Source organism: Ranitomeya variabilis, chromosome 4 (assembly GCF_051348905.1).
Source record: "Ranitomeya variabilis isolate aRanVar5 chromosome 4, aRanVar5.hap1, whole genome shotgun sequence".
Classification (NCBI taxonomy): Eukaryota; Metazoa; Chordata; class Amphibia; order Anura; family Dendrobatidae; genus Ranitomeya; species Ranitomeya variabilis.
In genome coordinates, this window is record NC_135235.1 from 655,952,571 (window position 1) to 656,024,659 (window position 72,089).

Below are 72,089 nucleotides of genomic sequence, written 5' to 3' on the forward strand. Positions count from 1 at the left end.
ACACGCACGGCTCCCCTCCGTACACCTCGTACACACGGCTCTGCTCCGTACACCTCGTACACACGGCTCTGCTCCGTACACCTCGTACACACGGCTCCGCTCCGTACACCTCGTACACGCACGGCTCCGCTCCGTACACCTCGTACACGCACGGCTCCGCTCCGTACACCTCGTACACACACGGCTCTGCTCCGTACACCTCATACACACGGCTCTGCTCCGTACACCTCATACACACGGCTCCGCTCCGTACACCTCATACACACGGCTCCGCTCCGTACACCTCGTACACACACGGCTCTGCTACATCCACCCTGTAAACCCCTCCTGACCCCACACATAAACTTCCCCTCATCCAGCACCATGACAACCAGCACAGCAGAGTCCTGCATACACTGAGGCCCCTGATCATGTGACCCCTGACTCCTCCCCTCCTGTGACCTCATCCCAGGTCCTGTGCGCACAGAACAGCCATATATGTGGTGTGCGGCTCTGCAGGTGGAGGTAGGTGCTGGAGATTCCCCATTACTGGGCGGGGGCAGGGGGCAGTAACCCCTTCAGTGCTGAGACTATTTTGGTGATTTTTCATTGTTGCTTTCTAAGAATTACAGAATTTGTGTTCCATTTGCTCTAATAGATTTATACGAAATATACCAAATCTGAACGATAATAACATGGAAACACATTTTGCTCACACAGCACACTGCCCTTTTATTGGACCCTACACAGCATAATGTTCCCACAGTCAGGGCCGCCATCAGGGCATGACAGCTATGACTGGCGTATGGGGCCCGGTGAGCAGAGGGGGCCCGCATCGGGCCCCGTCTAATCTGCTCACCGGGCCCCCCCCCTGCAGGCGCTGGGGCACACTATTGACGTGCAGGCCTGTGCCCGCACGTCAATAGTTAACAGCCGCCGCCAGCCAGTCGGAGGCTGGCAGCTGACTTAAGCGGCCGCAGTAACACTTCGCCAGCGTCTGACGTCATTGTCAGCCGCCGGCGAGTGCGACGCGTCCTTCACCTGCGTGGAGGAAGTGAGGTTCCCCGCCGCAGGAGCGCACGGCCAGGTAAGAACTCGTTTTTTGTTTTTTTTTTAGAGCGGAGATCCCAGGGGGGAGGGGCCCGGGGCAGAACGCTGGACACGCTGGGGCCCGGGGCAGAACGCTGGACCCGCTGGGGCAGAAAGCTGAACACAGGGGCATTATGCTGGACACAGGGGCAGTATGCTGGACACAGGGGGCAGAGATGCTGGACACAGGGGGCAGAGATGCTGGACACAGGGGGCAGAGATGCTGGACACAGGGGGCAGAATGCTGGACACGGGGCAGAGATGCTGGACACGGGGTATGATGAAAGACATGGGGGCAGGATTGGAGACAGATCGTGCAGGAATCGGATCATGGGGCAGGATGGATATGATGGAGACAAATGGATCAGCATGGGGAGATCATATGGTGCAGAAAGGATACTCATGAGGGCAGGATGGGAGAACGTATGGCTGACGCCAGGAATGAGACACACGGGGGCCAGGATGGGGAATATTGTTACCATAGGGATTAATTTAGGGATATTATTACTGCAGTAATGTATTTATTTTATTTTTTGAATATACTGTTTTAAATGAGGGGGCGGTCCTGTTACTGTGTAGAGTGACACTATGTCGCCTCTTTTTCTTCATGTGGTGTAATGTAGAAGTTGGGAAAAATTAAGTTATGTGTTCTACAAGCGGAGCTCGAGATAACTCTGTTATTTCCTGCAGAGACGAGTCCTGGCTGGAGGACATGATGGCGGTCTGTGCTGGATGAAAGATGAAGGACTTCACCTAGAGACGTCATTGGTGAGTCAGTGTTACCTATACACTGACACTATACACTGTATACTATATACAGAGCTCCTGTGTATAATTTCACTAGTGATCACTGTATTATCTGTACACAGACACTGCATACTAAGTACAGATCTCCTGTGTATAATGGCACTTATGGTGATAGTATAGTATGGTGCTTTTTTTTATTACTGATCAGAATTGTAGTATTCAGTAACTATGTGGTGGTAATATGCGGTCTGGTCATGGTGTAGCGGTATTTGTTCTTTGTATGTGATATTATTCGATCACTGTGGTGGTAATATGTCATCTGGTCATGGTGTAGCGGTATTTGTTCTTTGTATGTGATATTATTGGTCATTTTAAAAATTGAAAAATAATAAGAATATACCTAAATTGTTTTGCATATTTTAACAAATATTTAGTAGGTTACAGCAGAGTAGTGCCCAGTCAAAAGTGTCTACCGTGTTATGGTGGCGGCTTACAAAATCTTTTGGCCAAAACAAAAGCTGCCGGCTATATGTGTGAGCTGGTGATGGGAACTGTTAGGGTACGTGTCCACGTTAAGTAAACGCTGCGTGTTTGACGCTGCGTGGGGCCACAGCGTCAAACACGCAGCGTCCAGATGTTCCAGCATGGTGAAGGGGATTTTATGAAATCCCGTCTCCACTATGCGTGGTAACACGCACCCGGCGGCCCTGCGACTCCGGACATGCGGCACGTCTTTTAAGATCGCAGCATGTCCGTGTTCCTTGCGGCAGCTGCGCCGCCGCAAGCTATAACACAGGGCCCTATGTGTGGGGTGCGATGATCCTGGATGTGTGCAATGAACACATCCGGCATCATCGCGTCACAGTAGTGGGTGGGGCTTAGCGCCGAGCGGGTTTGCCGCTCCGACGATACCGCCGGCCATCCTGAAGGTGGACACGTACCCTCAACGTGTGATTGGTGAGAAGTGGAGTTTTTCCAAGAGAGAGCGGTGGGACTGTGGACAGTTCGAGGGGTGGAGCGTGGAGGCGGGGCTGGGGTGGAGCCTGGGCGGAGTCTCAAGGGCGCCCCGAAAATTTTGCCAGTATGGGGCCCCCGAAATTTCTAGTGGCAGCCCTGCCCACAGTACTGCCATCTCCCCCCCCCCCCCATACAGTATAATGTTACTGTGAGCCGGGTCAGGATGCAGTTACAGTGGAACAGTGACAATTAAATATTTATTTTTAAAAGATTTTTAGAAAATTATATCCCACTGTCCAATAATAATTAAATATTGTGTGATATTTTTGTAGCGCAAAAAATATATATATAGTATATATCTAATTATAGTAAATCAATAATAAATACAATGATTGAAATATAATGCTTCACTTACAATATAATTATTCCCAATATGCCATAATAATATAAATTAATAATAAATATGAGTGATATTGATCAAAATATTAGGAACCACAGTGATTAATATAGCATTCGCTAATAGAAAAGTGCCACCGTGCAATATACCTTCCTAGCGCAAACAATCAAAAACATAATCACTTGCTAAAGAAGGACATACCCAGGTGTTGGACCAGTACAGCCCGACGCGCGTTTCGCCCTGGCTTTGACGAGGGAGACAAAGCCATGGCGAAACGCGCGTCGGGCTGTGCTGGTCCAACACCTGGGTATGTCCTTCTTTAGCAAGTGATTATGTTTTTGATTGTTTGCGCTAGGAATGTATATTGCACGGTGGCACTTTTCTATTAGCGAATGCTATATTAAAGAAGTTGTCCACTACAATAAAAAAATTTTTTTTCATAAATCTTGCTATTATGTGCCACTGAAAAGATCCACTGTCTTTATTTTAGCAATATTACCTTTTATCATGCTGTAGCAGCACATCTTCAGTGCTGGATCCAGCTCTCATGGGGTTAATCGACAACTTCCTTTCTCCTGAGTTATTGTGCTCTAATACTACAAGTTCCATGATGCTTTGCACTGCTACTAAGCCTGAACCTACCACACCCACTCCAAAACACACCCAAACCCCTCCCTCCTCTCCTCCCTCTATCGTCAAAAAGATTTGTGATGTCATTTCTGTCCAACCTCCCTTTTACATTTGTACAACCCACACTCCATTACACACAGATAGATAGATAGATAGATAGATAGATAGATAATAAATAGATAGATAGATAGATAGATAGATATGGGATGGATAGATAGATGAATACATACAGATATCTCTATATATCTATGTCTATCTCCATACATATGTCCATATCCATGTTTCTAAACCCCTTCACCCCTGGAGCTTTTTTGTTTTCGTTTATCGCTCCCCTTCTTTGCAGAGCCATAATTTTTCCATCAATATGGCCATGTGAGGGCTTATCTTTTGCGGGACAAGTTCTACTTTTGAACGACACCATTGGTTTTACCATGTCGTGTAACAGAAAATGTGAAAAAAAGTCAAAGTGCGATGAAATTGCAAAAAAAGTGCAAATCCCACACTTGTTTTTTGCTTGGCTTTTTTGCTAGGTTCACTAAATGCTAAGGCTGTGTGCACACGTTGTGGATTTGTTTGCAGATCCGCAGGGTTTTTTGCTGCACAGAATTGCATAAAATCCGAATTGTAGTGCTCAACCAATGTAAGTCTATGGGAGCCGCAGACTTGTGCACATGCTGCGGAAAAAGCTGCACCGAAACGCAGCTTTATTTTTCCGCAGCATGTCACTTCTTTTGTGCCGAACTGCAGCGTTTCGGCACCCATAGACTTTCATTGAGTCAGGCACATCCACAGCAAAACCCGCACATGTAAAAACGATCTGCAGTTTAGATGCGGATGTGGGTCCGAGAAACGCTGCAGTTCGGGAGGAGGGAAGTGTGTGGGTGGTGACGGTGTGCGTGTATGTGTGTGCGGACGGGGTCTGCGGGCTGTTCGGATGTGTGTGACGCTGTGTGGGACTTTTCAGGTGTGTGTAGGGTCTGCGGGCTGTTCGGATGTGTGCGGGACTGTTTGGATGTGTGCGGCACTGTGCAGGACTGTTCGGATGTGTGCGGGACTGTTCAGGTGTGTGCGGGGCTGTGCGGGGGGTCTTTTGGGGTGTGTGTGCAGGCATCATCCGATGGGACTACAAGTACGCAGCATCCAATCTGCAGCTAATTCGGATGTAATCCGGACAGTGGACACGCACCCTACACTATCCATACATCTATCAATAGATATATCTATGCAGATATATCTATAGATAGATATAGGACTAGATAGATGTATGCATCTATAGATCTATCTATATGTAGCTCTGTCTATCCATTTCATCTATCATCTATATGTCTATCTATCTGTGTGTAATTGAGTGTGGGTTGGACAAATGTAAAAGAGGAGGTTGGACAATAATGACATCACAAATCTTTTTTTTTGTTGTTCAATATTACATCTTTATTTAGCTTTCAAAAACGCACAAAAAACACGCAAAAACCGCACCCAAAAAATAAAAAAATGCATCAAAAGCACGTAAAAACTGCACCAAAAACTGCATCAAAAACTGCATCAAAACTGCACCAAAAACTCCATCAAAATTGCATCAAAAACGCATCAAAACCGCACCAAAAACTGCAGCAAAACTGCAGCAAAAACTGCATCAAAAACGCATCAAACCCGCACCAACAGCAGCATCAAAACCGCACCAAAAGCTGCATCAAAACCGCACCAAAAACTGCATCAAAACTGAACCAAATACTGCATCAAAACCGCACCAAATACTGCATCAAAACCGCACCAAATACTGCATCAAAACTGCACCAAAAACTGCATCAAAACTGAATCAAAACCATGCAAAAACCGCACCAAATACTGCAGCAAAAACTGAATCAAAACCGTGCAAAAACCACACCGAAAACCGCACCAAGAACTGCATCAAAACCACACAAAAAACCTGCAGCAAAACCACGCAAAAAACGTGAAAAAATGCATCCAAAACGCAGCTGCGTTTTCTGCAAGGAGATGCAGATTTTGTGCAGAAAATTCTGCACCCAAATCTGCAACGTGTTCACACAGCATAAAACTGACCTGCCATTATGACTCTCAAGGTCATTACGAGTTCATAGACACCAAACATGTCTAGGTTATTTTTTATCTAAGTGGTAGTAAAAAAAATTTCAAACCTTTGTAAAAAGAAATAAAATAATTGCGCCATTTTACGATACCCGTAGCGTCTATAGTTTCTGAGATATTGGGTCGGGTGAGGGCTAATATTTTGCGTGCCGAGCTGACGTTTTTAATGATACCACTTTTGTGCAGATATGTTCTTTTGATCGCCCATTATTGCATTTTAATGCAATGTCGCGGCGACCAATAAAACATAATTTTGGCTTTTGATTTTTTTTTTCTCGCTACGCCGTTTAGCGATCATGTACATTTTTTTTGTTGTATTGAAAACAGCTGACATGTTGCGGCTTTGAAGTGGGCTCACCGCCGAAGCCCACCTCAAAGCGTGGGGATACTGCCAGCTGACGTACTATTCCGTCAGCTGGCAGAAAGGGGTTAATGAACAATGTTTCAGTAAAAAAAAAAAAACGAAAAAAAAAAAAATGGCATGGGATCCCACAACATTTTCTGCGCCAGAGGGGGAAAGCCGACGGCCGGGGGCCAATATTTGTAGCCTGATATGAATATCAGCCCGCAGCTGTCTGCGTAGCCTTTACTGGCTATTAAAATAGGGGGACCTAAAATGACGTGGGGTCCCCCTATATTTTATAGCCAGAAAGGCTACGCAGACAGCTGTGGGCTGATATTCATGGCCTAGAGAGGGGCCATGGATATTGCCCCCCCCCCCCCCCCCCCCCGGCTACAAATAACAGTCCGCAGCCGCCCCAGAAATGGCGCATCTGTAAGATGCGCCAATTCCGGCACTTAGCCCCTCTCTTCCCACTCCCGTGTAGCGGTGGGATATGGGGTAATAAGGGGTTAATGTCACCTTGCTATTGTAAGGTGACATTAAGCCGGGTTAATAATGGAGAGGCGTCAATAAGACGCCTATCCATTATTAATCCTAGAGTAGTGAAAGAGTTAAAAAAAAAAAAAAAAAAAGACACAGCCAGAAAAAAAGTATTTTATTATTCTTAATTTAACCATACTTACCATACTTCAGCGCCTGCAAAAAACGTAAAATAATAAACCGTATACTACCTGTCCGCAGTAGTCCAATTAATAACTACACTGTGTTCCAAATTATAATGCACATAGAGTTTAGGAGTGATAAGGTTAGAATTTTTTTGTTTGTCATTTAAACTCATTGATGGTGATGTGTGTCAGGGCTCTTTATATCACTGAAAGCAATTGCAGATACCTGTGCACATTAGTTTGGCAGGTGTGTCCAAATAAAGGCAAGACTACTTAAGAAGGCTGTTCCACATTATTAAGCAGCCTTCATTTTTTGCCAAAATTGGAAAGAAAAAGGATGTGTCGGCTGCTGAGAAGCAACAAATTGTGGAGTATTTAGGTCAAGGCATGACTGCAATCAACATCGCCAAGACACTTCATCGTGATCATCGCACAATCAAGAAGTATGTAGCTGATTCCCAGCACACACGTGTGCGTGCTGATAAGGAAAAATTGAGGACTCTTTCCAACAGGCAATTGCATAAGGTTAAAAGAGCGGCTGCAAAGATGCCTTGTCATAGCAGCAGACAAGTTTTTGAAGCTGCTGGTGCCTCCAATGTCCCCAGGACAACAAGATGCAGGGTCCTTCAGAGGTTTGCAGCTGTGCGTAAGCCATCCTGTCGACCACCTTTATCCACTGCACACAAGCAGAAAGGGCTGCAGTGGGCCAAACGATACATGAAGACTGACTTCCAAACTGTTTTGTTCACCGATGAGTGCCGTGCAACGCTCGATGGTCCAGATAGATAGAGTGGAGGATGGACACCCCATGAAAACACGGCTAAGGCGCCAACAAGGAGGAGGTGGAGTAATGTTTTGGGCTGGAATCATGGGGAGAGAGATTGTCGGCCCCTTTATGATCCCTGAAGGGGTAAAGATGAACACCATAATCTATGTGGAGTTTCTAAAACAACACTTCCTGCCATGGTTCAAGAGGAAGAACTGTGCTTTCCGCAGCAAGATCATTTTCATGCATGATAATGCACCATCTGATGCTGCAAAAACACATCTGCATCTCTGGCTGCTATTAGCATAAAAGAGGATAAACTTATGGTGTGGCCACCATCTTTCCCTGACCTCAACCCCATTGAGAACCTCTGGAGCATCATCAAAAGGAGTGTCTATGATGGCGGGAGGCAGTTCACATCTAAACAACAGCTCTGGGAGGGTATTCTGTCCACATGCAAAACAATTGAAGCAGAAACCATCCAAAAACTGACAAATTCAATGGACGAGAGAGTTCAGAAGCTTCTTTTGAACAAGGGGTCCTACGTGCAAATGTAACATCACATAGAATAAAGTTTTCACTTGAAAACTGTTTGATTTCATTTTGTAATAAGCTGATAATGCTTATAACTTCACAATTGACCATTTTTTTGTTCAAAATAAAAAAAAAAAGGTTGAAAACTCTGCTGTGCATAATAATTTGGAACATGCATTTTGAGTGTTTATTGTTTTTTTTAAAAGATACTGTTTTCATAGGCAGTTTGTTCCAAAACATTGCAATTATACTAGAATAGTAGATGACTGGAAAATAACAATGACTGCAATTCAGATAGGTAATTTAGAGAAAATATGAGGAAATATTATTTGCATAATAATTTGGAACACAGTGTAGTGTCCCACGATGATCTCCCCTATAGAACAGTGACATCGGGTGATGTCACTGCTCTATAGGACCTTCAGTGTCACACTGACAGGAGACAATGGCTCCTGCAGTGCATCACTGAGATGTTACTATAGTTCACTGGTCTCACTTTATGGCAAAAAGCTGCATGGGAACTTTCTCACACAGCAATGCCAAAAGTGAGACTAGGGACTATTTTCTCCCAGGGGCGTAGGAATTCATTGTGAGGAATACATTGTGGAAGGATACCTTCCATCATTGTATTCCTGGAGCCCTTGGAGAGCGGTCGCATCAGCTCATGCTCCTGCTCTCCACGGGAGATCTTCGAGGGACACTCGTTTTAATTGAATTTCTGCGGATCAGGAAGTATATTGTTTGTTTATTATTTTAATATTTTTTACAGGTGACACTGGCTTCGGGAAACAAATTGACAAGTGATGGTGAGTATGTACTCTGTGTTATATGTACTGTATGTCTATATGTATGTTGTATGTATGTTCTGTATGTCTGTACTGTATGTAGCATGTCGCATGATGTTGCATGTCGCATGCTGCATGTCATCGCATGTGCATGTCGTCGCATGGTGCATGTCACATGATGTCACATGTTGCATGTTTGCGCATGTCGCCGCATGGTGCATGTCGCCGCATGGTGCATGTTGTCGCATGATGTCACATGTTGCATGTCGTCGCATGGTACATGATGTCGCATGGTGCATGTCGCATTCGTCGCATGGTACATGTAGTCACATGTTGCATGCTGCATGTCGCATGATGTCACATGTTGCATGCTGCATGTCATCGCATGGTGCATGTCGCATGTTGTCGCATGGTGCATGTTGCATGTCATCGCATGTTGCATGTCGTCGCATGTTGCATGTCATTGCATGGTGCAGGTCGTCACATGTAGCATGCTGCATGTCGCATGTTGCATGCCGCATGTCGTCGCATGGTACATGTCGTCGTATGTTGTCACATGTCGCATGTTGTCACATGTCGCATGCTGCATGTCACATGTCGCTTGGTGCATGTCGCATGTTGTCACATGTTGTATGTCGTCGCATGGTACATGTCGCCGCGTGGTGCATGTTGTCGCATGCTGCATGTCGCATGTTGTCAAATGTCGTAGCATGTTGCATGTCGTCGCATGCTGCATGTCGCATGTTGCGTGGTGCATGTTCTGTATGTGTGTTCTATGTATGTATGTACTGTATATGTGTGTGTGTTTTTTTTTTTTTTACATTTACAGTCCGGATGATGGGACTACTACTGTCCCATCATTGGCTAATGTGTCACTCACTGTCACTGAGACGCCGCCACCACCACCGCACAGCCCCGCAGACCCCCCCCGCACACTCCAGCATTCACCACGCAGACCCCCGCCGTCGCACCGGCCACCACCGCCGCATCGGCCGCCACCACGGCACCGGCCGCTGCCGACGCACTGGCCGCCAACGCACCGGCCACCGCCACGACACCAGAGTCTGGAAATTGACGTGACGTCGGCGGAAATAATCGGCAGCTGCAGCCTGGGGTCACGCGACCCGGACTCAGCCGCCAGCATAGCGCCGCTCACAGGCGAAAACGGCAACAGAAGGTATTTACACAATTCAGGGGGGATACATTGGGGGGTTAACTGAAAGTAGTGGACAACCCCTTTAATCACTGTTGTTCCTAATATTTTGATCAATATCACTCATATTTATTATTAATTTATGTTATATTATTATGGCATATTGGGAATAATTATATTTTAAGTGAAGCATTATATTTCAATCATTGTATTATTGATTTACTATAATTAGATATATACTATATATACATTTTTTGCTCTACAAAATTATCACACAATATTTAATTATTATTGGACAGTGGGATATAATTTTCTAAAAATCTTTTAAAAATAAATATTTAATTGTCACTGTTCCAATACCACTTGCTATTTTTTGTACTTACTTTATGTAATTTATTATATGTATGTAATTATTCATGCCCTAGTGCTGATTCCAGCATTTTTATTGCCACTTGGTGGCCTTTTTACCTTGTTAAATACATAAATGTTTTGTCATGATTTAACCCCTTCACCCCCAAGGGTGGTTTGCACGTTAATGACCAGGCCAATTTTTACAATTCTGACCACTGTCCCTTTATGAGGTTATAACTCTGGAACGCTTGAACGGATCCTGGTGATTCTGACAATGTTTTCTCGTGACATATTGTACTTCATGATAGTGGTAACATTTCTTTGATATTACCTGCGTTTATTTGTGAAAAAAATGGAAATTTCCAACTTTGAATTTTTATGCAATTAAATCACAGTGATATGTCATACAAAATACTTAAAGGGAACCTGTCACCCCGTTTTTTCCATATGAGATAAAAATACTGTTAAATAGGGCCTGAGCTGTGCATTACAATAGTGTATAGTTGATGCGAACTCTGCTTCAGGAAAATGGCCGCCGCGATCTCCATCTGCGCACGCGCGGCATCCCGCGGCCATTTTCCTGAAGCCCCGGGCAGCAGAGCGCTCAATCTGCGCATGCACGGCCACAGGAAGATGGCCGCCCCCACCGATCACCAGGGGAATATCGCAGATCGCGCTGTTTTCCCTCCCCTGTGCAGTGGATTCAGGACTTGGGCATGCGCAAACCACTACGCCACCAACGGAAAACTAAGCAAGATCTGGGGGAAGACACCACGCCCATTTGACCAGACCAGCCTGATTGACAGGCGAAAACGGCTACTTTGGTAACGTATTTCAGCAGCATAGGTGGGGAATCGGGGTCCACAAAATACACTATTGTAATGCACAGCTCAGGCCCTATTTAACAGTATTTTTATCTCATACGGAAAAAACGGGGTGACAGGTTCCCTTTAATAAGTAACATTTCCCATATGTCTACTTTACAACAGCACAATTTTGGAACCAAAATTTTTTTTTGTTAGAGAGTTATAAGGGTTAAAAGTTAACCAGCAATTTCTCATTTTTACAACACCATTTTTTTTTAGGGACCACATCTCATTTGAAGTCATTTTGAGGGGTCTATATGATAGAAAATACCCAAGTGTGACACCATTCTAGTTTATTAACCCTTCAGGTGTTTCACAGGAATTTTTGGAATGTTTAAATAAAAATTAACATTTAACTTTTTTTAACACAAAATTTACTTCAGCTCCAATTTGTTTTATTTTACCAACGGTAACAGGAGAAAATGGACCAAAAGATGTTGTACAATTTGTCCTGAGTACGCCGATACCCCATATGTGGGGGTAAACCACTGTTTGGGCGCATGACAGAGCTCGGAAGCGAAGGAGCGCCATTTGACTTTTCAATGCAAAATTGACTGGAATTGAGATGGGACGCCATGTTGCGTTTGGAGAGCCCCTGATGTGCCTAAACATTGAAACCCCCACAAATGACACCATTTTGGAGAGTAGACCCCCCTAAGGAACTTATCTAGAGGTGTGGTGAGCACTTTGACCCACCAAGTGCTTCACAGAAGTTTATAATGCAGAGCTGTGAAAATAAAAAAAAAATTTTTTCCCACAAAAATTATTTTTTATCCCCCAGTTTTGTATTTTCCCGAGGGTAACAGGGGAAATTGGACCCCAAAAGTTGTTGTCCAATTTGTCCTGAGTATGCTGATACCCCATATGTGGGGGGGAACCACCGTTTGGGCGCATGGGAGGGCTCGGAAGTGATGGAGCGCCATTTGGAATGCAGACTTAGATGGAATGGTCTGCAGGCATCACATTGCGTTTGCAGAGCCCCTAATGTACCTAAACAGTAGAAACCCCCCATAAGTGACCCAATATTGGAAACTAGACCCCCAAAGGAACTTATCTAGTTGTGTTTTGAGAACTTTGAACCCCAAAGTGTTTCACTACAGTTTATAACGCAGAGCCGTGAAAATAAAAAAAAAAACATTTTCCCCCCAAAATTATTTTTTATCCCCCAGTTTTGTATTTTCCCAAGGGTAACAGGAGAAATTGGACCCCAAAAGTTGTTGTCCAATTTGTCTTGAGTACGCTGATACCCCATATGTGGGGGGGAACCACCGTTTGGGCGCATGGGAGGGCTCGGAAGGGATGGAGCGCCATTTGGAATGCAGACTTAGATGGAATGGTCTGCAGGCGTCACATTGCATTTGCAGAGCCCCTAATGTACCTAAACAGTAGAAACCCCCCACAAGTGGCACATTTGGGAAAGTAGACCCCCTAAGGAACTCATCTAGATGTGTTGTGAGAGCTTTGAACCCCCAAGTGTTTCACTACAGTTCTACAGTTTATAACGCAGAGCCATGCAAATAAAATTTTTTTTTTTTACACAAAAATTATTTTTTAGCCCCCAGTTTTGTATTTTCCCAAGGGTAACAGGAGAAATTCGACCCCAAAAGTTGTTCTCCAATGTGTTCCGAGTACGCTGATACACCATATGTTGGGGTAAACCCGTTTGGGCGCACGGGAGAGCTCGGAAGGGAAGGAGCACTGTTTTACTTTTTCAACGCAGAATTGGCTGGAATTGAGATCGGACGCCATGTCGCGTTTGGAGAGCCCCTGATGTGCCTAAACAGTGGAAACCCCTCAATTATAACTGAAACCCTAATCCAAACATACCCCTAACCCTAATCCCAATGGTAACCCTAACCACACCTCTAACCCAGACACACCCCTAACCCTAATCCCAACCCTATTCCCAACCGTAAATGTAATCCAAACCCTAACTTTAGCCCCAACCCTAACCCTAATTTTAGCCCCAACCCTAACTGTAGCCTTAACCCTAGCCCCAACCCTAGCCCCAACCCTAGCCCTAACCCTAGCCCTAACCCTAACCCTAGCCCTAACCCTAACCCTAATGGGAAAATGGAAATAAATACATTTTTAAAAATTTTTTAATTTTTCCCTAACTAAGCGGGTGATGAAGGGGGATTTGATTTACTTTTATAGCGGGTTTTTAGCAGATTTTTTATGATTGGCAGCTGTCACACACTGAAAGACGCTTTTTATTGCAAAAAATATTTTTTGCGTTACCACATTTTGAGAGCTATAATTTTTCCATATTTGAGTCCACAGAGTCATGTGAGGTCTTGTTTTTTGCGGGACGAGTTGACGTTTTTATTGGTAACATGTTCGGGCACGTGACATTTTTTGATCGCTTTTTATTCCGATTTTTGTGAGGCACAATGACCAAAAACCAACTATTCATGAATTTCTTTTGGGGGAGGCGTTTATACCGTTCCGCATTTGGTAAAATTGATAAAGCAGTTTTATTCTTCGGGTCAGTACGATTGCAGCCAAACCTCATTTATATCATTTTTTTATGTTTGGCGCTTTTATACGATAAAAACTATTTTATAGAAAAAATAATTATTTTGTCATCGCTTTATTCTGAGGACTATAACTTTTTTACTTTTTCGCTGATGATGCTGTATGGCAGCTCGTTTTTTGCGGGACAAGATGATGTTTTCAGCGGTACCATGGTTATTTATATCCGTCTTTTTGATCGCGTGTTATTCCACTTTTTGTTTGGCGGTATGAGAATAAAGCGTTGTTTTTTGCCTCGTTTTTTTTTTTTTTTTTTTTTTTTACGTTGTTTAGTGAAGGGGGTAACTAGTGATATAGTTTTATAGGTGGGGCCGTTACGGACGCGGCGATACTAAATATGTGTACTTTTATTGTGTGATTTTTTTTTTATTATTTAGATAAAGAAATGTATTTATGGGAATAATTTTTTTTTTTTCTTTATTTAGGATTTTTTTTTTAATTTTTTTTTACACATGTGGACATTTTTTTTTAAACTTTTTTACTTTGTCCCGGGGGGGGGGGACATCACAGATTGCTGATCTGACAGTTTGCACAGCACTCCAGTGCTGCAGGCTTACCAGAGCCTGGTCTGCACCCGGAAGTAATCCCTGCAGGACCCGGATGCTGCCCCGCGGCCATTTTGGATCCGGGGCCTGCAGGGATAGGAGGTAAGAGACCATCGCAACAACGCGATCACACCGCGTTGCTCCGGGGGTCTCAGGGAAGCCCGCAAAGAGCCCCCTCCCTACGCGATGCTTCCCTTTACCGCCGGCACACCGCGATCATGTTTGAAGTGCCGGGGGTTAATGTGCCGGGGGCGGTCCGTGACCACTCCTGGCACATAGTGCCGGATGTCAGCTGCGATAGGCAGCTGACACTCGGCCGCGCTCCCCCCGTGAGCAGTATATACTCACCAACTGGCAGGAAGCTCATCAGTTTTAGCTTAGTGTCAGTGGGAGGTGAACACAGGGCTCTCAGCCCCTTTTCTACCTTTTAGGTTTTGTTTTTTTAATTAATGATCTCTCTTTTTCAGATATAGCTTGTGATTCTGGGCGACAGAGTGTAATTGATCACTCCGCTCTCCCACTAGAGAACGGGAGCACAGTGTGGGATTGTGTCACTACTGTACTCTCTCATGTCTACTAGGCAGGACACCATGCCTCCTAACACATCAAAAGTGTTTGGGGCATCCGCACGGAGGAAGATGCGGACTTGTCCTTGCCACTACACCCTAGTCCACTCGCTGCAGAGCCAGACTTGCAGGGTGGCAAGACAGTATTGGTACCTTATAGCTGCCCGACTTACAGGCCCAGGACCAGGTTCCCTCCAGGACGTCTGATGACCGTCTTCCTTATTGTGCTGCAAAGATGGATGACGGGCCCTTCAGGACAGGTATCTTTCCCCTTAAGTCCCAGGGAAATAGGAGGGGGGCTTCCTCAAACACAATAGTGATATGGTGGTTTTTTACGTAAAATCGTGATGCAGTTATAACCCAACTGCGGCCCCTCGCCACCCTGCTCTCCTGGCAGGCGGTTTTCAAAATTTAGTCACTGGCTGGTTCCCGCACCTGCTCCCGTGGTCGGTACTCGCTCTCGCCATTTAGTCTGCCATTTGTGCAGGCTGTCTCGTTCTCCCTGCCCACCGTCCTCATCCCCCACAACGTGACTCGAAGCGCAGGAACTCATCTGGCGAGGGAACTCACCGCACCCTTTTTTTCCTAACGCAGCAGATCTCCCTCCTCCCCCTCCCAAACGTCTAGAGCTCGTGACTCAGAAGCTTTAGGGTATGTGCACACGTTGCGGATTGGCCTGTGGAATTTTCCTCACAGAATCTGCATCTCTTGGCAGAAAACGCAGGTGCAGATTTGATGCATTTTTTATGCTTTTTTTTATGCAGATTTGTATGCGTTCTTGAAAGCTAAATAAAGATCTATGATTGAACAAAAAAAAAAGAATTGTGATGTTTTTTCTGGTCCAACCTCCTCTTTAACATTTGTCCAACCTGCACTCCATTACACACACAGATATTCAGATAGATAGATAGAAAGATAGATATGGGATAGATAGATATGGGATAGATGGATTGATAGATAGATATGGGATAGATAGATCTATCTATAGATAGAAAATAATCTGTGTTAGGCCAGGGTCACACTTTATGAGACACTCACACGAGTCTCGCACCTCAATATCCGGCACTGCCGCCGGCACTCGGACCAAAGCGTTCAGATGCATAGAAATACATGCAGCCGCACACTCCGGTCCTAAGTGCCGGCGGCAGTGCCAGGTATTGAGGTTTGAGACTCGTGCGAGTTTCTGATAAGTGTGACCCCTAACCTTAAACGCAATATCTGTTTAATTTAAAAAATAAATGGAAGAAAAAAATTGCGTGGGCTCCCGCGCAATTTTCAAGTCCAGAGTGGGAAAGTCAGTGACTGCGGGCCAATGTTTATAGCCTGGGAAGGGGGTAATACCCATGGATCTTCCCAGGCTACGAATATCAGCCCACAGCTGTCTGCATAGCCTTTACTGGCTATTAAAATAGAGGGACCCCCCAAAAAATGACATGGGGTCCCCCAATAATTTAGAGCCAGAAAGGCTATGCAGGCAGCTGCGAGCTGATATTCATAGCCTAGAGAGGGGCCATGGATATTGCCCCCTCCCCCGCTACAAATACCAGCTCCCAGCCGCCACAGAAATGTCTTACAAATGCGCCTATTCCGGCACGTAGCCTCAGTCTTCCCACTGCCCTGTAGCATTGGCATATGGGGTAATAAGGGGTTAATGTCACCTTTATATTGTAAGGTGACATCACGCCTGCTTAGTAATGGAGAGGCGTCAATAAGACACCTATCCATTACTAATCTTATTGTAGTGAAAGGGTTAATAAATACACAGCTAGAAAAAAGTATTTTAATATTCTTAATTTCACCATACTTACAACCACCATCGATCACCTGCAAAAAGTAAAAAAACAACCATATAGTCCCTGGTCCGGAGAAGTCCAATTAATAATGAGTGTCCCATGACGATCTCCCCTATAGAACAGTGACATCGGGTGATGTCACCACTCTACAGGGCCTCCAGTGACACACTGACAGGAGACAATGGCTCCTGCAGTGCATCACTGAAGAGGGTACTTCAGTTCATTCTCTCGCTTTATGGCAATGCTGCGTGGGAATTTTCTCACACAGCATTGCCAGCGAGAAAATGAACTTAGTGACCTCTCTCCTGGCACTGGCGGATTGATATACATTGCAGAGGAATACCCCCGCTGTCAGTTCATCTCAGGGCCCCTGTAGAGCGCTGACACGCCCGATGACACTGTTCTACACGGGAGATCGTCGTGGGACACTCGTTTATTAACTGGACTACGGCGGAAATGTAAGTATAGGTTGGTTTATTATGTTATTTTTATTACAGGAGAATCGAGGGCTTCGGGGACTAGGTGTTTGGTAAGTATGTACTATATGTTTGTTTTTTTTAACTACTGAACACAGCCATTGTCTGATGGGACTACCTTCCCATCATCGGCAATGCTGTCACTGTGAGCATTCATTGCCGGATGGGAGCAGTAATCCCATCAGACAATGGCTGCTTACACAGACCCGCACACACACAGTGACACACACAGACCCGCACACAGACACATATTCATGCAGACACCAGCACACATACACGCACATAGCTGCGCCCACACTCCGCCCACATACTCCCTCCTCTCGATCTGCAGCGTTTCAAAACCGCAGATGTTTTTTACATCTGCGGTTTTGCTGTGGATTTGACTGACTCAATGGAAGTCAATGGGTGCAGAAACGCTGAAGATCTGCAAAAAGAATTGACATGCTGCAAAAAATAAAACGCTGCGATTCTGCGCGTTTTTTCCCACAGCATGTGCACAGTGTTTTTGTATTTTCCATTCATTAACATTGTGTGCACAACGCACTGTGGATTTGAGGCAATTCCGTGCGTCCACAAACGCATCAAAATCCGCAATGTGTGCACATACCCTAAAGCACCTGTGTGCCTAATGTTATAAATAAAAAAAGGAAGTTCATGACTGCCGCAGCCTTTCCATCCATGGGGAATTAGACTTTAGGTGCTACAGGGATAGCAGCACTAGCGTTTGGTCCCCTACCCAGTGAGTCTGATGTACCTTTTATCACGTACCTCATGGTCGATCACACCTGCAGCCCACATTTTCTGACCACTATCTAATGTATCAGATGCACCATTTACCATGTGCTTCCTGGTCGATTGCAGCAGTGGTCCATGTCTCATGTCAATCAGTCAGTTATGTGAGTCAGACGTATCATTTACCACGCACCATCTAGTGACTCAGATGCACCACCTGTCACGTGCAAGTCACAGGGTCGGCACTTGTGTCCAACTGGTCGCGTCAGTGACTCTGTCTCCACCTTTTCTGTTTCCTGTGCCAGGCATTCACTGGAGCTCCTCTTTCTAATGGTAAGATCTCGCTGATTATACTGCCTTTTTTGCAATTTTCTTACATCAAGGTAATGGGCTACACATGTAAGGATTCTTACCCACTTCCTTACTAAGATGGTCTAAATCAATCAAGAGTTACCAAGATACCTTAAGTTATTAGTACTAATTTCCTTAAACTGAACCAGTCGTCCTCAAAGCTATTTAGAGTCCACAACAGCATCGTCCTTTTTCACCTTTCACGTGTTTTTTTCCAACTCTCTGCTCCACACTGTCATTCCTTGGCACCTGGATTCTGAGTTCAGATCTTGCCGGGGACTCCTCTCCAAGGAGTTTGGAGCTTTTTTCTCATGATTGCACTCTGGTCGCCTTTCCCATTTTGGCTGGGTTATCAACATCCCTGGTCCCTGTCCAGCATATTAATTTTTCAGGGAATGCTGTTTGACACAGCACGATGGAGAGTTTTTTTCTACTCGAGGAAAAACCCTTGATCCTAAAACTCACAGGACTCTCTCCCTAAGAGGCACATTTGCACATTCAAAGAGTGGAGATCTGGGATGCTGATTTTCTCAGCTGAGAGGGTCCCGCCGCCGGCGGGTGGTCAATGAACCATTCAGTCTCCCACGACATGTGGCTCCTTTGAGGATTTCCCGACATCAACCTGATAGAGTCCAGTCTAAGTCACAAGACTCTTCATGTGATCTCCAGATCACACGTTATGGTACAAATCGGCACTGACGCTTTGGTAATTCCTTGGTCTCAGTTCTCCCGCCTGTACCTGTTACCTCCCTTAACACTGATGTCTAGGGTGGGCCAGAGGATCAAGGCTGAGGGAGTGCCCATCATTCTCTTCGCCCCAGAAGACTCAGGTACGCAGAAGTAATCAACTTCCTCACGGACACTCCGTAGAAACTCCAGGATCTTCCAGATCTTTTCTTGCAGGGTTCTCTATTCCACCAGAATTCTCTGTCGCTCTATTTAGCAGCATGACTAAGACCATATTTCTGAAATCAGCCGATTTCTCCAATCAGGTTATGAACACCATGTTCAGAGCAATGAAACCTTCCCTTTCTTGCACAAATCTTTCTCCACTGGTGTGTAATTAATCCGACCTGGCCAATGGTCTTCCATCTGTTTTTGCATCTTGTCCTTCTTACATTTGGGCCTGAGATCTGGCCTGCCCTTCAGTTTTCTGAAGAGACAGGTGTCTGCTTTTTCCATCCCTTTTCGAAAGATTATAGTGTCTCGTCTACAGATCAAGACCTTTCTGCAGGGAGTTGGTCACTCTGTTCCCCCCCTACCGGCCTCTGATAACATCTTGGGATCTTAATTTAGTACTCAATGTTCTTCAAGAATCAACATGCAAACCTCTACGAGACATCTTTCACTTGCCTTCCCGGACGCCATTTCTTCTATCAGATGAGTTTTCAAACTCGAAGATCTCCTGTGGTTCCTCCTTATCTAGGGTGTCACCAGGACAAGGTAGTGTTACATCCGATACCATCCTTTCTCCCTAGGGTGTTTTTTTCCATTTCTCCCCAATGAGGATACTGTTTTTTTTTTTCCTTCCTTTTGTCCATTTTTGTTCCCTTTCTTCATCAAGAGTGGTCTCTAAACAATCTAGACCTGGTAGAGTTATCTGTATCTACCTTCCCAGGACAGCACCCATCAGATGTGCAGATTCACTGTTCTTAATACCAGATTGTACTCGTAAAGGGCTGTTTCCAAGTCTATCGAGGCCTGCTGGGTTAGCTCTGCCATTCTGAAGCCTACCGACTGGACAGATCGCATCCATTTAAGGTCACCGCGCACTCCTCTCGCTCAGTGAAGACCTCCTCTGTCACCCACCAGCTGGCGTTGGTCTCGTAGATTTGTCAGACTGCTACATGGTCTTCCTGTCATACCTTTGCCAAATTCTACAATGTTCACATGTAGTCTTATTCTACAGATGCAAATCTCTGTAGAAAGGTCCCGCAAGCACTGATGAGCTTCCTACCAGTTGGTGAGTATATGCTGCTGGGGAGGAGCTAAAGTTTTTTAGTGTCAACCTCCTAATGGCAGCAGAAGAGGCACACACCCATGGTTTCCTGTGTCTCCCAATGAAGGCTCCGAGAAAGAGATTTTACGGTAGGTACCCAAAATCTTCATTTTAGGGACCACATCACATTTGAAGTGAGTTTGAGGGGTCTATGTGATAGAGAATACCCAAAAGTGACACAGTTCTAAAAACTGCACCTCTCAAGGTGCTCAAAACCACATTAAAGAAGTTTATAAACCCTAAGGTGTTTCAGAGGAACTGAAGCAATGTGGAAGGGAAAAAATGAACATTTCATTTTTTTCACTAAAAATGTACTTCCGATCCAAACTTTTTTATTTTCACAAGGGTAGCAGGAGAAAATGGACTCCAAAATTTGTTGTGCAATTTCTGCTGAATAAGCCAATACCTTATTTGTGGGGGAAATCTACTGTTTGGGCGCACGACAGGGCTCAAAAGGGAAGGAGTACCATTTGACATTTTCAATGTAAGATTTGCAGGAATAATTAGCGGATATCATGTCGTGTTTGGAGAGCCCCTGATGTGCCTAAACAGTGGAAACCACTCACAAGAGACCCCATTTTAGAAACTACACCCTCAAGGATTTTATCCAGGGGTATAGTGAGAATTTAGAATCCACTGGTGTGACATAAAATTTGATAACATTAGGTCGTCTAATTGAATGTGTCATCATCAGTATTGAGCGTAAGCATTCTCTACTCAAGCTTGCTTTGGGTGCTCGGGTATGCACAGAATTTTGCGAGTGCTCGAGTGCCTGCCATGTGGGGATCCGCGATACTCGGTGCATACCCGAACACCAAATGCAAACTTGAGTAGCGAGCACTTGCACTCAACATTAGCTGTCATAGCATCCCTTTTTTTTCACTTTTGAAAAAAAACTATTCTAACCCTAATACACCTCTGACCACAGCCCTAACCCCAACTGTAAACCTAACCCGAAGCCCAACTTCAAAGTATAGAAAAAAAAATATATATTTTTATAATTTTTTTCAAACTAAGGGGGTCACAAAGGGGGGATTTTTTTATTTTCATCACTCTGATAGGGCCTATCATAGTGATTAATAAGAATCAATATGAAAAAATTTCCTATTTTTGCCGGAAAAATGTCCGGCAGATCTCGGCTGGCGTACTGCGCATGCACCAACCATTTTTCTTTTCCAGGAAAATGACGCCGGGCAGGGGGACTGATCAGGAGGAATTGGGGGTTGGCAAAGGTATCGGGGGGGGGAGGGGGGCATCACTTCTCTCTCCTTTGACATGTATATCATGTCAGAAGAGGGAGAAATTATTGAAACAGCCAGCACACTTTTTTTTTTTGTGATTAAACACCGTAAAATTTGGCGCTAATCATGTTCTCCGGGGGAGAGCTACAGCTTTATTCCTGATTGCACTTTTAAAGGGCAGTAAGGGAAAAAGTATCCTTAGCGGCAGCCGTTTTAATGTGTATCGGTGGTCGCTAAGGAGTTAATGGGACCCTAAACCTAGCATTTATCCAACATGTCCATCTGGGGCTATTTCCTACAAATTTGAAGGGCAAGTAGCATCCAGCATTAATTATATATAGCCTTAGACTGATGGGAGGAGTGCTCAGTCCGAAATGGAGGCAATAATAACCTTCAATAGTAAACTACAAAAACTACCCTGCATCTCTGCATAGGATAAAGCAAGTGTGAGCAAGATGCCATAACTGCATAATACACAAACAAGAGAATACAGCAGCTTCTGGGAGCGCTGGTGACATAAGGTATCTACAGCCAGTCAGCAGCTGAAGCAGTGAACAAAATAGGCAGTAGACAAGCTGACTGTCACCAATTCAACTAATGTTCCAGTATATACGAACTAACAATATAGCATCTGTGTGTTATAACTCCTCCTATGTTCCATCATTACCTCCATTAATTGAATTATTACACTGTATATTTATGATGTTACATCGTCATCTTCTCCCCATTCAGGTCCCTACAATATCTCTCAGTGGAGATCTATTTAAGAGAATTTTCCTGATTGACCCATCAAGGATGGATAGGGACAGGGACAAGATGGCTGAAAGGATATTACACCTCACCCTAGAGATTCTCTCCCGGCTTACTGGAGAGGTGAGAGATTCTGATGACGTCACATTACATCATTCTTATCTATGGGAATGATAGATGGACAGAACTGGAGAGATGAGGACTCTGGGAATGTCTGTAGTGAGATTTATTAATGTGTCTCTCCATAACCAGGATTACACAGTAGTGAAGAAGACCTCTAGTGAGCATTGTCAGGCCCCTGTATCTGAGGAATGGGGAAGACCCCTGAGCCCAATCACAGGGCCTCCACCTTGCCCCCTGAAAACTGAGGACATCAATGACCAGAAGATCCTAGAACTCACCTACAAGATGATTGAGCTGCTGACTGGAGAGGTGACACTGCTGGGAATGCTGGGACTTTATACTTTAATGTTTGAGTGGATCAAGGTGATGACAGTATCATTGTGTGTGTCAGGTTCCTATAAGGTGTCAGGATGTCGCTGTCTATTTCTCAATGGAGGAGTTGGAGTATTTAGAAGGACCCAAAAATCTGTACAGAGACGTCATTTTGGAGGTTCCCCAGCCCCTCACATCACCAGGTAATAGACAGGACTAAATACACACGGCCTATAAATATCTGTATGTAAAGAATAAATTCAGTCCCTGTATGTGTTTCCTCTAGTTCTATCCAGTAAGAGGACAACACCAGAGAGATGTCCCCATCATCATCCACAGGACTGTAAACAAGAAAATCCCAATGTTCCTCAGGATCTTCAGGTAGATGGAGAGAAGGTGTCATGAGATCTCCCCTATTATATGTAGATGGCTGTGAAGGTCTTGTGCTCAGTCTTGTTTTATCCACCAGTATTATATGTTGTATTCTTGTGTAATGAGAACGGTGGAGATGGCAGGATTAGAGCTGATCATAGATGTGACTTCTCATATGTCTGTGACTTTTACAATATTTGTTTCAGGGTAAAGATCTGACTGATATTAATACTACAGCGACATATGTGTGGGGTGATGAGCGGTGTAAAGAGGAGATTCCTACATATAACTACCCAGGTGAGTAGCAACCACTAAATGTAAAGAAGTCACAGATTCTTCTCAGTCACTGGCTGTGGCTATCTTACCTTCGGTGTAGACCAGCCATATCACAATCAACCATTCGCCATTCTCCTGCTAAACCAAAACTGTCCCCATTACTTTGGGCATCGGAAGTCCTACCGTTGGAGCCCCGATCAGAGCTTGCAGTCCAGAGAGTGCACCCTACTACCTAGAATTAGAAGATGCTGGCCCTTATCTTCCCAGATTTCTAAACTGCAAATCCAAATTACAGCATACGTAGAATGTGCTGACAATATAGAAAATAATGTGAAGAAAAATAGAGAAACAGTGTTCGTCAATAATAGCTAAATCTTCAGTATATCCCAATACCAAAGGATTGACGTCTACTTGTACTAAGAGACTCCACAAAAGTGGTAATCAATGTATTATATGGAAACAGAAATAAATACACTAATACATAAATTCATCATATACCATAATTTTGAACAGCACTCGCATTCAACGTTGCATAAATCATCTGAGTGTAAATACAAGTATTGTGGTTCCATGTTGTAGTTATGTGCAAAAAAGCAAAACTTAAGGTAGATATAGTAAGAACTGCTGTCCCAAGAATACACTCTGCTCAAAAAAATAAAGGGAACACTTAAACAACAGAATATAACTCCAAGTAAATCAAACTGTCCACTTAGGAAGCAACACTGTTTGACAATCAATTTCAGATGCTGTTGTGCAAATAGAATAGACAACAGATGGAAATTATTGGCAATTATCAAGACACACTCAATAAAGGAGTGGTTCTGCAGGTGGGGACCACAGACCACATCTCAATACCAATGCTTTCTGGCTGATGTTTTGGTCACTTTTGAATGTTGGTGCTTTCACACTCATGGTAGATGGACTCTACAACCCACACAAGTGGCTCAGGTAGTGCAGTTCATCCAGGATGGCACATCAATACGAGCTGTGGCAAGAAGGTTTCCTGTGTCTGTCAGCTGTTGTGATGCGCTTTTTGGGCTCCCCTGGTGGTGGCTGGTGGTACTGGAGACTTGTGTGTGCTTTTCTGCCTCGGCTCACCTGCTTCCATCAGTTTTGGGAGTTCCCTATTTAGCCTTGCTCTCCAGTCACTTCCTTGCCGGTCATCATTGTAACCTGAGTCATTCAGTTGCATGTTCCTGCTACTAGTCTGCTGATCAGCTAAGTGGACTCTTGTCCTTATTGTTTTGTATTTCTTGTCCAGTTTACAGTTTTGTCATTTCCTGTTACTGGAAGCTCTTGTGGACTGAAATTGCCACTCCTGTGTCATGAGTTGACACAGGAGTCTTAAAGTAATTTCAGGATGGGTTTTTGAAAGGGTTTTTCAGCTGACCGTGAAGTCCTCTTTTGTATCCTTCCTCTATCTAGTAAGTGGACCTCGCTTTGCTAAATCTACCTTCATACTGTGTATGTCTTTTCCTCTGAACTCACCGTTAATATATGTGGGGGCTACTATCATCTTTGGGGAATTTCTCTAGAGGTAAGCCAGGTCTGTTCCTTCCTCTTCCAGGCGTAGTTAGTTCTCCGGCTGGCGCGTGGCATTTAGGCAGCCGTAGGAATGCTCCCTGGCTACTGTTAGTTGTGTGGTAGATTTAGGTCACGGTTAGCTTGAGTTTCCATCACCCGAGAGCTAGTCTGTTATTTTTGTGTTTCTGATGTTCCCATGCCATTGGGGAATCATGACAGTATGACCGGCCACTGTTAAAGTAATTGGCAGAAGAAAGGAGAGTAAAGAAGTCTGTAGATTTTTTTTTTTTTTTTTTTCCTTTTCATGTTTGCCACTTAGTTGGCTCAGTTGTATTTCTGCTTTATTTACAGCCTTGCTTTTCTCTCCTTCTAATCCTTGAATGGCTCTGATCTCTCCGGTTTAAGGATGGACCCTCAGAGTTTGGCTGCAGGTTTAAATAATCTTGCTACGAAGGTTCAGAATTTACAAGATTATGTTATACGTACTCCTATTTCTGAACCTAAGATTCCTACACCAGAGGTATTTTCCGGAGATAGATCTCGGTTTCTGAATTTCAAATGTAATTGTAAATTATTCCTTTCACTCAGACCTCACTCCTCTGGAGATCCTGTTCAGCAGGTTAAGATTGTGATTTCTTTGCTGCGAGGTGACCCTCAAAATTGGGCATTTTCATTGACACCAGGGGATCCTGCGTTGCTCAATGTGGATGCGTTTTTTCTGGCTTTAGGGTTGCTGTATGAGGAACCTAATTTGGAGATTCAAGCTGAAAAAGCTTTAATAGCCCTGTCTCAAGGGCAAGATGAAGCTGAGATATACTGCCAAAAATTTCGTAAATGGTCTGTGCTTACTCAGTGGAATGAGTGTGCCCTAGCGGCAAATTTCAGAGAGGGCCTTTCTGATGCCGTTAAGGATGTCATGGTGGGGTTTCCTACGCCCACAGGTCTGAATGAGTCCATGACAATGGCGATTCAGATTGATCGGCGTTTGCGGGAGCGCAAACCCGTGCACCATTTGGCGGTATCTTATGAAGGGACGCCAGAGAAAATGCAATGTGACAGAATTCTGTCAAGAAGCGAGCGGCAGAATTATAGGCGCAAAAATGGCTTGTGCTTCTACTGTGGTGATTCCGCGCATGTTATATCAGCATGCTCTAAACGTACTAGGAAGGTTGACAAGTCTGTTTCTATTGGCACTTTACAGTCTAAATTTCTTCTGTCTGTAACTCTGATTTGTTCATTATCAGTAATTACCGTGGATGCCTATGTGGACTCTGGCGCCGCTCTGAGTCTCATGGATTGGTCCTTCGCCAGGCGCTGTGGGTTTGATTTGGAGCCTCTGGAAGTTCCTATACCTCTGAAGGGTATTGATTCTACACCTCTGGCTTGTAATAGACCACAGTTCTGGACGCAAGTGACTATGCGTATGACTCCAGACCATCAGGAGATGATTCGCTTCCTCGTGCTGCATAATTTACATGATGTTTTAGTGCTTGGATTACCATGGTTACAATCTCATAACCCAGTACTGGACTGGAAAACTATGTCTGTGTTAAGCTGGGGATGTCGGGGGGCTCATGGGGACATACCTTTGGTTCCTATCTCGTCATCTATTCCCTCTGAGATTCCGGCATTTTTGTCGGATTTTGGGGATATTTTTGAAGAGCCTAAAATTGGTTCTCTCCCTCCCCACAGAGAGTGTGATTGCGCCATAGATCTGATTCCAGGCAGTAAATTTCCAAAGGGTCGTTTGTTTAACCTATCTGTACCTGAGCATGCTGCCATGCGAGAGTATGTTAAGGAGTCCCTGGAAAAGGGACATATTCGTCCTTCTTCATCACCTTTAGGAGCTGGGTTTTTCTTTGTCTCTAAAAAGGATGGCTCGCTGAGGCCTTGTATTGATTATCGACTCCTGAATAAAATTACTGTCAAATATCAGTATCCGTTGCCGCTGCTTACTGATTTGTTTGCTCGCATAAGGGGGGCTAAGTGGTTCTCCAAGATTGATCTCCGTGGGGCGTATAATTTGGTGCGAATTAAGCAAGGGGATGAGTGGAAAACCGCATTTAATACGCCTGAGGGCCACTTTGAGTATTTAGTAATGCCTTTCGGCCTTTCTAATGCACCTTCAGTTTTTCAGTCCTTTATGCATGATATTTTCCGTGAATATCTGGATAAATTTATGATTGTGTATTTGGACGATATTTTGATTTTTTCTGAGGACTGGGAGTCTCATGTTCAGCAGGTCAGGAGGGTTTTTCAGGTCTTGCGGGAGAATTCTCTGTGTGTAAAGGGTTCTAAGTGTGTTTTTGGGGTTCAGAAAATTTCCTTTTTGGGGTACATTTTTTCCCCTTCTTCTGTTGAGATGGACCCTGTCAAGGTTCGGGCTATTTGTGACTGGACGCAGCCTACTTCTCTAAAGGGTCTTCAGAAGTTCTTGGGCTTTGCTAATTTTTATCGTCGATTTATAACTGGTTTTTCTGGTGTTGCTAAGCCTCTTACGGATTTGACTAAGAAGGGTGCTGATGTTGCCAATTGGTCCTCTGCCGCTGTGGAGGCCTTTCGGGAACTTAAGCGCCGCTTTTCGTCTGCCCCTGTGTTGCGCCAGCCCGATGTCTCTCTCCCCTTTCAGGTTGAGGTCGATGCTTCCGAGATCGGAGCGGGGGCGGTTTTGTCGCAGAAAAGTTCCGATTGCTCAGTGATGAGACCTTGTGCGTTCTTTTCTCGAAAATTTTCTGCCGCCGAAAGAAATTATGATGTCGGTAATCGGGAGCTTTTGGCCATGAAGTGGGCATTTGAGGAGTGGCGTCATTGGCTTGAGGGTGCTAGACATCAGGTGGTGGTTTTGACTGATCACAAGAATCTGATTTATCTTGAGTCTGCCAGGCGCCTGAATCCTAGACAGGCGCGCTGGTCGTTGTTTTTCTCTCGGTTTAATTTTGTGGTCTCATATCTACCAGGTTCTAAGAATGTGAAGGCGGATGCCCTTTCTAGGAGTTTTGAGCCTGATTCCCCTGGTGATTCGGAACCTACAGGTATCCTTAAGGATGGGGTGATATTATCCGCTATTTCCCCAGATCTGCGACGTGCTTTGCAAGAGTTTCAGGCGGATAGACCTGATCGCTGTCCACCTGGTAGACTGTTTGTTCCTGATGATTGGACCAGTAGAGTCATCTCGGAGGTTCATTCTTCTACGCTGGCGGGTCATCCTGGAATTTTTGGTACCAGGGATTTGGTGGCTAGATCCTTCTGGTGGCCATCTCTGTCTCGAGATGTGCGTGTTTTTGTGCAGTCTTGTGATGTGTGTGCTCGGGCCAAGCCTTGTTGTTCTAGGGCTAGCGGGTTGTTGTTGCCCTTGCCTATTCCGAAGAGGCCTTGGACGCACATCTCGATGAACTTTATTTCTGATCTTCCTGTCTCTCAGAGGATGTCTGTTATCTGGGTGGTGTGTGACCGTTTTTCTAAGATGGTTCATTTGGTGCCATTGCCTAAGTTGCCTTCCTCGTCTGAGTTGGTTCCTTTGTTTTTTCAAAATGTGGTTCGCTTGCATGGTATTCCTGAAAATATCGTTTCTGATAGGGGTACCCAGTTCGTTTCTAGATTTTGGCGGGCATTCTGTGCCAGGTTGGGCATTGATTTGTCTTTTTCGTCTGCCTTCCATCCTCAGACTAATGGCCAGACGGAGCGAACTAATCAAACTTTGGAGACGTATTTGAGGTGTTTTGTGTCTGCGGATCAGAATGATTGGGTTGCCTTTTTGCCGTTGGCGGAGTTTGCTCTTAATAATCGGGCTAGTTCGGCCACTTTGGTTTCCCCTTTCTTTTGCAATTCGGGGTTTCATCCCCGTTTTTCTTCTGGTCAGGTGGAGTCTTCGGATTGTCCTGGAGTAGATGCTGTGGTGGATCGGTTGTATCGGATTTGGGAACAAGTGGTGGACAATTTGAATTTGTCCCAGGAGAGGACTCAGCGGTTTGCTAACCGCCAGCATCGGGTTGGTCCTCGCCTTCGTGTTGGGGACTTGGTGTGGTTGTCTTCCCGTTTTGTCCCAATGAGGGTTTCTTCTCCTAAATTTAAGCCTCGGTTCATCGGTCCCTATAGGATTTTGGAGATTATTAACCCTGTTTCCTTTCGTTTGGACCTTCCGGCATCTTTCGCTATCCATAATGTGTTCCATCGGTCGTTGTTGCGGAGATACGAGGTGCCGGTGGTTCCTTCTGCTGAGCCTCCTGCTCCTGTGCTGGTTGAGGGTGAATTGGAGTACGTTATAGAGAAGATCTTGGACTCCCGTATTTCCAGGCGGAGACTCCAGTATCTGGTTAAATGGAAGGGCTATGGTCAGGAAGATAATTCTTGGGTAACTGCCTCTGATGTTCATGCCTCGGATTTGGTTCGTGCCTTTCATAGGGCTCATCCAGGTCGCCCTGGCGGTTCTTGTGAGGGTTCGGTGCCCCCTCCTTAAGGGGGGGTACTGTTGTGATCCGCTTTTTGGGCTCCCCTGGTGGTGGCTGGTGGTACTGGAGACTTGTGTGTGCTTTTCTGCCTCGGCTCACCTGCTTCCATCAGTTTTGGGAGTTCCCTATTTAGCCTTGCTCTCCAGTCACTTCCTTGCCGGTCATCATTGTAACCTGAGTCATTCAGTTGCATGTTCCTGCTACTAGTCTGCTGATCAGCTAAGTGGACTCTTGTCCTTATTGTTTTGTATTTCTTGTCCAGTTTACAGTTTTGTCATTTCCTGTTACTGGAAGCTCTTGTGGACTGAAATGGCCACTCCTGTGTCATGAGTTGACACAGGAGTCTTAAAGTAATTTCAGGATGGGTTTTTGAAAGGGTTTTTCAGCTGACCGTGAAGTCCTCTTTTGTATCCTTCCTCTATCTAGTAAGTGGACCTCGCTTTGCTAAATCTACCTTCATACTGTGTATGTCTTTTCCTCTGAACTCACCGTTAATATATGTGGGGGCTACTATCATCTTTGGGGAATTTCTCTAGAGGTAAGCCAGGTCTGTTCCTTCCTCTTCCAGGCGTAGTTAGTTCTCCGGCTGGCGCGTGGCATTTAGGCAGCCGTAGGAATGCTCCCTGGCTACTGTTAGTTGTGTGGTAGATTTAGGTCACGGTTAGCTTGAGTTTCCATCACCCGAGAGCTAGTCTGTTATTTTTGTGTTTCTGATGTTCCCATGCCATTGGGGAATCATGACAGTCAGCGTAGTGTCCAGAGGCTGGAGGTGTTACTAGGAGACAGGCCAGTATACCAAGAGACGTGGAGGGGGCCGTAGGAGGGCAACAACCCAGCAGCAGGACCACTACCTCAGCCTTGGTGCAAGGAGGAGCACTGCCAGAGCCCTGCAAAATGACCTCCAGCAGGCCACAAATGTGTCTGCACAAACGGTTAGAAACCTACTTCATGAGGATTGTCTGAGTACCCGACGTCCACAGATGGGGGTTGTGCTCACAGCCCAACACCATGCAGGACGCTTGGCGTTTGCCACAGAACACCAGGATTGGCAAATTCGCCACTGACGCCCTGTGCTTTTCACAGATGAAAGCAGGTTCACACTGAGCACATGTGACAGACGTGACAGAGTCTGGAGACGCTGTGAAGAGCGATCTGCCTGCAACATCCTTCAGCATGACCGGTTTGGCAGTGGGTCAGTAATGGTGTGGGGTGACATTTCTTTGGAGGGTCGCACAGCCCTCCGTGTACTCACCAGATTTAGCCTGTCTGCCATTAGGTACCAAGATGAGATCCTCAGACCCCTTGTGAGACCATATGCTGGTGCGGTTGGCCCTGGGTTCCTCCTAATGCAGGACAATGCCAGACCTCATGTGGCTGGAGTGTGTCAGCAGTTCCTGCAAGATGAAGGTATTGAAGCTATGGACTGGCCCGCCCGTTCCCCACACCTGAATCCGATTGAACACATCTGGGACATTATGTCTCGCATCATCCACCAAACTCACGTTGCACCACAGACTGTCCAGGAGTTGGCGGATGCTTTAGTCCAGGTCTGGGAGGAGATCCCTCAGGAGACCATGCGTTGCATCATCAGGAGCATGCCCAGGCGTTGTAAGGAGGTCATACAGGCACGTGGAGGCCACACGCACTACTGAGCATTATTTCCTTCTCTTGAGGCATTTCCACTGAAGTTGGATCAGCCTGTAACTTCATTTTCCACTTTGATTTTGAGCATCATTCCAAATCCAGACCTCCGTGGGATATTAGTTGTGATTTTCGTTGATCATTTTTAGGTTTTATTGTTCTCAACATATTCCACTGTAGTGAATAAAGATTTACAACTGGAATATTTCATTCAGTGATATCTAGGATGTGGGATTTTAGTGTTCCTTTTATTTCTTTGAGCAGTATATATATAGGAATAACATTAGTGTGTCAGATTTGCTGATTTGTGGAAAAATGTACATAACAGTATAAAGTTAATAAGTATAAATTATGGCTCAAGGGTCTGAAGAAATTAAAGAAAGTCAGCAAATGTAGCACACCAGTTAACGAGAGATATGGGGACACAGAGCAAGTGACCAAAAAAATCACAAAAGTCATATTTCAATGAAAAGATGATCATGCAAGAACAAGTGTATGCTAGTGCTATTCCATAACAATCAAAAATTAGAACATCCTGCACAAAACTCTCAAAAAGTACATAGATTGAGGTAACATATTTACCACTGTCCCTGTTACGCTTGTTTCGCTGCATCAGCTTCCTCAGAGAGGGTATGAATAAGTGCTCCAAAGAGGTTTTAATATAGGTTTCTAATAAACCACAAGACCTGGTTTAATTGAGAACATATGGTGAATGGGAGTTACTTTTCAGAGGGGATTATCCCAGGTATTGGCTACAGAGTAAGTAACTCAATTGTTTAGCATGTTGCCATGGACACCAGGCGAGACAACACATTGCGAGCGTTCAGCACATAGGATGAAACAGGTAGTCCAGGATGGACATATCGCTGCTGATCTAAAGCACATTCACTATTGAAACATTGCTTATCTGGTAAAATGGCCACATTAGATTGCACAGGTAAGTATTAGACAAACAGAATACATGTGAATGTGACATGTAAACCACCCAAGTGAGAAAAATCAAAAGTGCAAGTGGCTCTTAACGTGCCAACGAGTTAAATATTGAAAATTATATAAATTAAAAAAAAATTAATAAAAATATTAAGTTCATCAGAGAAAGTATACAGTGTATGTGGATGGTGTATGTATGTAGATGGTGTATAAATGTTATATAGAAGTTAAATCATTCAAAGTATATAAATATATATATTGTGAGGGGTTGACTCGCTCCGCTGCTTCACAAAGGTAGACACAGGAACAGTCCAAGTAGAAATTCACCTGCTGGTTTATTTTAGACAGCATAAACCTTCATAGGGTTCATGAAAATAAAAAGGTAAAACAAAGCAACAAGGTCCTTTCTCTGCAGGTTTCAACCTGAAGATGCCACACACTGCCCTCAGCTCCTCCTTGGAGCTACATGGGAGTGCTTCCTCTCCCAAGACACCACCCAGACTGAACACATGTACTGGTCACATGATCATGACCTCACTGCAGGTTCTTCAGGGAAAAGGGGTACAGTGAGCACCCTCCCACCCGCACTGCGGGTGCGCACATAAAACCGGCTCATTAAATTCTGTAAAATTTGTTTAATGACAGAAAAACCCACAATGGTCACAAAAATAACTTGAATCTAACAAAAGTAATAATAAATAAAAAAATCTATGAAAATGAACAAATGAAAGTCAGACATTGCTTTTCAACCATGCTTCCACAGAAGAATTTTTAGGGTGTCTAGAATCTATGCACTGTAGAATGAAATCTCAAAACTATTAAGGGATTCTAGAGAGAAATGTGCTGCCCAGTGTCAGAGAGCTTGGTCTCAGTCGTAGGTCATGGGTCTTGCAACAGAATAATAACCCAAAACACACAGCTAAAAACACCCAAGAATAGAGGTGACGACATTATTGACATCCTTGTTGTCGATCCCTGTCCCACTTGAGCCATTGATATGTTTATTCGGAGTATGGGACGTGGAGGCCTGGGACCATTATACTGGGATTTTTCTGAGGGAGACACTGTTTATGGCGCGAAAGGTGTTGGCACTACGGTGAATGGGTGGTTCTTGTCCATCTCTCAGAACATGGGTTGATTTAGTGAATTCAATTATTCCGTATGAGCGGACATTGTATCAAAATAGAGGATGTCCAGCTAAATTTGAGAAAATATGGGGAAGGTGGAACTCCTCCTGCCATACTTTATAAGATGTAATAATTCAGTATATGCGTAAGAAGTGGGGTGTACGATTTTGGAGGCATTACTTACTTGCAGGGCGGAATTTATATAGAATTCTCCTTTTGGCGGCACTATATTAGTTTTAGAGGTTTTATTAGAAGTTATTGTAGTTAAGGTTATAAAACAGGATATTAATGATCAACATGCACTGTTTGTTACCTTTGTAATACTTTAGACATGACAATGCATGGTAATTATCTGTAATTTATGGATAATGATGGATACAAAGCAAATGTGTGTATGATTTATTCTGCAATTAATAAACGAATTAAAAAAAAACAAAAACACCCAAGAATGGCTAAGAGGAAAACATTGGGCTATTCTGAAGTGGCCTTCTATGAGCCCTGACCTAAATCCTATTGAGCATATTTGGAAAGAGCTGAAACATGCCGTCTGGAAAAGGCAACCTTCAAACACGAGACAACTGGAGCAGTTTGCTCTTGAGGAGTGGGCCAAAAGACCTGTTGAGAGGTAAAGAAGTCTCATTGACAGTTACCGGAATCGTTTGATTGCAGTGATTGCCACAATAGGTTGTGCAACAAAATATTAAGTTAGGCTATGTGCACACGTTCAGGATTTTTAGTTTTTTTATTGGCCGTTTTCCACAGAAAAAAACGCTAAAAAAAATCTTACATAAGCATCCCATCATTTTTAATGCATTCCGCATTTTTTGTGCACATGCTGGGTTTTTTTCCGCGGCGGAATCGCATTCTGGAAAAAAACGCAGCATGTTCATTCTTTGTGCGGAATCGCGGGGATTCCGCACACATAGGAATGCATTGATCCGCTTACTTTCCGCATGTGGCTATGCCCACCATGCGGGAAGTAAGCGGATCATGTTCAGTTGGTACCCAGGGTGGAGGAGAGGAGACTCTCCAGGCCCTGGGCACCATATACCTGTAAAAAAAGAGAATTAAAATAAAAAATCGTGATATTCTCACCTTCCGGCAGCCTTCCCGCTCCTCGCGATTCTCCCGTTCCCAGTAATGCCTCGCGGCAATGACCTGTGAAAACGTAGAGGTCTCGCGTGATGCTACGTCATCTGGGGTCATTGCCGCAAGCCATTACTGGGACGGGAGCATCGCGAGGAGCGGGAAGTCTGCGGTGGCCGCCGAAAGGTGAGAATATCACGATTTTTAATTTTTTTTTATTATTTTTAACATTAGATCTTTTACTATTGATGCTGCATAGGCAGCATCAATAGTAAATAGTTGGTCACACTTGTCAAACACTATGTTTGACAAGTGTGAACAACCTGTCAATCTAATTACGCTTGCAAAACGCTAGTGTTTAGAGGGAAAACGCATGCCAATTCCACATGCGTTTTACAATCGGCAGGGAGTTGCGGATATTTCCGCGGCAATTCCGGACATGTGCACATAGCCTTAAGGTTACCATCATTTCTGTCCAGGCCTATTTCATGAGATTTATTTATTTTTTTTAATTTCTCGGAAGCATGGTTGAAAAGCAATGTCTGTCTTTCATTTGTTCATTTTCATAGAATTTTAATTTATTATTACTTTTGTCAGATTCAAGTTATTCCTGTGACCGTTGTGGGTTTTAATGTCATTAAATGAGGAGTACCAACAATTTTGACCTTGTGTGTAAATCTAATGTCTCCAATCATCTGCATAAAAGCTGGGAACAGTGCCACATGTGAATAACCATAAATTGAACATTCTCTTATGTGACGTAGAGAAGAACATTAGCAGAATTTACAATTATTTCCTGTTGATGTGATTCTCAGAATTTATTCTCTTCTGAAAGTCGATAAATCCAGTGTTTTTATAGGGAACTGCAGTGCTATTGCTGGTGCCCCTGCACGGTGTCCCATTCTCCCTCCAAGCAGTGTTCCCGACTTACTCACCGCCCCTGCCCTCGGCGTTGGTCCCCGGCGTGCTTCCTGTTAGTGTATACACCGCAGTTCCTCGCTTCGCGCCTAGTGCTCTCGCTCCCCTGCTCTTAAAGTGGCAGTTTGTGCATATAGTAAATGCCCTCAGCTTGTAGCTGAGAGGAATTTAGTTTAATGTGAGCATCTGCAAGATAGCTCCGAGCCAATTGCTGGGAATCATCCCGTATAAAAGACTCCCTCTCTTTTTAGGTAGTCGACAAGCAATGAGTTCTACGTGTTCTGTTCCTGCTGCGGCCTGTGCCTGAACGCTGTCCCCTTGTCCTGGAGAGGCCAGTCCTGATCCCAAAGTGTTCTGGTCCCAGTGAGGCCAGTGCCTGAACATTATTCCCCGGTGCATGTGCAGCCATTCCCTAATCCAGTATCCTAGACCGGTGTGTTTGAACATAGCCCTAGCCCTAATCCGTGTCAGCGAACCTCACTACTGGCATCTGCAGTACAGGGATCTTCCAAGGAATGGTACCTGGCGGCTACCTGCAGCCCAGTCTGTCTCCACCATCAGGAGCTGCAATTAATACCTGGGCAGGCTCGGCCCTGTGGCACAGTAGGCCCAAAAATCCACATGCACCACCGTTGGGGATAACAGGAACTAATTCTGCCTTTACAGATTTCACTTGACAATAAATAATCCATGAAAGGATATGTTCTCCCAAAACAAAAAGCCGAGGTGAAGACTGAATAGAACGACTTATCTGCAAATAAGGAAAGAAATCTGAATTCTCTAATCCTACTTGTATAACAAATCCCTCTATTAACATCTGTAACAGTAATCTCTTTTTTTTTATCCAAAGTTTGGCACTTTAAGAAATAAGGGAGACTAGTATTATCCCACAGTGGGCACATAGAGGCCGGGCATCCCACCCACATGAGCTTTTATAAATTCCTTACAAAATGGTGTTAGAAAAAAAATTACAGTAATTAATATATAAAGATCCATTATTTTACCTTCAAGAGACTAAAATATATGTTTTTCTATTAAGAATTCTACAAATGTCCAAAATGTAATAACTTGTACTGGAGCCATCTATGGTTGAGGCCAGAAAATAAAAAAAATGTCCATTATCAGAACAGTAAATGAAGCTAACCCCATAAGGACCAGAGTATTTCTCTTTTTTCACTTTTGTTTTTTCCTTGTCTTCTTCCAAGAGCCTTAACAGTTTTTTTTCTGTCAACATTGACTTCTTAGTGCTTGTTTTTTTACAGGACTAGTTGTAGTTTTGAATTAAACCATTCTGTTTACCAGAGAATATAATGAAAAACGAATAAAATACTAATTGGGATGAAATTGTGGAAAAAAAAATGAAGTTTTCTTATTTTTTGTTTTGTGTTGTTTTTTTTTTCTATTTAAGTGATGGGGAAAAAAATCTGAATATTGCAAAAAATGTTTTTTAATTTTGTGTTCAAATTTTCCGAGACCCATTTACTGATCAAGTAAGTTTTTATTGGTATCATTTTGGCCTATCAGAACAGTAAATGAAGCTAACCCTTTAACCCCTTCACCCCCGGAGCTTTTTCCGTTTTTCCGTTTTCGTTTTTCGCTCCCCTCCTTCCCAGAGCCATAACTTTTTTATTTTTCTGTCAATTTGGCCATGTGAGGGCTTATTTTTTGCGGGACGAGTTGTACTTTTGAACGACATCATTGGTTTTACCATGTCGTGTACTAGAAAACGGGAAAAAAATTCCAAGTGCAGTGAAATTGCAAAAAAAGTGCAATCCCACACTTGTTTTTTGCTTGCCTATTTTGCTAGGTTCACTAAATGCTAAAACTGACCTGCCATTATGATTCTCCAGGTCAGTACGAGTTCATAGACACCTAACATGACTAGGTTCTTTTTTACCTAAGTGGTGAAAAAAAATTCCAAACTTTGCAAAAAAATAAATAAATAAAATTGCGCCATTTTCCGATACCCGTAGCGTCTCCATTTTTCGTGATCTGGGGTCGGGTGAGGGCTTATTTTTTGCGTGCCGAGCTGGCATTTTTAATGATAGCATTTTGGTGCAGATACGTTCTTTTGATCGCCCGTTATTGCATTTTAATGCAATGTCGTGGCGACCAAAAAAACGTAAATCTGGCGTTTCGATTTTTTTTTTCATTACGCCGTTTAGCGATCAGGTTAATGCTTTTTTTTTATTGATAGATCGGGCGATTCTGAACGCGGCGATACCAAATATGTGTAGGTTGGGTTTTTTTTTTATTGATTTATTTTGATTGGGGCGAAAGGGGGGTGATTTAAACTTTTATATTTTTTTTATTTTTTTCACATTTTTTTTTACTTTTTTTTTTTACTTTTACCATGCTTCTATAGCCTCCATGGGAGGCTAGAAGCAGGCACAGCCCGATCGGCTCTGCTACATAACAGCGATCATCAGATCGCTGTTATGTAGCTAAAATGCAGGTGTGCTGTGAGCGCCGACCACAGGGGGGCGCTCACAGCCACCGGCGATCAGTAACCATAGAGGTCTCCAGGACCTCTATGGTTACCTTCCTGACTCATCGCCGACCCCCGATCATGTGACGGGGGTCGGCGATGCGCTCATATCCGGCCGCACGGCCGGATGCGGTAGTTAAATGCCGCTGTCTGAGTTTGACAGCGGCATTTAACTAGTTAATAGCGGCGGGTGATCGCGATTTCACCCGCCGCTATTGCGCGCACATGTCAGCTGTAAAAAACAGCTGACATGTCGCGACTTTGATGTGCGCTCACCGCCGGAGCGCACATCAAAGCGGGGGTCCCGACATGTGACGTACTATTCCGTCACATGTCGGGAAGGGGTTAAGGACTAGAGTTTTTCTCTTTTTTGCACTTTTGTTTATTCCGTGTCTTCTTCCAAGAGCCATAACTGTTTCTTTTATCTGTCAACATTGACTTCTTAGTGCTTGTTTTTTTGTGGGACAAGTTGTAGTTTTGAATTAATATAAGAAGAAACTCTGTGTGCACTGCTATATACTGGTGCAGAGACTAGGTACCCAAACCATAAAGTGCAGTATGAAAAAAGTCTCGCACTCAACTTCAGTATATTTTGTAGATTTATTATGAGAAGTAGCACTGGAAACGTTTCAGCCCCACAATGGGCTTTCGTCAGTCACGTGCTTGTGCCAATTAGTTTGTGGCAAAGAGTCCTTATATTTAGGATGCAGACCTGAATGAGGTGCAGGTGATGGCCCCTTAGGGGAGAATGATAGTGGTAAATAGGAGGAGGATGTAATTGCTCCTAAGGTATAACTTAGAGTGGTATGTGGATGGCCAGGGGCGTAACTACCGCGGTCGCAGGGGTCGCAATTGCGACGGGGCCCGCAGTGCTTAGGGGCCCACCCAGTCCAGCAGACTGGGCGGGCTCCTAAGAACTCTAAGCTACAAAATGGGCCGCCGGCCCTTTAAATAATTCTTACAGGCCCTGCTGCGCGTGCACTCGCGATCACGGGTGGGACTGCACTTGACCCGCAGCAGAGCCCCTCCACCGCAGAGAGCCGCACACCACTACTATAGCTGCCACTGCTCTGTGCGCACAGGACCTGTGATGAGGTCACAGGAGGGGAGGAGTTGGAGTCACATGATCAAGGGCTTCCGTGTAGTGCAGGACAGTAGTGCAGTGCAGGACAGTAGTGCAGTGCTGTTTGTCATCGTGCTGGAGGAGGGTAAGCTTTTGTGTGAGGTCAGGAGGGGTTTGGGTGGATGTAGCAGAGCAGTGTGTGTATGAGGTGTACAGAGCGGAGCCGTGTGTGTATGAGGTGTACGGAGCGGAGCTGTGTGTGTATGAGGTGTACAGAGCGGAGCCGTGTGTGTATGAGGTGTACGGAGCGGAGCCGTGTGTGTATGAGGTGTACAGAGTGGAGCCGTGTGTGTATGAGGTGTACGGAGCGGAGCCGGGTGTGTATGAGGTGTACGGAGCAGAGCTGGGTGTGCATGAGGTGTACGGAGCAGAGCTGGGTGTGCATGAGGTGTACGGAGCAGAGCCGGGTGTGTATGAGGTGTACGGAGCGGAGCCGGGTGTGTATGAGGTGTACGGAGCAGAGCCGGGTGTGCATGAGGTGTACGGAGCAGAGCCGGGTGTGCATGAGGTGTACGGAGCAGAGCCGGGTGTGCATGAGGTGTACGGAGCAGAGCCGGGTGTGTACGAGGTGTATGGAGCGGAGCCGTGTGTGTACGAGGTGTATGGAGCGGAGCCGTGTGTGTACGAGGTGTACGGAGCGGAGCCGTGTGTGTACGAGGTGTACGGAGCGGAGCCGTGTGTGTACGAGGTGTATGGAGCGGAGCCGTGTGTGTACGAGGTGTATGGAGCGGAGCCGTGTGTGTATGAGGTGTACAGAGCGGAGCCGTGTGTGTATGAGGTGTACGGAGCGGAGCCGGGTGTGTATGAGGTGTACGGAGCAGAGCTGGGTGTGCATGAGGTGTACGGAGCAGAGCTGGGTGTGCATGAGGTGTACGGAGCAGAGCCGGGTGTGTATGAGGTGTACGGAGCGGAGCCGGGTGTGTATGAGGTGTACGGAGCAGAGCCGGGTGTGCATGAGGTGTACGGAGCAGAGCCGGGTGTGCATGAGGTGTACGGAGCAGAGCCGGGTGTGCATGAGGTGTACGGAGCAGAGCTGGGTGTGTACGAGGTGTATGGAGCGGAGCCGTGTGTGTACGAGGTGTATGGAGCGGAGCCGTGTGTGTACGAGGTGTACGGAGCGGAGCCGTGTGTGTACGAGGTGTACGGAGCGGAGCCGTGTGTGTACGAGGTGTATGGAGCGGAGCCGTGTGTGTACGAGGTGTATGGAGCGGAGCCGTGTGTGTACGAGGTGTACGGAGCGGAGCCGTGTGTGTACGAGGTGTACGGAGCGGAGTCGGGGGTGTACGGAGCGGAGTCGGGTGTGTACGAGGTGTCGCATCTCTGCTTCAGGAAAATGGCCGCCGCGATCTCCATCTGCGCACGCGCGGCATCCTGCGGCCATTTTCCTGAAGCCGCGGCCAGCAGAGCGCCGCTTCTGCGCACGCGCGGCCAAAGGAAGATGGCCGCCCCCACCGATCACCAATGAAATGTCGCACATCACGCTATTTTCACTCCCCTGTGCAGTGGATTCGGGACCTTGGGCATGCGCACACCACTACGCCACCAACGGAAAACTAAGCAAGATCTGGGGGAAGACACCACGCCCATCTGACCAGACCAGCCTGATTGACAGGCGAAAACGACTACTTTGGTAACGTATTTCGGCAGCATAGGTGGGGAATCGGGGTCCACAAACTACACTATTGCAATGCACAGCTCAGGCCCTATTTAACAGTATTTTTATCTCATACGGAAAAAACGGGGTGACAGGTGCCCTTTAAGAGAAAGCCAAAATAACCCCGGGACAGAAGGCGAGAGCAGGGGGGAGGTGCGGGACAGAGCCGCTTTAGGCTAGTTTCACACTAGCGTTAACTGCAATACGTCGCAAATGCGTCGTTTTGCCGAAAATACACATCCAGCAAAAGTTCTTGCTGGATACGTTTTTTCGTCATAGACTAACATTAGCGACGCATTTGCGACGCATTGCCAAACGTCGCGTCCGTTTTGCGACGCTTGGGCGTGTGGTAGTGGACCGTCGGGAGAAAAAAACCTTACATGTAACGTTTTTTGCTCCCGACGGTCCACTTTTTCCGACCGCGCATGCGCGGCCGGAACTCCGCCCCCACCTCCCCGCACTTCCCCGCACCTCACAATGGGGCAGCGGATGCGTGGGAAAAATGCATCCGCTGCCCCCGTTGTGCGGCGGAGACCACACTAGCGTCGGGAACGTCGGCCCGACGCACAGCGACGGGTTGTTCCCGACGCTAGTGTGAAACTAGCCTTAGTCAGGAGAAGCTGAGGAGCTGCAGCCGGTTTACATCAGCCACCCCTGTACCAGAGAGGAGATTGTGAGTTGTGTATATGAGCTGGTATCTCTGGTGTGTGTGTGTGTGTGTGTGTGTGTGTGGTATCTGTAGTGTGTGTGATAACTGTAGTATGTGTGTGATATCTGTAGTATGATGTGTGTGTGTGTGATATCTGTAGTGTGTGTATGTGTGTGTGTGTGTGATATGTGTATGTGTGTGTGTGTGATATCTGTAGTGTGTGTGTGTTATCTGTAGTGTGTGTGTTATCTGTAGTGTGTGTGTGTGTGTGTGATATCTGTAGTATGATGTGTGTGTGTGTGATATCTGTAGTATGTCTGTGTGTGTGTGATATCTGTAGTGTGTGTGTGTGATAACTGTAGTATGTGTGTGATATCTAATATGATGTGTGTGTGATATCTGTAGTGTGTGTAATAACTGATGTGTGTGTGTGTGTGATATCTGTAGTATGATGTGTGTGTGTGATATCTGTAGTGTGTGTGTGATATCTGTAGTATGTGTGTGTGTGAGGCAGCGGCGTAACTACTACGGTCGCAGCTGCAAGCGGCTCTGGCAGGTCAGGGGGCCGTGAGTCCCCTTGAGCCTGTCTCCCTTATGCTTGTGTCCCCATGTGCCAGTCTCCCTTGCCCATTAGTCCCTGTGTGTCCCCATGTGCCTGTCTCCCTTGTCCCCTTATGCTTGTGTCCCTTGTCCCCGTGTGCCAGTCTCCCTTGCCCATTAGTCCCTGTGTGTCCCCTTGAGCCTGTCTCCCTTATGCTTGTGTCCCCGTGTGCCAGTCTCCCTTGCCCATTAGTCCCTGTGTGTCCCCATGTGCCTGTCTCCTATGTCCCCTTGTGCTTGTGTCAGTCTCCTTTGTCCCCTTGTGCTTGTGTCAGTCTCCTTTGCCCACTAGTCCCTGTGTGTCAGTCTCCCTTTCCCACTTGTCCCTGTGTGTCCCCTTGTGCTTGTATCCCTTGTCCCCTTGTGTCAGTCTCTTGCTCACTAGTCCCTATGTGTCCCCTTGTGCCTGTCTCCCTTGTCCCCTTGTGCTTGTCCCTTGTCCCCGTGTGTCAGTCTCCATTGCCCACTAGTCCCCTTGTATCAGTCTCCCTTGCCCACTATTCCCCGTGTGTCAGTCTCCCTTGCCCACTAGTCCGTGTCCCCGTGTGCCAGTCTCTCTTGTCCACTAGTCCCCGTGTGCCCTTTGTGTCAGTCTCCCTTGCCCACTTGTGTCAGTCTCCCTTGCCCACTAGACCCCTTGTATCCTTCTCCCCTGCCTCCTAGCCCCCATGTGTCCCCTAGTGCCTGTCTTCCTTGCCCCCTTGTTCCCTCTCCTCTGCCCCCTCGTCACCATTTGCTCGTGTCTTTGTCACTGCCCCTGTATGGAGGGGCTGCATTATACTATGAGGGGGGCTGCATTGTATTCTATGGGGCTTACATTGAATTTTATGGCGGGGGGGGCCCCATTTGGAAGTTCGCACCGGGGCCCATAACTTTGTAGTTACGCCACTGTGGATGGCTGAAGGTTGTCACCTAGTCCGGCCAAATAAGAGACCCAGGCTGTTGTGAAGCCTCTGGGGTGCTTGGATAGATCCCTCAGACGCGGAGTCCACCGCTAGTCTGAGAGGGATCTGAAAGTGCTGGGTTTTTATGCAGAAGCCCGCCCTTAGAGTGGTATGTGGATGGCTGAAGGTTGTCACCTAGTCCGGCCAAATAAGAGACCCAGACTGTTGTGAAGCCGCTGGGGTGCTTGGATAGATCCCTCAGACGCGGAGTCCACCGCTCCAACCTTCAGCCATCCACATACCACTCTAAAGGTACCTTCACACTAAAAGATATCGCTAGCGATCCGTGATGTTGCAGCGTCCTGGCTAGCGATATCGTTTAGTTTGACAGGCAGCAGCGATCAGGATCCTGCTGTGATATCTCTGGTCGTTGAAGAAAGTTCAGAACTTTATTTGGTCGTCAGACCGGCGTGTATCGTCGTGTTTGACACCAAAAGCAACGATACCAGCGATGTTTTACAATGGTAACCAGGGTAAATATCGGGTTACTAAGCGCAGGGCCGCGCTTAGAAACCCAATGTTTACCCTGGTTACCAGTGTAAAATGTAAAAAAACCAATCACTACATACTCACCTTCGCGTCCCCCGGCGTCCGCTTCCTGCACTGACTGAGCGCCGGACGTAAAGTGAAAGCACAGCACAGCGGTGACGTCACCGCTCTGCTGTTAGGGCCGGCACTCAGTCAGTGCAGGGAAGCGGACGCCGGGGGACGCGAAGGTGAGTATGTAGTGTTTGGTTTTTTTACATTTTACTCTGGTAACCAGGGTACACATCGGGTTACTAAGCGCGGCCCTGCGCTTAGCAACCCGATGTTTACCCTGGTTACCCGGCGACCTCGGCATCGTCGGTCGCTGGAGAGCGGTCTGTGTGACAGCTCTCCAGCGACCAAACAGCGACGCTGCAGCGATCGGCATCGTTGTCTGTATCGCTGCAGCGTCGCTAAATGTGACGGTACCTTAAGGGCGGGCTTCTGCATAAAAACCCGGCACTTTCAGATCCTTCCCGGACGAGCGGTGGACTCCGCGTCTGAGGGATCTATCCAAGCACCCCAGCGGCTTCACAACAGCCTGGATCTCTTATTTGGCCGGTCTAGGTGACAACCTTCAGCCATCCACATACCACTCTAAGTTATACCTTAGGAGCAATTACATCCTCCTCCTATTTACCACTATCATTCTCCCCTAAGGGGCCATCACCTGCACCTCATTCAGGTCTGCATCCTAAATATAAGGACTCTTTGCCACAAACTAATTGGCACAAGCACGTGACTGACGAAAGCCCATTGTGGGGCTGAAACGTTTCCAGTGCTACTTCTCATAATAAATCTACAAAATATACTGAAGTTGAGTGCGAGACTTTTTTCATACTGTAGTTTTGAATTAAATCATTCTGTTTACCTGGTGTATTATTCCAGGATCTTACAGGCAGAACGAACAAACTGAGTCGAACATGATGCTCTACTTGTTCGTGCACAGAGGTCTAATGTTTGATCGTCAACTGGTTTTGTCTACATCACTTGCAATTTTTATGTATATTTTAGAAATGTTATATAAATGTATTTTTTAAAGATATTTCATTTTAAAGTACTTTTTATTCTTGGCAGATGACTGTATCAGGAGATCACAGGGACAAGTGACATCTGCAATTTCTAAATCAGATGACCTTGCGATCACACAAGATATAACTGAAGTGAATGCCATTACTACAGATATTCCATCATCACTTCACAACAAAGACCTGTTATCAGATCCTTTTCAACTGGTCCTGCCTTCTGATTCATCACAAACTATTAAGAAAAATAAAAGTCATAAAAGAGGCATTAAAAATCAGACTGCTTTTACACCAAGGAATCTATTGTCAACTGCAGAAAATAGAAAATATTCTTCCCTCAAAAAGTCTTTTGTTACTTATAAAAAAAATCATATAAAGGAGAGAAGATTTTCTTGTGCAGAATGTGGGAAATGTTTTAACCACAAATCAGAGTTTGTTAGACATGAAAGAGTTCACACAGGGGAGAATCCTTTTTCATATTCAGAATGTGGGAAATGTTTTACAGATGCATCAACTTTTGGTAAACATCAGGGAACTCACACAGGCGAGAAACATTTTTCCTGTGCAGAATGTGGGAAATGTTTTCAACAGAAATCAGGTTTGGCTGTCCATCAGAGAACTCACACAGGGGAGAAACCTTTTTCATGTGCAGAATGTGGGAGTTGTTTTGCAGATAAATCAAATTGTATCAAACATCAGAGAACTCACACAGGGGAGAAACCTTTTTCATGTGTGGAATGTGGGAAATGTTTTACAAGGAAATCACGTCTTGTTACACACCAGAGAGCTCACACTGGAGAGAAACCTTTTTTATGTTCAGAATGTGGGAAATGTTTTAATCAGAAATCAAGTTTAGTTACCCATCAGAGAACTCACACAGGGGAGAAACCTTTTTCATGCTCAGAATGTGGGAAATATTTTGCAGATAAATCAAGTCTTCTTAGACATCAGATACTTCACATAGGGAAGAAGTCATATTCATGTTTAGAATGTGGGATATGGTTTGCAGAGAAATCACATCTTGTTAGACACGTGAGAACTCACACAGGGGAGAAACCAGATTTATACAAACAGAGAATCCGTATCGACAAATAAGTGAATGACAAAGGAAAAGCAACTTAGTACTTACATTACAATTAAAGTGTATGCACTTCCTAATAGACATCTCTTATCTAAAAAGCAATATAACGTTAGCATTAAATATTTCATATTGCTATATATATTGATATATTCACTATATGGACAAGAGTGTTGAAAACACCCCCCCCCCCAAAAAAAAATTAATTACATTTTCTTTAAATCCACAATCTACGTGTCTGAACAAATGTCTTTCGTTTGTGTATATTACAGTAATAAACATGTTCCTGTTGCAATTATTTACATCTATGATCCATTTCTTTCTAAAAACATCTGATGGGACACATTTTTTTAAAGTATAGTAGGCTTTCATCATCACTAGGAACTGATTCCCTTTTCTATACCTCAATACTCATACAGTTGTGTGACAAAGTGTTTGCCCCCTTCCTAATCTTTTGCATGTTGGGAGGTGTGGAACCGGATCGCGGCTCTGAATCTCCCCGGTTCGGAGAACCGGCTGCCTTTTTAACAAGCGGGAGAACTGGCCGAATCCCACCCCTGGGTGCATCTTATAAACCACAAAATACGGAACCTTTCGCACTCAAGACATGACCCTTCATATTGATGGTTATGTTGGAATTTTAATTCTTTAAATTCACAGCTGACATATATGTAAACAGAAAATGATATCCAATGTTTTGACCCAAAGAGCCTTTTTCAAGGATTTCTATATATCAAAAAACAAGAAAAACACAGAAACAGCTAAAAATTCATGTGGTGAAAAAATGTAATGTGTAACACTCATAACGGCGGCATAGATTCATAGAATGTTAGAGTTGGAAGGGACCTCCTGGGTCATCAGGTCCAACCCCCTGCTCAAAGCAGGATTCACTAAATCATCCCAGACACATGTCTGTCCAGCCTCTGTTTGAAGATTTCCATTGAAGGAGAACTCACCACCTCTCTGGCAGCCTGTTTCACTCATTGATCACCCTAACTGCCAAAAAGTTTTTTCTAATATCTAATCTGTGTCTCCTCCCATTCAGTTTCATCCCATTGCTTCTAGTGTTTCCTTGTGCAAATGAGAATAAAGATGATCCTTCAACAATGTGACAGCCCTTGAGATATTTGCAGACAGCTATGAAGTCTCCTGTCAATCTTCTTTTTTGCAAGCTAAACATTGCCAAATCTTGCAACCGTTCCTCATAGGTCATTGTTTGTAGACCGGTCACCATTCTGGTCGCTTTTCTCTGAACTTGCTCCAGTTTGTTGATGTCTGTTTAAAATGTGGTGCCCAAAACTGGACACAGTATTCCAGATGAGGTCTGACCAAAGAGGAGGGCTATATTGACTTTGCGTAATCTAGACTGTATGCTTCTGTTAATACATCCCAGAATTGCATTTGCCTTTTTTGCTGCTGCATCACTCTGTTGACTCATGTTCAGTTTGTGATCTATTAGTATACCCAAGTCTTTTTCACATGTGCTGTTGCTTAGCCCTATTCCTTCCATTCTGTGTATGCATTTTTTTATTTTTATTGCCCAGATGTAGTACTTTGCATTTTTCCCTGTTAAAAATCATTCTGTTAGTTGCTGCCCACTGCTCCAGTTTATTTATATCATTTTGAATCCTCTCTCTCTTCTCTAGTGTTAGCTGTGAAAGATAATACAATACAAAAAATCATAAAGTACATGTAATCAGGTGTATTCTGGAATCAATAATGAACACAGGTGTGAATTATCCTCAATAGGGTATATAAGAGAACAAAGGAAAAACGCAGGCAATACAATAAATCATGCCAGTGTTTATTTAGGCGAGAAGATAGGTTCTTCCCAGAGCCATAACGTTTTTATTTTTCCACCAATATGGCCATGTGAGGGTTTGTTTTTTTTGCGGGACTGGTTGTACTTTTCAACAACCCCATTGGTTTTACCATATTCTATACTGAAAAACAGGAGAAAAATTTCAAGTGCGGTGAAATTGCAAAAAAAAAAGTGCAATTCCACAACTGTTTTTTTTTTTCCCCCCATGTTCACCAAATGCTGAAACTGACCTGCCACTGTGATTCTCCAGGTCATTATGAGTTCATAGACATGTATAGGTTCTTTTTTATCTAAATGGTGAAAATAATTCCAAAGTTTGTTAAAAAAAAATTGTGTCATTGTCCAAGACCCATAGTGTCTCCATTTTTCGTGATCTGGGGCCGGGTGGGAGCTTATTTTTACACGCCAAGCTGAAGTTTTTAATGATACCATTTCGGTGCAGATACGTTCTTTTGATTGAACGTTATTGCATTTCTATGCAATGTTGCGGCGATTAAAAAAAAAACTAATTCTACCATATTGACTTAGCTGTTTAGCGATCAGGTTAATTCTATTTTTTATATTGATAAATCGGGCAATTCTGAATGTGGCGATACCAAATATGTATATGTTAGATTTTTTTATTGTTTTATTTGAACTTTTATATATATAACTAGCTATTGAACCCGTTCTACGCCCGGGTGGCGAGCATTTATATTGGTATATGGTCACCATCCTGTCATGTGCTGCTCCATCCTGCGTCCCCATCCTGTCATGTGCTGCTCCATCCTGCGTCCCCATCCTGTCATGTGCTCCTCCATCCTGCGGCCCCATCCTGTCATGTGCTGCTCCATCCTGCGCCCCCATCCTGTCATGTGCTCCTCCATCCTGCGCCCCCATCCTGTCATGTGCTGCTCAATCCTTCGTCCCCATCCTGTCATGTGCTCCCATCCTGCGCCCCCATCCTGTCATATGCTGCTCCATCCTACACCCCCATCCTGTCATGTGTGTGCCCCCATTCTGTCATGTGCTGCTCCCATCCTGTCATGTGCTGCTCCCATCCTGCGCCCCATCCTGTCATGTGCTCCCATCCTGCACCCCCATCCTGTCATGTGCTGCTCCCATCGTGCGCAATCATTCTGTCATGTGCTGCTCCCATCCCGCGCCCCCATTCTGCCTGTTCCTGTTTCCATTCTGCCATATGTTGCTCCCATCTTTCTCTCTCCGGCTCTACTGCCCGAGTGCGGCTGTGCTGAGTGCGGGCGGCTGTGCTGAGTGCGGGCGGCTGTGCTGAGTGCGGGCGGCTGTGCTGACTGCGGGCGGCTGTGCGTGGCTCTGCTGACTGCGGGCGGCTGTGCGTGGCTCTGCTGACTGCGGGCGGCTGTGCGTGGCTCTGCTGACTGCGGGCGGCTGTGCGTGGCTCTGCTGACTGCGGGCGGCTGTGCGTGGCTCTGCTGACTGCGGGCGGCTGTGCGTGGCTCTGCTGACTGCGGGCGGCTGTGCGTGGCTCTGCTGACTGCGGGCGGCTGTGCGTGGCTCTGCTGACTGCGGGCGGCTGTGCGTGGCTCTGCTGACTGCGGGCGGCTGTGCGTGGCTCTGCTGACTGCGGGCGGCTGTGCGTGGCTCTGCTGACTGCGGGCGGCTGTGCGTGGCTCTGCTGACTGCGGGCGGCTGTGCGTGGCTCTGCTGACTGCGGGCGGCTGTGCGTGGCTCTGCTGACTGCGGGCGGCTGTGCGTGGCTCTGCTGACTGCGGGCGGCTGTGCGTGGCTCTGCTGAGTGCGGGCGGCTGTGCGTGGCTCTGCTGAGTGCGGGCGGCTGTGCGTGGCTCTGCTGAGTGCGGGCGGCTGTGCGTGGCTCTGCTGAGTGCGGGCGGCTGTGCGTGGCTCTGCTGAGTGCGGGCGGCTGTGCGTGGCTCTGCTGAGTGCGGGCGGCTGTGCGTGGCTCTGCTGAGTGCGGGCGGCTGTGCGTGGCTCTGCTGAGTGCGGGCGGCTGTGCGTGGCTCTGCTGAGTGCGGGCGGCTGTGCGTGGCTCTGCTGAGTGCGGGCGGCTGTGCGTGGCTCTGCTGAGTGCGGGCGGCTGTGCGTGGCTCTGCTGAGTGCGGGCGGCTGTGCGTGGCTCTGCTGACTGCGGGCGGCTGTGCGTGGCTCTGCTGACTGCGGGCGGCTGTGCGTGGCTCTGCTGACTGCGGGCGGCTGTGCGTGGCTCTGCTGACTGCGGGCGGCTGTGCGTGGCTCTGCTGACTGCGGGCGGCTGTGCGTGGCTCTGCTGACTGCGGGCGGCTGTGCGTGGCTCTGCTGACTGCGGGCGGCTGTGCGTGGCTCTGCTGACTGCGGGCGGCTGTGCGTGGCTCTGCTGACTGCGGGCGGCTGTGCGTGGCTCTGCTGACTGCGGGCGGCTGTGCGTGGCTCTGCTGACTGCGGGCGGCTGTGCGTGGCTCTGCTGACTGCGGGGGGCTGTGCGTGGCTCTGCTGACTGCGGGGGGCTGTGCGTGGCTCTGCTGACTGCGGGGGGCTGTGCGTGGCTCTGCTGAGTGCGGGCGGCTGTGCGTGGCTCTGCTGAGTGCGGGCGGCTGTGCGTGGCTCTGCTGAGTGCGGGCGGCTGTGCGTGGCTCTGCTGAGTGCGGGCGGCTGTGCGTGGCTCTGCTGAGTGCGGGCGGCTGTGCGTGGCTCTGCTGAGTGCGGGCGGCTGTGCGTGGCTCTGCTGAGTGCGGGCGGCTGTGCGTGGCTCTGCTGAGTGCGGGCGGCTGTGCGTGGCTCTGCTGAGTGCGGGCGGCTGTGCGTGGCTCTGCTGAGTGCGGGCGGCTGTGCGTGGCTCTGCTGAGTGCGGGCGGCTGTGCGTGCCTCTGCTGAGTGCGGGCGGCTGTGCGTGCCTCTGCTGAGTGCGGGCGGCTGTGCGTGCCTCTGCTGAGTGCGGGCGGCTGTGCGTGGCTCTGCTGAGTGCGGGCGGCTGTGCGTGGCTCTGCTGAGTGCGGGCGGCTGTGCGTGGCTCTGCTGAGTGCGGGCGGCTGTGCGTGGCTCTGCTGAGTGCGGGCGGCTGTGCGTGGCTCTGCTGAGTGCGGGCGGCTGTGCGTGGCTCTGCTGAGTGCGGGCGGCTGTGCGTGGCTCTGCTGACTGCGGGCGGCTGTGCGTGGCTCTGCTGACTGCGGGCGGCTGTGCGTGGCTCTGCTGACTGCGGGCGGCTGTGCGTGGCTCTGCTGACTGCGGGCGGCTGTGCGTGGCTCTGCTGACTGCGGGCGGCTGTGCGTGGCTCTGCTGACTGCGGGCGGCTGTGCGTGGCTCTGCTGACTGCGGGCGGCTGTGCGTGGCTCTGCTGACTGCGGGCGGCTGTGCGTGGCTCTGCTGACTGCGGGGGGCTGTGCGTGGCTCTGCTGACTGCGGGCGGCTGTGCGTGGCTCTGCTGACTGCGGGGGGCTGTGCGTGGCTCTGCTGACTGCGGGGGGCTGTGCGTGGCTCTGCTGACTGCGGGGGGCTGTGCGTGGCTCTGCTGACTGCGGGGGGCTGTGCGTGGCTCTGCTGACTGCGGGGGGCTGTGCGTGGCTCTGCTGACTGCGGGGGGCTGTGCGTGGCTCTGCTGACTGCGGGGGGCTGTGCGTGGCTCTGCTGACTGCGGGGGGCTGTGCGTGGCTCTGCTGACTGCGGGGGGCTGTGCGTGGCTCTGCTGACTGCGGGGGGCTGTGCGTGGCTCTGCTGACTGCGGGGGGCTGTGCGTGGCTCTGCTGACTGCGGGGGGCTGTGCGTGGCTCTGCTGACTGCGGGGGGCTGTGCGTGGCTCTGCTGACTGCGGGCGGCTGTGCGTGGCTCTGCTGGGGGCCTGAGCAGGCGGGGACACCGGCGCGCTGTGGGGGTCAGGTGCCGGGGTGGCCGCTAGCTCAGGCCCCCGGCACTTGCTATATTTACCTGTCCTCCCGTTCCACTGCTGCGCGCCGGTCTGTCTTCCGGGTCCTGTCCTCTGGCTGTGACTGTTCAGTCAGAGGGCGGCGCGCATTAAGCGCGTCATCGTGCCCTCTGAACTGAACGTCTCAGGCAGAGGATGTGGAGGACGGAGGCTCGCGCGCAGCGGTGGAACGGAGGACAGGTAAATATACTCACCCTCCTGGCTCCGTGGCTCGTCCCCGCTTCTCCGTTGGAGATCGCGGTGTGCGTTCAGTGCTTACGCATACCGCGATCTCCTGGGAGCGTCACTCTGTGGGGTCCAGACTGCGCCGGCGCTTGCGCTTGCGCAGTCTATAAAGGCTTCGGACAGAGTGACGCTCCCAGCGTTATATTATAGATTTTTTATATATATTTTTTAAAACATTTGTTTTTACTTTTGGCATGCTTCAATTGTCTCCATGGGAGACTAGAAGCTGCCATAACCTCCTGATCAGTTCTGCTACATACGGGCGATGATTAGATTGCCTGTATGTAGCAGAATTGCTGACTTTCTATGAGAGCCGACCGTCAGGTGGCACTCATTACAATACGGCAGTGACAACCATAGAGGTCTGCAGCAGACCTCTGGGTGCCATGCCGACCCATCGGTGACCCACAATCACGTGATTGGGTCACCGATGGGTGAGATTTCCGATGCAATTGCTGGAGTTTGACAGCGGTATTTAATGGGTTAACAGCAGCGGGTGGATCGCGATTCCACACTCCGCTGTTCCGGTCACATGTCCTCTGTTCAAAACAGCTGACGTGTGCTGGGAAAGATGTAGGCTCTGGCGCCATACACTGTACACACACACACTGTACACTCACACTGTACACAGAGACACTGCACACACACTGCGCACCGCACGCACACAACACACACTGCACACACACTGTAAACACACACATATACGGATTTGAATAGGGGGGAAATGTGCAGCAGCTGGCCATGGCCACTAAATTTAATAGGTGTCCATTTAGGATCTAAAAAGAGCTGTCACTTTTTGGCGAGCAGAGCCATGAGCCGGACCACCAAACAGAGCCGGACTGCCCAATACTAACACACAGTGCCTGCTATTGCTAGTGTGGAGCTGGGCAGTCACATGAAGTAGACACTGGTGAGAGGAAAGCAGTAATGGGATGGTATAGGTATGATGCTAGGAGGCTGCACTTCATGTCTGCACTGTATGCTACCCTGCTGTGGGCTGTTTCCCCCCCTTCTCAGTTATGGAGTCTGGTGACCTGTATGTGCCCTCATCTCTGCTACAGACTGTTGATGCTGGGTGTGCAGATCCAGTAACCAGGGTGCCCTCACTAGATCTGTGGTATCTGTGTACAGGCTCCTGTGCAGTATACTTATCATGCATACAGAGCTGTGGTACATGTTTTCACTCCTCACTCTGCTATATACGGATCATGCTGTTTATATAGATCCTTTGTCTCCAGGTTATTTTCCTCCTTGCACATATAATCTATACATGACTTCTAGCTCAGTGCTTTATTTCTGTAACTATGGCAGCCTTTAGTCCTCTTATGTTGCATGCTGTCCTGCCTGATATCTCCATCCTGTTTCTGTATATTGGAGCCTTACTATATATATTTTATCAGATGTCGAAGTTATTTGGGGAGTAATTCAGCACATGGCGGGCGGTGAGTGGGGCACTAATAACTCATCACATGGCGGACAGTGAGTGGGGCACTAATAACTCATCACATGGCGGACAGTGAGGGCACTAATAACTCATCACATGGCGGGCGGTGAGTGGGGCACTAATAACTCATCACATGGCGGGCGGTGAGTGGGGCACTAATAACTCATCACATGGCGGGCGGTGAGTGTGGCACTAATAACTCATCACATGGCGGGCGGTGAGTGGGGCACTAATAACTCATCACATGGCGGATAGTGAGTGGGCACTAATAACTCATCACATGGCAGGCGGTGAGTGGGGCACTAATAACTCATCACATGGCGGGCGGTGAGTGGGGCACTAATAACTCATCACATGGCGGACAGTGAGTGGGCACTAATAACTCTTCACATGGCGGGCGGTGAGTGGGGCACTAATAACTCATCACATGGCGGGCAGTGAGTGTGGCACTAATAACTCATCACATGGCGGGCGGTGAGTGGGGCACTAATAACTCATCACATGGCAGGCGGGAGTGGGGCACTAATAACTCATCACATGGTGAGCGGTGAGTGGGCACTAATAACTCCGCACATGGCGGACAGTGAGTGGGCACTAATAACTCATCACATGGCGGGCGGTGAGTGGGGCACTAATAACGCATCACATGGCGGGCGGTGAGTGTGGCACTAATAACTCATCACATGGCAGGCGGTGAGTGGGGCACTAATAACTCATCACATGGCAGGCGGTGAGTGGGGCACTAATAACTCATCACATGGTGAGCGGGGAGTGGCCACTAATAACTCCGCACATGGCGGGCGGTGAGTGGGACACTAATAACTCATCACATGGCGGTGTGGTGAGTGGGCACTAATAATTCAGCACATGGCGGGCAGTGAGTGGGCACTAATAACTCAGCACATGGCGGAGCAGTCAGTGGGCACTCCTAGCGTGATGCTGCACCTTACTCTGGAGGACACATCATGGGCCCATTTTTCAGCCCTGTCTCATCTATTGTATGTACGTAGCATGACTGACTGGGGACACAGATGTTGCAGTTTTCTGCACATACACTTATGGCTGCAGGCAGCTTATACTAGACATACATATTATACAGTACTAGATGGCAGCCCGATTCTAAAGAATCGGGAGTCTAGAATCCATATATACTTTATTTATTCAAATGTAAGAATAATTTGGTGGGCGGGGACCCTCGGCCTCCGATTTGGTTGGCGGGGCCCCACGGCCTCCGATTTGGTGGGTGGGGTCCCTCTGCCTCCGCTTTGGTGGGCGGGGCCGCTCGGCCTTCGATTTGGTGGGCGGGGCTCCTCGGCCTCCGATTTGGTTGGTGGGGCCCCTCGGCCTCCGATTTGGTAGGCGGGGCCCCTTATCCTCCGATTTAGTGGGCGGGGACCCTCGGCCTCCGATTTGGTTGGCGGGGCCCCTCGGCCTCCGATTTGGTGGGCAGGGACCCTCGGCCTCCGATTTGGTGGGCGGGGCCCCTCGGCCTCCGATTTGGTTGGTGGGGCCCCTCGGCCTCCGATTTGGTGGGCGGGGACCCTCGGCCTCCGATTTGGTGGGCGGGGACCCTCGGCCTCCAATTTGGTGGGCGGGGACCCTCGGCCTCCGATTTGGTGGGCGGGGACCCTCGGCCTCCGATTTGGTGGGCGGGGCCCCTCGGCCTCCGATGTGGTGGGCGGGGCCCCTCGGCCTCCGCTTTGGTGGGCGGGGCCAGGCCCCTTGGCCTCCGCTTTGGTGGGCGGGGCCAGGCCCCTCGGCCTCCGCTTTGGTGGGCGGGGCCGCTCGGCCTTCGATTTGGTGGGCGGGGCTCCTCGGCCTCCGATTTGGTTGGCGAAGCCCCTCGGCCTCCAATTTGGTTGGTGGGGCCCCTCGGCCTCCAATTTGGTGGGCGGGGACCCTCGGCCTCCGATTTGGTGGGCGGGGACCCTCGGCCTCCGATTTGGTGGGCGGGAACCCTCGGCCTCCGCTTTGGTGGGTGGGGCCCGTCGGCCTCCGATTTGGTGGGCGGGGCCCCTCGGCCTCCGATTTGGATGGTGTGGACTTCGGCCTCCGATTTGGTGGGCGGGGACCCTCGGCCTCCGATTTGGTGGGCGGGGACCCTCGGCCTCCGATTTGGTGGGCGGGGCCCCTCGGCCTCCGATGTGGTGGTCGGGGCCCCTCGGCCTCCGCTTTGGTGGGCGGGGCCGGGCCCCTCGGCCTCCGCTTTGGTGGGCGGGGCTGCTCGGCCTTTGATTTGGTGGGCAGGGCTCCTCGGCCTCCGATTTGGTTGGCAGGGCCCCTCGGCCTCCGATTTGGTTGGCAGGGCCCCTCGGCCTCCGATTTGGTGTGTGCTCTGCCTGGGGCCACTGTGCTCTGACTGGGGCCCCATATGCTGCCTGGGGCCCCTGTGCTCTGCCTGGGGCCCCATATGCTGCCTGGGGCCCCTGTGCTCTGCCTGGGGCCCCTGTGCTCTGCCTGGGGACCCTGTGCTCTGCCTGGGGCCCCATGTTCTGCCTGGGGCCCCTGTGCTCTGCCTGGGGCCACTGTGCTCTGCCTGGGGCCCCATGTTCTGCCTGGGACCACTGTGCTCTGCCTGGGGCCCCATAAGCTGCCTGGGGCCCCTGTGCTCTGCCTGGGGCCCCATATGCTGCCTGGGGCCCCTGTGCTCTGCCTGGGGCCCCTGTGTTCTGCCTGGGGCCCCTGTGCTCTGCCTGGGGCCACTGTGCTCTGCCTGGGGCCCCATATGCTGCCTGGGGCCCCTGTGCTCTGCCTGGGGCCCCATATGCTGCCTGGGGCCCCTGTGCTCTGCCTGGGGCCACTGTGCTCTGCCTGGGGCCCCATAGGCTGCCTGGGGCCCCTGTGCTCTGCCTGGGACCACTGTGCTCTGCCTGGGGCCCCATATGCTGCCTGGGGCCACTGTGCTCTGCCTGGGGCCCCATATGCTGCCTGGGGCCCCTGTGCTCTGCCTGGGTGTAGGACACTGGTGACATCACTTATCTCCGGACATTAGCTCCGGACATTAGCTCCGGACATTATCTCCGGACATTAGCTCCGGACAAAGCCACGGAAGTAGCCACAAATTGCAGGAAGTAGTATTCTAGGCAATTATATATTAGATTTTCTTATGATTTATGTGCAGCTGGTGATTAGAGAGCCTGCCTGTAACTGCTGTAGAGGAGCAGGAGGCTTCTTCTCCTTTATTGTACAGCATATAACACAGCATTGCTCATCACTGACTATATCTGACCTTATGATGGGATATTTTCCAGTAGCAGCCTGCTGTATACTGTACCTTGGTTGTAAACTTACATGGTGTTTTCATCTTCACTTGTCCCACATCTTGTGCGGTTGGGGTGGGGGGGTCCTTGAAGTTGGTTATAAATTGGTCTGGGGATCCATTGGGATATGGATTCCTCCTTTTGGAATTTACACCGTGTTCCAAATTATTATGCAAATAAAATTTTTATCGGATTTTCCTAAATGGTTGGTGCAAATGACAGTCAGTCTAATAAAAGTCATCACCCGTTAAGAGTATACATCGAATTTTATTGAAGAAACCCCCCAATGATAACAGTATAATCTCCAAAATGAATAAAAACTGAAAATGCACTGTTCCAAATTATTAGGCACAGTAGAATTTCTAAACATTTGATATGTTTTAAAGAACTGAAAATGCTAATTTGTGGAATTTGCAGCATTAGGAGGTCACATTCACTGAAAAAAAAAAAGCTATTTAACTCGAAAACATCCTAACAGGTCACGTTACATGTTAACATAGGACCCCTTCTTTGATATCACTTTCACAATTCTTGCATCCATTGAACGTGTGAGTTTTTGGAGAGTTTCTGCTTGTATTTCTTTGCATGAAGTCAGAATAGCCTCCCAGAGCTGCTGTTTTGATGTGAACTGCCTCCCACCCTCATAGATCTTTTGCTTGATGATACTCCAAAGGTTCTCTATAGGGTTGAGGTCAGGGGAAGATGGTGGCCACACCATGAGTTTATCTCCTTTTATGCCCAGAGCAGCCAATGACTCAGAGGTATTCTTTGCTGCATGAGATGGTGCACTGTCATGCATGAAGATGATTTTGCTCCTGAAGGCACGTTTCTGCTTTTTATACCATGGAAGAACGTTGTCAGTCAGAAACTCTATATACTTTCCAGAGGTCATTTTCACATCTTCAGGAACCTTAAAGGGCCCTACCAGCTGTTTCCCCATGATTCCTTCCTAAAACATGACTCCTCCACCTCCTTGCTGACGTCGCAGTCTTGTTGGGACACGGTGGCCATCCATCAACCATCCACTACTCCATCCATCTGGACCATCCAGGGTTGCTCGACACTCAGCAGTAAACAAGACTGTTTGGAAATTTGTTTTCTTGTATGTCTGGGCCCACTGCAACCGTTTCTGCTTGTGAACACTGTTTAGGGGTGGCCGAATAGTAGGTTTATGCACCACAGCAAGCCTTTGAAGGATCCTACACCTTGAGGTTTGAGGGACTCCAGAGGCACAAGCAGCTTCAAATAACTGCTGCTTTGTAATGGTATTTTGGCAGCTGCTCTCTTAATCCAATGAATTTGTCTGGCTGAAACCTTCCTCATTATGCCTTTATCTGCATGAACATGTCTGTGCTCTATTTCAGTCACAAATCTCTTCATAGTATGATGGTCACTCTTAAGTTTTCATGAAATAGCCAATGTTTTCATACCTTGTCCAAGGCATTGCATTATTTAACACTTTTCAGCAGCAGAGAAATCATTTTTATTTCCCATATTGCTTGAAACCTGTGGCCTGCTTAATAAAGTGGAACATCATTTTTAAGTAGTTTTCCTTTAGTTAGAATCACCTGGAAAACTAATTATCACATATGCTTAAGATTGATTTCAGTGATCCATTGAGCCCTGAGACACAATACCATCCACGAGTTTTTTTGAAAAACAAAACAATTAAATCTTTATGACACTTAAATTCAATTTGCATAATAATTAGGAACACAGTGCAATATGATTCTAGATCTGGTGAAATGTAGATGTCAGTTTCAGCAAGGGTTTGTCGGATCCTCAGGAAGTTCAAGTGAACATTGGAACCCTGTGGTCAGGGCCAGACTGGCCATCGAGCAATTCTGGCAAATGCCAAATAGGCTGGCCAAGGGGTGGGCTGCATGAATTGTGACTTAGTTACTTTTAGCAGCTGTGGCGAAGCATGGAGCCACCGACTCTATACTCCATCAGTTACTCTGGAAGGCCTCAGGTTGCTTCCTGCCTGCTGGAGGCTGGCGCCACACAGGTGTAATCTGTCAGCGAAATAATGTCATTACCTTGCGACACTGACATGTACTACAAAACAGGATTGAAGAGGAGACAGTGGCTGTGGTGGAAGCAAAGGCTGGAGTAGGTGAGTATTAGTTTTTATTTATTTTGTGGGCTATGGTAGGACCTGTGAGCTGGACAATCATACTATTTGCAAAGCTCTGGGGGATCAAGAAACTATATAGGGGCCAGGGAGGGGACCATCATACTATATAGAAAGCTGTGGGAGGCCATCATACTCTATAGGGTCCTATAGGGGGACCATCATACTATATGAAAAGCTGTGGGGATCATTAAACTATATAGGGGCCTGTGGGGGGACCATCATACTATATAGGGCCCTGTGGTGGGCCATCAAACTATATGAGGCTTATGGGGACCCTCATACTGTAATGGGGCTGTGGGCGACCATCATACTATATAAAGGCCTGAGGAGGACTATAATAATATATGGGGGATCATTATATTGTTTCGGGGTTATGGGGCACCATCATTCTGTATGGGGGACCATCATACTATATGAGGGACTGTGGAGGGACCATCATATCATATGGAAGGCTGTGGGGGGACTATCAAACTATTGGGGCTGTGGAGGACCAATAAACTATATGGTAGGATGTGGGGCCACATAATACTGTGTGGGGGTTTCCATCACACTGCATTGGGCTTGTGGGGGGACCATCATATTGTATTGGAGTTGTGGGCGGACTATCATATACTATATAGGGATCTATGGGGGAATCATCATATTATCTAGTGGTGTGGGGGAACCATTATACTATATGGGGTATTGGGGAACCATCATGCTGTATTGTGGCAGTGGTGAGCCATCATACTGTATTGGATCTTTGGAGAACCAACATACTGTGAAGGGCTGTGCTGGGACCATTTTGTATATGATGACCTTCATACTGTGTGTAGTGGCCATTAAACTGTGTGGGGGGCTGTGGGTTAACCATTATAATGTTTGGAAACCATCATACTATGTTGAGGCTGTTGAGACCAACATGCTGTGTAGGGACCATCATAATGTGTGGGGGGCAGGGGTAACCATCTTACTGTGTGGTGTTTGTGGAGGAATGTGGGAACATTATTCTGTGTTGGGGCATTTTTTTGGGTATCATACTTCATGGTGGCAATGGAAAGGATAATATAGTGGGAACGAACAGTAAGGGGATTCAGTAGGGGCTAAATAACTGTGTAAGGGCTGAAATACATTTGTTTCTCCTAAAGTTGGAAAGTCTGCCCTGCTGTGACTGAGCCTATGTTCTGTGATGGGACAGGGTTCCTGTGATTTCTATGTGCACCTTTAATATTGTTATAGGGAGAGCACAGGAGGTATTATTATTATCATCGGAATGCACAGGGGTGTTTGTACTATAAGGGGTCAAGGGCAATTATTATAAGGAGTCACACAGGAACATTATTACTATGGAGTGCTGTATAACTGTAAGGAGGGGCATTGTTACTATGAGGAACTCTTTGGGGGGTAATATTATTACTGTCTAAGAGTCACTGCTATTGTGTGAGGTACAAAAAGAGAGTGATATTACTGTACAGGGCACAGAGGGGAATTACCGTATATAATCGAATATAAGCCGAGACACCTAATTTTACCACAAAAAATGGGAAAATGTATTGACTCGAGAATAAGCCTGGTATCCATGGCCCCATCATCCCCATCCTGGTATGCATGGCCTCCTCATCCCCATCCTGGTAAGCATGGCCCCATCCCTATCCTGGTATGCATGGCCCCCTCATCCCTAAAATGGTATGCTTGGCCCCTCATCCCCATCCTGGTATGCATGGCCGCTTCATCCCTATGGTATGCATGGTCCCATCATCCCTATCCTGGTATGCATTGTCTCTTCATCCCCATCCTGGTATGCATGGCCTCCTCGTCCCCATCCTGGTATGCATGCCCCCCTCATCCCTATCCTGGTATGCATGCCCCCCTCATCCCTATCCTGGTATGCATTGTGCCCTCATCATGGTATGCATGACCTCCTCATCCCCATCCTGGTAAGCATGCCCCCCTCATCCTTATCCTGGTATGCATGGTCTCATCATGGTATGCATGTCCTCCTCATCCCCATGCTGGTATGCATGCCCCCCTCATCCCTATCTTGGTATGCATGGTCTCCTCATCATGGTATGCATGACCTCCTCATCCTTATCCTGGTATGCATGGAGCCCTCATCCCTAAAATGGTATGCATGGCTCCTCATCCCCATCCTGGTATGCATGGCCCCTTCATCTCTATCTTGGTATGCATGGCCCCTTAATCCATATCCTGGTATGCATGGCCCCATCATCCCTATCCAGGTATGCATGATCGCCTCGTCCCCAACCTGGTATGAATGTCCCCTTCATCCATATCCTGGTATGCATGGCCCCATCATCCCTATCCTGGTAAGCATGGCCCCATCCCTATCCTGGTATGCATGGCCCCCTCATCCCTAAAATGGTATGCTTGGCCCCTCATCCCCATCCTGGTATGCATGGCCGCTTCATCCCTATGGTATGCATGGTCCCATCATCCCTATCCTGGTATGCATTGTCTCTTCATCCCCATCCTGGTATGCATGGCCTCCTCATCCCCATCCTGGTATGCATGACCTCCTCATCCCCATCCTGGTATGCATGCCCCCCTCATCCCTATCTTGGTATGCATGGTCTCCTCATCATGGTATGCATGACCTCCTCATCCTTATCCTGGTATGCATGGAGCCCTCATCCCTAAAATGGTATGCATGGCTCCTCATCCCTATCCTGGTATGCATGGCCCCCTCATCCCTAAAATGGTATGCTTGGCCCCTCATCCCCATCCTGGTATGCATGGCCGCTTCATCCCTATGGTATGCATGGTCCCATCATCCCTATCCTGGTATGCATTGTCTCTTCATCCCCATCCTGGTATGCATGGCCTCCTCATCCCCATCCTGGTATGCATGACCTCCTCATCCCCATCCTGGTATGCATGCCCCCCTCATCCCTATCCTGGTATGCATTGTGCCCTCATCATGGTATGCATGACCTCCTCATCCCCATCCTGGTAAGCATGCCCCCCTCATCCTTATCCTGGTATGCATGGTCTCCTCATCATGGTATGCATGTCCTCCTCATCCCCATGCTGGTATGCATGCCCCCCTCATCCCTATCTTGGTATGCATGGTCTCCTCATCATGGTATGCATGACCTCCTCATCCTTATCCTGGTATGCATGGAGCCCTCATCCCTAAAATGGTATGCATGGCTCCTCATCCCCATCCTGGTATGCATGGCCCCTTCATCTCTATCTTGGTATGCATGGCCCCTTAATCCATATCCTGGTATGCATGGCCCCATCATCCCTATCCTGGTATGCATGATCGCCTCGTCCCCAACCTGGTATGAATGGCCCCTTCATCCATATCCTGGTATGCATGGCCCCATCATCCCTATCCTGGTATGCATGATCGCCTCGTCCCCAACCTGGTATGAATGGCCCCTTCATCCATATCCTGGTATGCATGGCCCTATCATCCCTATCCTGGTATGCATGATCTCCTCATCCCTATCCTGGTAAGCAAGGCCTCCTCATTCATATCCTGGTATGCATGTCCCTCTCATCTCTATCCTAGTATGCATGGCCTCCTCATCCCTATCCTGGTATGCATGGCCTCCTCATCTCTATCCTGGTATGCATGGCCCCTGTTATCCCCATCCTTGCATGCATGCCCCCCTCATTCCCATCCTGGTATGCATGGCCCCCATAAGAAAAACATAAAATAAGCCATCTTACTTACCTTCCCTGCCCTCCCTCACATCGTTCTCTTCTGGTGCCAGCTGGTTTATGCTTGTAAGCAGCGCATGGCAGAAGAGGACAGCTATTGGAATACTCACTGGTCTCCACACTGGGACTATGTGTGTGGAGAGCAGTGAATATTCATTGCTCTTTAATAGCAGGCACAATAACCTCAGCTGCTGACTTGCTGCAGCGGCCGGGCGATTACGTGTGGTCGCTACTAAAGGTAATTAATATTCCCTGCTCTCCACACTTATGGGAGTGGAGAGCAGTGAATAATCATTCCCTTTAAGGTACCGTCAAACTCAGCGATGCTGCAGCGATATAGACAACGAGCCGATCGCTGCAGCGTCGCTGTTTAGGTCACTGGGGAGCTGTTACACAGACAGCTCTCTCCAGCGAACAACGATCAGGGGAACGACTTCGGCATCGTTGAAACTGTCTTCAATGATGCCGAAGTCCCCCTGCAGCACCCGGGTAACCAGGGTAAACATCGGGTTACTAAGTGCAGGGCCGCCGCTTAGTAACCCGATATTTACCCTGGTTACCTTTGTAAAAGTAAAAAAAAAAAAAAAAACAGTACATACTCACCTTCTGATGTCTGTCACGTCTCCCGGCGTCCACAGGGTTACAAGTGAATACATCGCTGGATCGGCGTCACACACGCCGATCCAGCGATGACAGCGGGTGATCAAGCGACGAAATAAAGTTCTGGACTTCTAGCTCCGACCAGCGATATCACAGCGGGATCCAGATCGCTGCTGCGTGTCAAACACAACGAGATCGCTATCCAGGACGCTGCAACGTCACGGATCGTTGTCGTTCTCGCTGCAAAGTCGCTTAGTGTGAAGGTACCTTAAGTAGCAGGCACACGTGATCACATGGCCGCTGCATGAAGCCAGTGGATGCGACTACTGTGCCCGCTATTAAAGTGAAATTCATATTCATTGTGAGCGTAGTGAATATTAATTTCTCTTTAGCAGCAGGCACGTTTTAGCAGCAGCAGCCAGCTCCTGCCTCCTGTGACCCGCTGCTCCACCACTGCCCTTCCCCCTCCATCTTTTGGGACCCTGACTCGAGTTTAAGCTGAGATACAGCATGGGCCTGTGTGTTTTCAAATGCCAGGGCTGAATTTTAGTCACAGTCCGTCCCTGCCTGTGGTTATGGTGCTCCCGAGCCAGTGGGGTAACGGCTGGGAGTAATTGTTGGTACATTTTATGTTCACTTTATGTTTAGTAATCACAAGATTTTAGGAGCTTCAAGACCTCCTTCCACCGTGCTAATGTTCTTTATGCTTTGATGTTGTATTGTATGTTGTTTTAATTCTGAATATTGTCCCCTTCATGTTTGCAGGAGCAGTGTATACTCACCAAGTGCTTAATTTTATATTACCTAAGATGGTGGATAGCACAGACTGAGTGGATTACCTGGCGCCTGGCGGTTGTGAGAGTCCTTGAAGTTGGTTATAAATTGGTATGGGTGATCCATTGGGATTTGGATTCCTCCTTTTGGAATTTAATATGGTTCTGGATCTGGTGAAATGTGGAGGGGAGTTTTGGCAAGTGTTTGTCGGATCCTCAAGAAGTTCAAGTGAACATTGGAACCCTTGTGGTTATGGTGCTCCCGACCCAGTGGGGTAACGGCTGGGAGTAACTGTTGGTACATTTTCTGTTCAGTTTATGTTTAGTAATCACCAGATTTCAGGAGCTTCATGGACTCCTCCCAGCATGTTAATGTTATTTATGCTTTGATGTGTTATTGAATGTTTGTTTTAATAAAGGCTTGAATTATAAAAAACAAAACAGTTATTTGTTTTTCCCTTTTAGTGGCTCCTTGAAGTTAGTTATAATTTGGTCAGTAGGGGTAACCATCACAGGTATGGCCCCCTGGTTTAGGGGGGTGTTTATCACAGTATGAACCCCTGGTTTGGAGGTGTAACCACCTCAGGTATGCCTCCCTTGTGTCGAGGGGTAAGCATCTTGGATATGGCCCCTTGGATGGAGAGGTGTATATCACAGTATGACCCCCTGGTATGGAGGGGTAACCATCTCAGTTATGACCCCCTGGTTTGGAGGGATGACCATCACAGTATGGCCCCCTGGTCTCCAGAAGCATTTATATCTTACAAGACCCTGTTAGGGTAAAGTCCCTGGGGTCATGGCAATCATATTTTGCATGCCTACAGAATAAATTGGGTCCTCTGAGCCAGGGACAGTGGCAGGAGTGAAGAAAACAATCTGTAGCTTCAAGGACACTCTTTTTCATGACAAAAAAAAAGAAGCCAGCACTGCTTGAGGTCAGGACACAATACATAAGGTGCACATGCACATACTAAATTCTATCTGTATTTCAAATATGAGACATTTAGCAAACAATTGATCAATTCTTTGAGCTACCCCGCCACTTCACGGCATTCTCATAATGGGGCAGTCCTACTCTACGTATTTTACTTACATTGTGCCATTACGGCCTCCTAAATGTATTAAGAGTGAGAAAAAAAAGGAAAGACCGCATTAAATAACATTAACATACATGCAAGCTGTACCTGGAGCATGTGACATAAGAATGCTGAGGCACGGATTTTGACTGTTTATATTGACCAACTCCTGTTTCTTTCAAGGTTGTCATTTGGACAATGCAGTAATCTAGGGCATTAAACTAGAGAGCAATGTACCTTATCTGGGTGCCCTGGAGTCAGTGGGAGCGACTAAAGGAGGAATAGTAATGAAGTGCATCCCGATGCCCTTGAGCCAGGACGAGCTGCTAAGGTTCAAGTAATCAAGTGGATTAACACGAAGGGCAATATGCCTATTCCCAATGCCTTTGCAGCAGTTAATGGTACTTGTTATCAAGTGGCTGAAAAGCAATTGACAATGGCGTGGCAGGGTTATTAATAATGCCTTTGTAGACTTTTCTGCTATAGGCTTATTTAAATTACTATGTCCAAATACTGTATTACGGAAGTTATTTAATGGTCGGTTATAATGTTGATATTATATTGTGTATGGCTCTTAATTACTCCTTATTTATAGTATCTTTCTCTTTATATACTGTATACTCATCACTTTTTGGGTAGTAGTAGTAAGTGCGTTTGAGAAATTATTATTGCACAGCACAGCTACTGTACATAATGGTGGTTTCTACAACCAAAATCTGTGAATTGGTGAAATAATAGAGCTGCAATATATGCAGTTTAATAGTTTTTTGAGGCATGCAGGTGTCATTATACACATAGTCAGACTGTGGCTATCCCTTTTATTATGGTTTACTTTCTGCATTCCCCATGATGGGATCCTCATTGCAGGATGTTTAGCCGCTGTTATTTTGCTATAGTTACCGAATTATCGATTATAATTTGGTAGAGTTGCATTGATAAAATTATTCTGTTGGAGCTCTGGAATTGTGTTACTTGTAGGCACAGTCTTTCATAGCATGTAGAAATGGTTGATGGCTTTATTAGGCATGGTTGATGGGGGTCGAGTCCATTCAAGGTGTCAAATGGCCTAATTGGTGGCGGTTTAGGAGTCAGGTGGAAATTGCAGATAAGTTAAGGTGGACTCATTTTAACTAATAGAGAATGTAAAACCTCATGGTGGTGAACAGGCTCAGCTTTGGTGGCCAGCCACAAGGACGTTGTAATGATAACATCAATCAAGGGCGGGCCCAGTGGTTAAGCACAGGAGTGAGGATAATAGGGTCATTGGTGCCCTGAAAGTTTACTGGCTCTGCTTGAATGGCAAGCCAGTGCGTGCCGCTCCATTATGGCTGCCTGTCCTGGTGCTGGTCTTGTTTTTTGTGGTAATAAAAAAGTGAACAGACCATGCAGGGGTGGAGACAATAAATGAAAATTACCCAATCGATAATCATTTTGGATCTTCACACTGGAGACGAGGACACTGCAAGGTCTGAATCACAGACGATGTGTGAACGTATATCGTGGCACAGCTGTAGTGGTGCTCAAAAGAAGGTTCCCACACCAGAATATGAATATGGAATATGAATATAATACATTTTGGCACTCAACTTGTCAAATTAATAAGTTTTATTGGCAGTCACTGGTATAAATGTTTTGGTCAATATAGCTGACCTTCCTCAGTACACTCACTGCTGTACAGGAAAAATATATAGGTGGCTCACGCCAAAATAGTAGAAGGTCCAAGGATGGATCCTATTGCTTAGTGTTGGTCAAGAGTGATTAATGTGAAGGTCCCGTCTTGATCCTCTAAAATCTGTGAGGATTCGATTCCATATCAATCTGTTGCTGGCGAATTTACTTCATATGTCTATGAAAAAAAATGGACCCTATATAATCCTATGCACTGCTCAGATCCATGTAGTGGACCAATACAGTAGTTGTCCCTATCGATGGTGGATAGTGGTGTCGCCTGCCTGATGGGACCGCGGTGTCTGCTGCTTGTGTCCCGGAACAATAGGACCTATCCTAGGACCTTCTACTATTTTGGCGTGAGCCACGTATATATTTTTCCTGTACAGCAGTGAGTGTACTGAGGAAGATCAGCTATATTGACCGAAACGTTTATACCAGTGACTGCCAATAAAACTTTTTCATTTGACAAGTTGAGTACCAAAATTTATTATATTGAATCACAGATGAGACCTGATTCTACAATATTGGCCTTTTTTTTGCGGTCATTTTTTGCGTGCCATATTGTTGTACTTTTCCGGGTCAGCCGCAAAAAAGGGCCGCAAGTCTTCTCGAATCGCCATTTTGCTGGTTTGGAATGGGTTTAGGAAAGTCTGAAAAAAAGCAAGTTGTCTGTCAAATTGAAAAAAAACAAAACAACCCCCCCCCCCCCAAGGAAATTGTCAAGGAACAATAAAGAAAAAAACCCTCCATAAATAAATCCACCCTTTCTCCAGTGCCATTTTCTTCTGGTCTTCAGAGTGTGCAGAGCTCTGTGTCCTTTGTTTGTCTCAAACTTTGGATTTCAGTTTTCTGAACATGTTGAGTAGTTCTGAAGATTATGTGATTCTGTGTTGGTCGCTTAACCATCATTTAGAGCATTAGCAGAGAGTAGCAGCAGCAGCTGCACTTGCCCCAAGGAGGCTGTGGGTGCACCCAATTGTGGCGCAGCGTTCATGGACGGGTCATTCCCTTACGCTATACAGTGATGTGCGTCAGCACCCAGAGAAATTCTTTGCATACTGCCGTATGTCCGGGGCAACTTTTGATTTGCTATTGTCAGAGGTGCGGCCCTGGATAACCTTCAAGGATACTAGAATGCATTGCTGCATTTCTCCGGAACAGTGGCTTATTGTGACATTGAGGTAATGATTACCTTTTTGTCAATAATTAATTTAGGCTTTTAATGTTTCATAATACATTACTAATGTCTACCTCCCCCTTTTTTTAAATTACAGATTCCTTGCAACAGGCTACTCTTTTTCGGCACTTGATTTTGAGTTCCTGATAGGGATTACTATAGTGTCCAAGATAGTTGCACATACCTGTTTGGCATTGTGGGACCGGCTAAAGGAAATAGTTTTAGCTCCACCAAAGCAGGAAGACTGGCTAGCTATAGCACCGGACTTCCAAGCAAACACACAGTTTCCACATTGTATCGGTGCGCTGGATGGGAAGCATATCGGGGTCAAAAAAACGGCCTTCTCTGTCTCTAAATTTTTCAATTACAAACATTATTTTTCAATTGTTCTAATGGCTGTTGCTGACAGCAATTACAATTTTGTTATGGTCAGCATTGGGGCTTATGGGAGCACATCTGATGCAAGGATCTGGAGTAGCTCTCGAATTGAATACCATTTGAGGAACAACCAATTAAATGTCCCTGAACCTGCTGCATTACTGGATTACACCAACCACCAATTTCCATATGTCCTGGTTGCTGATGAGGGCTTTGGACTTTCCCCAAATCTATTTCGGCCTTTTCCCTGACGATCTTTAAATTCACGGAAGAGGATCTTTAATTATAGACTTACTAGAGCGCGAAGGTACGTTGAGTGTGCCTTTGGGATCCTGTAGGCGAAGTGGCGTGTAGTCATGAGCTGCATGGAAGTAGTACCAGAGAATGCAACAAATATTGTAAAGGCGTGTGTGGTGTCACATAATTTTGTTTGGCGACATAAAGTTAACCAAGACCACTTGCTTTCTGTTGAAACTCCATCGGACAGCACTATCAACACCTTGGATCAGCAAGTTAATAGTGGACGCCCTGCTGCAGCCGCAATTATAATTTGAGAGAATTTTGCAGATTATTTTTATGTCTTCCCAGGGAGCTGTCTCATGGCAGCAGGCGGCCATTTCATCAAATGAATATTAGGACCAAAAGTGTGTAAAAACAATAAAAAATAGTTAGTTTACGGAATTCACATTCTCTATTAAGTAGTTAGGTTAGGGACCCACAACACAATGAGGAGCCTTGACGCTGGCTTGTGGGCTAAAGGATGTTAATATGGCTGGTAGTCATTCTTTACTGATCATACTTCAATGTATAATCAGTAAAGAGGCTATGCAACCTTTAAGATTTTTTCTAATGCCTCATTAAGAACAGTTACATGATTCCTGTCCCAGTGTGTAGAAGCATATGAAAATCTTCAGTGTTTTTTCCATCTGCAAATTTACAGTCAATGTGAACTGCTTTGGGTAGCTTTGGTATACATCTACGTGCTTCCAGACTTGGAAACTGATGTCACTCACTTCACGTCAATAATCCAATTGGATCTACTTACTGCAATTATCTTTTGTTCCGACTTGCATGTCACAATGAAACTAGAGTACTAATCTAGTCTCAGTCTGCCACACAACATCTGAACTATCGGCTGCACTTTTACTGATCACAATAAACAAACATTCTCACAAAGTTTGGTTTATAACTTGTACTTTGCAAAAGTTTTTTTTTTTTAAATAATTTCTTAAGCATCACAGTTTTTGAAAACCGACAAGTGTAAACACTAGATACAAGTGTGCAAAAAAATAATCACCAACCATTTTTCATAACAAATGAACAAAACAAAAACAAAAGTCACAAGTTCATAAAGTTCGGTATATCATGGTCAAACATCCCCGTCTGAGAATGTTCAGAAGATTGAGGAGTGCTTAAACTAGATGAGCCCTGAAACTGCTCTGTGCCCAAGGAAGACTGTGGCTCATTCACACTAGACTGACGCTGCATAAAATAATCGCGTACTCTACGCCTTGGTGCCTGCTTAAACCCATCAATAGCCTCCTCCAAACCGATCAGTTGGGGTTCGTGAGTACATATATAAAGGACACTATATATCATACTAATGTAGCTCTGCTTGTTTTCCAGGAGAACAGAGTGAAAATATGGGGTAAAGCTCCTCCTCTGGGCCGCCTTCTTTTTTTTTGCGCAAAAACTGCATAATTTCCTGTGAGGTCTCAGAGGGAGGCATCACTTCAAGTGCTGCAGCAGCAGCAGCTCTCCGCTTGGCACAGCTACCTCCACTGTCACATTGCTGCCACTCCCCGCGTCCTGCCATACTCACGTGTCCTCAGCATCCCGGCGCGCCTCCATAACTGCTGATCTTTGCCAGGCGTCCTCTCCTCAGCGCTCGCCTCCGGCTTCTGCCTCTCGTCGGGCGCGCGTGCAAGCTAGGTTCAGTGCTGCGCGCGCACACATTTCTGAACTCCGTCCTGGCTTCTCCTTTCTGTCCTCTCTATCACCTAGGAGGACTTCTACCCAGAAGTACTGCGCAGCGCTGGCCTTATTACGCTGCCCTTTCCTCCCTGCCGTGCCTATGTTCATTTGTGTATACAAGTGTATTTGGCCACATGCCTTTTCTGCGTACCTTGTTACCTGACTTTGATCTACCTTTGCTTCCCTTAGATCCTGTCCTTGTTCTCTGTCCTGTGAGTCCACCGGTGTCCTGCCAGACAGCTCGTGTCCTTCCTCCGTCCTGCCCGGGTTTCCATCCAGTCCTTGATCCTCGTCCTGTTTTGGTTCTCCGGTAGCCTGCCCACCTGCTCGAGTCTTCTCCTAGCCCGTGTTCCAATCTTCAGCCTGTCAGTTCCCTCCACCGTCCAGTCCGTGTCTCCATGAGTCACTCTCCTGTCCATCCCTGTCTCCCAGGTGCCATGGCGATAGTCTCCCGCGGGTCTGCCCCTAACGCTCCCTGTATAGGGGGTAGTCCGTCTGGCCAGCTCGCCCGTGGGAGGATCGTTGTCACGGTCCAGTGGGTCCACTCCTTTGTGTTCTCAGTAGTTCCGTAGAGTTCTCACAGTAGCATAAGGCCATGGACCCCGCTGGTGTCTCTGTTACCCAAAAGGAATTACTTTTCCTATGGGAGAACCAGACTAGGATCATGTCTTTTTTTAAAACTATGGAGTCTCAGCTCGCGGCCTTACAGTCCCCTGACCCTGGTAACACCTCTCAGTTGACTGCTCTTCAGCAGGAGCTTGTCCAACAACGGGACACTCAATCTCATATTTTGAACTATATGGCCTCAGTTGATAACCGGCTTCTCTCTCTCCAGAATGCTGCCTCCACTCCTGCCCAGGCCTCTGCTCTGCATTCCTCGCCCCGTCTGGCCAGACCTCCACGGTATAGTGGAGATCCTAAATTATGTCGCGGGTTTCTTAACCAGTGCCAGATACATTTTAAATTGTCTCCACTACTATACCCCACTGACCAAGCTAAGGTAGCTTTTGTGGTCTTCGATTTGGAGGGTGAGGCCTTGGCCTGGGTGATTCCCCTCTGGGAGGGTGACGACCCTCTGGTCTCCCAACTCACTCCCTTTTTAGATACTTTTCATAAGGTATTCGATGAACCCAGTCGTCTGGTTTCTACCACCAAGTCCCTTTTCAACCTTCACCAAGGTACCCTCTCTGTTGGTAAGTACGCCATCTGTTTCCATACACTGTCCTCAGATCTGGGCTGGAACAATGAGGCTTTGGTAGGAGCTTTCTGGTGAGGTTTGTCACCTTAGATTAAAGATGAGCTGGCGGGACATGAGACTCCCACCTCATTGGATGATCTGATTTCTTTGGCGACTCGCATTGATTTACGCTTCCAGGAGCGTTCCCGCAAAGTCGCCAGAGAGGCGACCTCTTCATTTGTCCTCAGCTACACGTGGTCCCTCCTACTCTCAATCCGCTTCTGTTCCTACTCTTTTTCTCCTGAGCCTATGCAAGCAGATTGTCTCAAACCTGCAGAACAACGCCGCAAGGAGAGACTTGCTCAGGGCCGTTGCTTTTATTGCGGCATTGCCTCTAATCTTCTTAGTGCCTGTCCCCAGAGACCGGGAAACGCCTTCACCTAGGATGGGTAAGAGAGGCCTCCCTAGGTAGCGGAGATTCCTCTCCACCATTGATTCTTTCTGTTTTATTACATTTAGGTTCCCGTCGCCTCTCTCTGGAGGCCTATATTGATTCGGGTGCGGCTGGGAACTTCGTTCAACTAGAGGCTGTTAAGAGACTTGGGATTCCTGTCAGGCCTTTGGAGACTCCTAGGCAAATAGCTTCTATTGATGGTCAGCCTTTGCGGGAGACCATCAACTTGGTCACCGAGGAAGTTGAATTTCAAATCAGAGCACCACACCGTGAGAAGTTGGCTTTTTATTAATTAATTGATTAATTGATTAATCCCCAATCCCCACAGTTTTAAGCGTGCCCTAAAAATGCATTTGTTCAGACTGGCCTACCGCCTCAACGCATTAACCTAACGATCCCTGTGTGGCCTAATAAAAAAAAAAAAAATTAAATTATCAGGTTCCTCGCATCGTGTTCTCATACACTTTATGCAGTCAATAGCCTCTGTGTCTGTACTGCTACATACTTAGGCTGTTAACTGGTTCATGCAGCTTTACATGAACACCCGAGCCTTACACTATGGCTGGTCCAAATAACTAAAGCAATTGTTACCATCCACCTCTCGTGTCTCCCCTTTTCCTCATAGTTTGTAAGTTTGCGAGCAGGGCCCTCATTCCTCCTGGTATCTGTTTTGAACTGTGATTTCTGTTATGCTGTAATGTCTATTGTCTGTACAAGTCCCCTCTATAAGTTGTAAAGCGCTGCGGAATATGTTGGCGCTATATAAATAAAATTATTATTATTATTATTTTATGTCCTGGCCTCGTTGTCTCATACGTTTCTTCTGGGACTTCCATGGTTAAGAAATCATGAACCCACCCTGGACTGGCGTACGGGAGACATTCTATGTTGGGGACTGTCTTGTCTGAATAGGTGTCTGCTTTCCATCTGGCCTGCAAGATCCTCTCGGCCTGCTTCGGGACCTGTGAATCTGCCTTCGGCTTATTGCTCTTTGTCTGACTTTTTTAATAAGAAAGAGGTGGAAATCCTACCACCGCATCGTCCATATGATTGTCCGATAGATCTCGTTCCTGGTACTACTCCCCCCCAGATGTCGTATTTATCCTCTGTCTCCTTCCGAGACTCAAGCCATGTCTGAGTACATACAAGAAAATCTGGCCAGAGGCTTTATTCGGAAGT

The 72,089-nt window shown here is 47.0% G+C and overlaps 1 protein-coding gene across 2 annotated transcripts; it reads left to right on the forward strand.

Moving 5' to 3' along the window:
- Positions 1-444: 444 nt before the first annotated feature.
- Positions 445-45,612, forward strand: LOC143767475 (oocyte zinc finger protein XlCOF7.1-like). Of its 2 annotated transcripts, XM_077255849.1 has the most exons (9): positions 445-504; positions 1,759-1,836; positions 8,983-9,019; positions 22,339-22,479; positions 22,609-22,788; positions 22,871-22,994; positions 23,078-23,172; positions 23,370-23,460; positions 44,174-45,611. In XM_077255849.1, exons 3-9 carry the CDS (start codon positions 9,017-9,019, stop codon positions 45,214-45,216), a joined length of 1,677 nt encoding a protein of 558 aa, XP_077111964.1. In that variant the 5' UTR covers positions 445-504; positions 1,759-1,836; positions 8,983-9,016; the 3' UTR covers positions 45,217-45,611. The 2 variants fall into 2 exon arrangements, with proteins under 2 accessions (XP_077111964.1, XP_077111963.1); XM_077255848.1 differs by lacking the exon at positions 8,983-9,019 and having other exon boundaries at positions 467-504; positions 44,174-45,612.
- The last annotated feature ends 26,477 nt before the right edge of the window (positions 45,613-72,089 follow it).

Bases quoted from the DNA above. Each gene is read 5' to 3' on its own strand.
- LOC143767475 (XM_077255848.1), top strand. From the start codon at position 478: ATGTGGTGTGCGGCTCTGCAGGTGGAG. The intron at 1,837-22,338 runs GTGAGTCAGTGT...CTCCCCATTCAG, and splicing joins TTCACCTAGAGACGTCATTG to GTCCCTACAATATCTCTCAG. The intron at 22,995-23,077 runs GTAATAGACAGG...TGTTTCCTCTAG, and splicing joins CCAGCCCCTCACATCACCAG to TTCTATCCAGTAAGAGGACA.